The following is a 57,348-nucleotide window of genomic DNA, read 5'->3' as shown; positions in this document are numbered from 1 at the left end:
AATAAAATATAATAAAAAATATTCACATTAACATAACAAATTAAAGTTAAAATGCACACATTCCTACTTCAACAACATTACATTATGTGAACATTTCTCAATATGACCAAGTGTCTTTTATTTACATTGTATTAAGATAAGATACAATAAGATAAGATGTACTTTATTAATCCCAATTTGGGAAACATCTTTGTTACACGAGCATAAAACAAAACAAGGCATTGCACATAATAACAAATTAAAAGAGTAGAAATAAACAATTCTAAAATATAAACATCTCAAAATAGAAATAATAATAAACCAGCATTAGAGAGTAAGAAGACCATGAAGATAAAAATGTTTAATGATGTAATGGACTGTACACGAAAAAGCTAACTTCATTACACTTCATGGTCTGGTGTCCACATATGAAGGGTTTTTGGGGGGTCCTGTTGGTGAGGGTGAGAACAAATGGAGACAGGCATCGGTAGGAGGCCGTAGAGAGGGGAGGAAGTGTGGAAGGGGGAGGGAACAAGGGAACAAGGGAGACAGCCCTAGCGGCACAGTGGGAGGACTATCCCATGCCAGGACTTGTGGCGGCTGCAGCGGCCCGGACTGGAGGAAGTGTGCAGGGGGGCTGAGCAGCAGAACAGCAGCAGACCAGGAACCGAACTCAGGCTTCCATTTTATCACCGACAGCCTCTGAAAAGGAGAGGACCGGGTCCAGCTGAGCACATTCCAGCAGAGGAAAATGAGCCTTTCAGCCTGCATTAAGCCTGTATGACGGGCTGAGGGCTCTCTGATCAGGACTTTACCCACTACTTCTGCAGCCTCGACTGACAAAGGGACACAGAGGAGAAAAAAACCAGAATCAAAGTGCTCGCTTTCCGTTTGAAAAGGTAAGGGCACTGTGTTTGAACTTTTACACGGTCAATTCTTAGCAGGGATGCCTTTTAAAGCCAGGCTGGTCAGTATTTAAGGGCAGGATTAGACTTTCAGACACTGTGGATTTCGTTTTCTCTTCTCTTCAGCTCTTTGCTCAGTCACATTTCATTGAGTTTGCTCAATTATTCAAAGTGCAAAACAGGCCACTGCCCTCTTTATTTATTTTGGCTCCGACTAAAACCAGAGATGTGTGTTTGTGTTTTGCTCCAGCTCCTCCAGCAGCACAGAGAAGGGACTCATTCAAACTGACCCAGCACTGATTCCCTGTTCAATGTGAACGAGTATTATTTAAAGTCTTTGAATTGAACTTCCTGAATCTTGGATTTCAATATTTGGGTCTTTTTTATCTTTTAAATGTCTTCCTCAATGAACTGTGTTTTGCAATGGCTATAATTTGGGGTTCCTTGCTATTGTGGGCTCTGGAGACCTTTTTATAATGTGAAACACATGGGGCCATTCTTGTGGAAGACTTGTATCCAGTAGTCTGAAAAGTTCCAAAAGAAACCATGTGTGGCCTGTTTGAATTTCTCAGTCGGTAGATAAATGATGTACACAATCAGAACAAGAGTATGGCTTTTTTCTCTTTGAGCTACAGCTGCTGCGTGGTATTTGTGGCCCTAGGGCTGTGTTTTTCAGGCAGCCATTGTTGATGACATGTACAAGCGCCCTTACATCACAACAGCTTCAACCCTCTTCACCTGAATATCAGTCACTCCTTTGGAAATCAGACACACACCTGCATTAACACCCTCTTTCTGTCAGGCAACATAAACCATGCAGGTTGTTCAGAACATTTTAAAGGTTAAACTCTTTCAAGATTAGCTTTAATTACAGACCCAGTAAGACAGGAGAAACATTTTTGAACTGGCAATTATAGCTTTTGTCCGTGGTTCAATTTGAAGTCAGTCGTATGAACAATATCTTGCCCCTCAAGGCGGAAAAAAAGGTGCATCAGAAAACCCAAAGTGTTAGGTGGTAATTACAAAGGGCTGGCAGGACGACAGATGAATGGGGATCCTGATGGTGTGGTTTGGACAGGTGGGTTGGCAGAAGGTTGGGGTTGTGTACTGTAAACAGAACACTGTGATCTAACCCTGGGAGGAACAGCATGGGACAGAGCGCTGGGGCATTTCACTTTGTCACGGCTGTGCCATGGCCACTTGGCTGACATGTGTAAGTCATTAAACAGAGAGAAGGAGACCAGAAGAAGGAAGGCTGTAACAGCTATAAAGAGAGTAGAGAAAAAGAGAGATGGAGGGAATGAGAGAGCGAGAGTTGGAACGTAATCCATTTTGGAACGCATTCCACAATGACCTTGGGATAGAAAACGGTAATTAGGGAGCACTTTAGGAGCCTTAAGGGTGCACAGATTTGCTCAGGGCTGTCATTTGTATTCCCTTCAACATATCTCATGAAAATGTGGGACAAATACATGTTGGAGTTCCAGGGTTACTAAATAAACTTACTAAAAATACTCATCTCCCCCCTTCCATGCCTTTTTTTCTTCAATAGACGTACTCATGGTTTTGTTTATTTCAGTTCTTCAGCAGTAAATGGGTGTCAAAGTCATTTCGTAAACATATAAAGCCCCTGACAGGAAAAGGCCAGAACAAACTGTGGGCGGCCTTGTCCCTCTCGGGGCCCTTCAACCAGCCTGTTATGTCACTGTGGACATGTTATCCCGCAGAATTGGCTCGTGCCAAGTATGAATACAAGGCAGTTTGAAACAGTTAAGCTGAGGGTATCAAGGTGTTTTAGGTGGCTATTAGCTGTGAATGCTAAATTCCAAGTGGGGGCTACAGACAGATGACAATAGCAAGAAACAAATCTGTTCTGGTTGTAAAACTCCTGTCATCTGATTGAGTTGTAAACAGGCAGATAATGATATGTTCATGTGCTGGGAAACAAATAAAGAGTAGGAAATAAAAAGCTACATTTAGTAAAAAAGGTTAAAACATGTTACCTTCCAGCCCTGCCGGCAGCTAGAATTCCTGAAACATTTATGGCACTTAAGGTGTTACTAAGGTTTGCAGACAAGCAGTTTAGGAGATCATTAATCTGTCCAGAATCTCCCAAGAGGCAGAGGTGTGTAGCAGCTTTTTCCAGAGGTGCAAAACAGCCCGGGCCTACATGCTGGGTTGGATGAGCTTTATCACCCCTCTTTGAATTCAACCTCTCAAAAGCTGCAGCTCTGTTCCAGTGAAAGTTTGTGTTGAGTTGGGGTTTTGTGCTCCAAGGAATATCAGTGCATTCATTTTTGGTTTCAGACGCATATTTTCGGTTTAATAGACCTATAAAAATATAAGTTGTCACATAATTGAGGCCTTTACCTCAACATGTCAATCATAAACTAGAAGCCGGAGCCAACAGAAGCATTTCAATTTATTATTGAAGTGTTATGGGGAGAGGGGGTTGCCTTAATTGCTTTCATATGTTTGCAGGCATAATGTTGAGGACATTTGAGTTTTCTTTTATTTATTTAAAACACCTTTTACTAATTGGCAACCTATCTATTGAAATGTTGATTGAGTTAAGTAGATTTATATATATATTTTCAGTAAAAAATAGATTAAAGTTTCTCCGTCGCAGCTTTTTTTCAAGGAATTATTGAACACATTTTGGCTTTAAGTCATTTGGTGGGCTTTGATAGTGAATTGCAATTAGAATTCGTCATTGTTTATACATTTTACAAACTTAATACTGAACCAAAAAGGAATTGATACCTTCATTGATAACAACAATACAAGTCTCCCACTATTAATTACATCTTAACCTTTCTGTTTCACTGATCTTTTATCAGGGTTGATAACTTTATCTCAGGAAGTGCATATGTCTTTAAGAATATGCACTTCCTTTGTGTTCCTTCCCTTATTTACCCAAGACACTCTACACTGTATTTTCTCTTCCAGTGGTATGCACAAATATGTAAAAGCAATCTGCACTGTGATGGCCACACTGAGATCGCTAATGGAAAATACAGTCGATGGAGCCTAGACATGTAGCAACCGGCCTGATCACATACAAACAAACTTTTGCGTAAATGGATTCGGTTGCTGTGGCTCAACCCCAGGCTCGGGAGATTCTTTATTATTTGTGACAGACAAGCATGCAAAGTCTTTGCCAACTGTTGTTACCACAGTGTACTCACTAAGTAAAAACAGCTATGAGGTCACTGTTGGCATGATTTAACCCTTTTGGGTCTGACAAACTGATGTCTGGATTCTGAGACGGTTCTCTGCTGTTTATGTCGCATTACATGATGCCGCCTCCTTCATCTCATGGTTCACCTGCTCATACAAAATGGAAGATTCCATACAGAGGTAGGCCTACAGGCAGGTGAAGGGTGTGGCTCTTGAAATAGATTCATCCCAGCTCTTTAATGTGCCTTCCCGCTTAGCCTTCCCTGCATTTCTTCAACACATAAATGGAATGTTTGATTAACTTATTGTTAGCGTTCTTCTGGGTACTTGAAAGAAAGGCATTTGGAGCTGGTCCCAAGTGATGGTCATGCATGTGTGAACGTGGCTGACAGCACCCACGCAGCCTAGTCAAGCTCTTACCTGCAGGGTTGGAGCTGGGGGAGCCAGACACACCCTAATCCCCCAACATCCTGACCTCGGTAAACCTGTCGCAGCTTGTTCACCGAAAAACCTGGCAACCCGTTTTTTCTCCAATCTCTCTGCCTACCCCGCTACTCTACCAGCCTGACTCTCCCAGTGCCATGGGTGGGCTCAGGATTTGAGTTCCTTGGCACTGCTTATTCTGCCTTTGTGAGCTAATGCTGCGCCTCAAACCAGGAACAAAAGCAGTCAGTGCAAATTAAAGACCAATTATCTTTAGTGCGTGCTGGGGCACGTCGCTCATGTTAGCTTGAATGATGAGTGGGAGAAATGAGAGGTCTAGTAGGAAAAGGATGTTGTTCTGCAGTGTGAATGCTGCAGGAGAAATTATTAAGCCACAAATTGATATTTTAAAAGTTTTATGTGTTTTCGTTTTTAAATAATGTGATGTTAACTACTTGTGTGCATCTTCATGGGTTTTATCTGAGTTGGATGAAACCTTTATTTACCTTTTGTTTAGTTACCTTGAAAGTTCTTATGTAATTCGTTATTTAATGAGTTTTTAGAAAAGCGCTATGTAAGTGTCATTTATTATTATTATTAAGCTTATTTGCTTTTTCTGCAAGAATGCGAATATGCCTATTTTCCAGAATGTCAAACTTATTACAAAAATATTTTAAACAGATTTGTATACACCAAATGAATTAATGTTTTTTCCCACTCTTGGGTCACATTGAGGTTAAGTGTAGGTTAGATGTCTTTCCCATCTCTAGTTAGCAGAGTACTCTTACACTTCCAAAACATTACTAAGCCTCCTTCCCATGCCCCTGCCCTGGAGAGACACAAAGCCGACCTGTTCATTAATTTCCCATTAGTCAACAGTTTTTCCTTTAGAGTCTCAGGGGAAATAGACTAACCCCACCATTAATTCCAACAATCCCCGAGGACCTCTTTGCCCCGCTCCCACCACCTCCACCAACACACACACGCACTAAACACCCAGCCCTGTTTCCCCAAGTGATGACCTCTTCATACACATGGCCTCTTTCATTCCGCTCTGAGGGTTGGTTTAAGCCGTGGCCACACTGTCCCTGGTTTATGGCTCCCTCTCTGGCCCCCTTCAAAGTGTCGGGCTGTAGCCTGCAGTCGTTGCAGTCTTATTGACGGACACATTCTTGAGAGTGGATCATTTAATCACAACAAACAATTCGAGTCATTCAAGAAGGATGATGATATCTCTGGCAGTGTTAGGAATGTGTTTTGGAGAGTGTGTGTGCGTATCAAGCTCTGTTGATCAGTTTTTTTTTTTTTAAATGCTACACATGAGTATAGTTAAGTTGTTTTGGGCACACAGCTAATTCTTGCGTACTCAAAAGGTAGGTAGGTTGGGTTTGCTGTAAGACAATAATCTAATATATAGAAATAGGAACTATACAAGATACATTCAGCTAAACACTACAAGTTGAGCAGTGCCCATATGGTACTAATGTTGGAGGCGTGTGGTGCAGTGGGTTGTGTGTTGGTGTTTGGATCACAGGTTCAAACCCCACTGCAGTCAGCATGTCGTTGTGTCCCTGGGCAAGACACTTCACCCCAAATTGCTCCTGTGGGGATTGCCCACAGTATTGAGTATGTAAGTCGCTTTGGATAAAAGTGTCTAACAAGTGACATGTAATGTACATTGTTTTACTTCAACTAATACCACAATACTGTTGCAAGTGAAGTGATAAAGTTGTGTGATTATTAGCCAAAATATAGTATATGTAATATTATATAATCCACTATAACAGCATACATCAGAATAATACACCATATGATAGCAAGTGTTGGTCTGTATTTATATATAAATGTGATACAATAATGTAATAAAATTGCACAACATATAACATAATAGACAGTATAGTACTGCAATAGAACATATACAATGTGATATAATTAGAGGTTATTATAACAATTTCTAAATAATTCAAATAATAATATATAATACAATATAGTCATTTCATTGTATTTGGTGTCTCATATTTCCAAATCAGTCAAAAAATAAACAAGATTTTGTCATGGTACTTTTTGGCAGAGCATATTTTGTTATGTTATGAAATGTCAAAAAGGGTCAGTTGTCATTTCCTATATGATCAAATTAACATTATAAAGGAAATGCATGTAAAATAAATCCACATTTATTAATTTCACAATCATAATAATAAATACACAGGGAAGCAGCCAATCCTCATAATAAACTGGAAAAGCAACAAACATATTCGGCGTGTAAACTCAATATAAAAGCAGTTTGTTTGATTTATTGATGGATTGGCTAATAGCATCAGCACAAGTGATGGCCGCAGGCAACACTTTTCTATTACACGGCTGACAACCCGCACAGAGCATACAGAGATGACTAGATAAGAGAATAAGGGATGTGTTTGTGGATGTGGGGGGTGAGACAGGCTCTCTCCAGACTACCACCGCAGGAAGTGCATGGCCATGAGGTCACAGGGACACGGCATCACTCAGGGATTTACAGCAACTGGTTCTAACCGGTGTTGTTTGAAAGTTATTTTTGGTCTTTGTCACTGTTGTTCCGACTGACTTACATTGGGTGTTAGATTGCTGGTGTTCAACCTTTTGATAGCACTGCTCTGTATTTATTGTTTGCAATGGTGATAAGAGGCACTCATCTCTCACATGTTCAAAAGCCCTTGATATATATTGTTCCGTTACAAAAAGTACTGTGTGTGTGACTCACAATGTTGACCTCTGTTGTACAATCTGGAATTGAGGTCGATCTCTAAAGATTTACCGCGGCAGACTTGGACACAATGACTAAAGCTGTGGACTTTGACCACCAAATATTGACTTGAGCAAAGTCACCTGCTTTAAGCGGGAACGGTTTGAGGTTATTCATTTTTTTTCCTTTTTTTTTTCAACAGGAAGATCCAAGATTCATGATGGAGGAGGGATATGAACTCGACCTGACGTACATCACAGAGCGCATCATTGCCGTGTCCTTCCCCCGGGGCTGCACAGAGGAGATCTACTCTCACAATCTGAAGGATGTCACACGAATGCTCAAGTCCAAGCATGCCGATAATTACCTGGTCAGTGCTCCTCCATGTGCTGCTCACCTAGAAATAAGATCAAGTATCTAAGTGCAAACCGTATTGATGTCAGGGCTGATGGGCTTACATAGGATATTGACATGAGAGTATTGATCTCAAAGTGCATAGTGCATCTTCACTCGTATAAATGTAGGAACCAGTGTTAAAGCAGAATGCAATAATCTTAAAGACAACATTTCAAGTCATTGACTTTGTCATGTGTTCTCTTTAGATTATCAACCTGTCAGAGAAAAGACATGATCTCACTAAAATGAACCCAAAGGTAAGTTTACTGTGTCATCTATAAAGTAAAATAAAATAAGAAATTACATCAATACCCAAAAGAACAAATACAATTAATTTGAATGGCAAAATAGAGTTAGGTTCAAACTCTTTGTCAGCTCTGTGCAACCAGCTACAATAAACAGTCTAATCTAGATTGTTAATGCACTACTGTATGTGTTAAGAGTGTGATGTGTTTTCAGACTCTGGATACAGGCTGGCCTGACATGCACGCTCCACCCCTGGATAAGATCTGCACCATCTGTAAGGCCATGGAGAGCTGGCTCAATGCTGACCCCCTTCATGTGGTGGTGATACACTGCAGGGTGAGCATCAAGCGTTTGTTTTGTATCAGCTTTAGTTTTAGTTCTGCTTTATTAATCAAGCAATCTCTCAACATTTGATATTATTTTAAATGTTTTGTCATAACATATTTCTGAAGTCTATTTTGTTGCTCTTTTGCCCTAAAAACCTAATATTTTAAGTATTTCTCTATGACTTTCAGTATTCATGACATCATATTCTAATACAAACTGCCTGAAATTCTGAGGTCCGCCCCAACCCTGGGTTCTTATCGAGGTTAAAAATCGTTCTTTTTAACGCAGCCTAACGTGAGATCCTTTAACCGTGCCTTATCATTGCACTTTTAGCTGCAGCCAGTATTTTATCGCTTTTATGAATTGTCTTTTTTGTTTGTGTTTTTAATGATTACGTGTTAAATGCCTATGTGAAGCACTTTGAATTGCCTCTGTTGCCCCTTTCACACCAACGCGGTTCCCGTTCTAGCTTAGAGCTTTTCTGGTTCGGAACCGGTTTTCCTTTTCAGCCCCCGCTTTGTTCACACCGCCCAGAGCCCGAGTGGTGCTGCGTCATTGCGTCATCGTTTGCGTCATGACGTAACCGTTTACATGCCTGCTTCATAAAGCCAAACCGCGCGGAAACCCCTCACATCGACAACAACAACAATGGCCGATTGTATTGAAGCGCTACTCGTTTTTGTTTTGCTCTGTTTGCTTTGTGTACAAACTGGATAAAACGCGGGCTTTTTGTTGTTGTTCAGGAGGTTGATCCCACCCCTGCCCCCGCCTCCGATGTAAGCGTGACGTATGTGGTTCTTGCTTCTAGACCAACAATTCTTTGGTGCTTGAAAAGCACCGGTTTCCGGAGCTTAGAGGCGGCTCCGCTGCGGTGTGAACAGGAAAAACCAGTGCTTTTCAGGCTCTAGCTCCGAACCGGCCCTGGAACTGCGTTGGTGTGAAAGGGGCATGAGTCTTAAAATGTGCTATACAAATAAACTAACCCTGAACCTTGAACCTTAATAAAAAATGCTAAATCAAGATTGGTGGAGAGAAATATGTGACTTTTTCCCCTTAAGTGAATGTGTGTCAGTCTGAATTGACGCTGTTTGGCATCACAACGCTGTTATGAAAGTGTCTCTGATATAAAATGGGTGATGTTAGCATAGCAACCGAAGTTAAACTGACTATAACTTGACTACTTGTTGCTATCCTATTGTGGCATAAGCCGTTTTCTACAGGCACATTTTACCGGCGTATTTTTCATTATGGTTCTACTTGTGATAGTCGGACATGACAACCTGTGCAGCCCATGTATTGATTCCATCCGATAGCATGCTATAATACAAAACAAAACGTCTGCCTGCTCTCCACAATGATCAATAACAGCGAACGGATGGTCAAAGTAAGGTACAAATAAACAGAATCACAAGAAGCCTGGTTAGTGTTGCCTGACTTTATAAAGCGTGTTTTTTTTTTACAAGTGTGTGGTTGCGTTCTAGTCACTTTGCTCAGCACTACTGCTTGTTACAACTTTGATTTGCCGTACTCGCCTTAACTGTTAGCTCAGGTTAATCTCGCCCCCCTCCGACGTAAGCGTGACGTATGCGGTTCTTGCTTCTAGACGGACAACTTTTTGGTGCTCGAAACAAACCGGTTTCCGGAGCTTAGAGGCGGCTCCGCTGCGGTGTGAACAGGAAAAACCAGTGCTTTTCAAGCTCCAGCTCCGAACCGGCCCTGGAACTGCGTTGGTGTGAAAGGGGCATGAGTCTTAAAATGTGCTATACAAATAAACTAACCCTGAACCTTGAACCTTCATAAAAAATGCTAAATCAAGATTGGTGGAGAGAAATATGTGACTTTTTTTCTCTAAGCTGGCCATGTCACAGATATAGACTAACAGATTTCATGGAAAAACAACAATGATGTTCTAATTTTTGCAAAAAAAACATGTGTATGTTGTGGTGGAAATGTTCCCAGACAATGTATAATCCTATCACTCACAACAGTAAGTGATAAAGTGCTGCATGTGTAGTGAATCATCTCTCTCTTCTTTCTTCAGGGCGGCAAGGGTCGAATCGGTGTTGTCATCTCATCCTTTGTGCATTTCACCGACATATCAGCCAGGTAACCACCACAACGAGTCACAGTTTTATTGTAATGTTGCTATAAATGTTTGCTCTTAAATCAGGATCTATCATAAAAGAATGTGCTGACTCATTGTTGTCACAACAACACACAACAGTTTCTGAAGACTCATTCTGTAGACCACAAAAAATGTCATTACCCAACCACAGCTAATCTTTTAGCTACTCTGATTTAGGGTCATAGTGTGAGTCAAAGAAAAGTTTTAAAAATTCAAAAGAAAACCACACAATTTAAGCCATGATTCACCCCATATTGAATTGCATGAATCAGCATTGAAACATGTTAGTTACTGTAACAGCTCCTGGCCACAGTGTCAGTTTCATGAAGTCTATTCATCGTGAAGAAAACCGATTCAAATTTTCAAACCATTGTCATTCCCTAATCCTCAAAGTAAAGATACGCAGCAAACGTTAGGAGAGGCTGCCTGGTGTTTTACCGCTGTGTAGATCCTCTCTGCACACAGCAGTCACTGTGGCATTAGCACACATTCACCTTCGATTTAGCCTCGGCTTCCCCTTAGTGTTTGAGGAAGACCGGGAAAGTAAGGCAAATGCGAAAGACAGAGGGCAAAATAGAAAGAGGAAAAGATAGGAAAACAATGAGGCAGATTTACAATGGAATAGATTCGTGGGGGTGTGGGGAGGAAAGGGAGAGGCTCGACGAGAGAGAAACAGAGCTGTGGTGAAAAGGCTCCAGCGCCTGTTGGTTTTAGGTCTGACTGAATAGCAGGACTGTGCACACACTCTGGCCTCTCTCTGTCCTCCTCTCCCCCTCCGTGTTTACTTAAGGCTGGCATTCTCTTCCTCTCTGCTGGAATCCCCTGTCTCTCCGGTTACTTTCACTCTTGTCCATTAAGCATTTGTATATATGTGTGAGTGCGTGTTGCTGTGTGTGTCTGTTTTGTCCTAATTTAAGTTAGGGTTACTACCATTCAATTATAGAGCAGCAAAGTGTAATCTCTCTCTTGAGTCATAATTACCTAAAGTGCTTAATGTGTCTCACTGTCTCCCTCAAAGTGCTGATCAGGCGTTGGACCGCTTTGCGATGAGGAAATACTACGATGATAAGGTCTCAGCTTTGATGACACCCTCGCAGAAACGGTAAGACCCAAAACTCGAACACGCCCTTCTTCATAGCAGCATAGCGTGCGTTTACTGTATATGTGTGTTGTTTGACTCGTGCTTTGTTGACCAAACACATTCATGTCACAAACCCACCTGATTCAATAACAATATGCATGTCCCACTGCTGTTAATCTACCTTTTCACTCATTGGGGATCATTGTAATGAGAATGAGACCCCATGGTGAGGTGGTGTAATCCTAACCCTGTGTACCACTTTGAATCTCACATACCCCTTTCACACCAAGGGTTTTCCCCTTCTAGCTCCGTGCTAGAGCTTTTCTGGTTCAGAACCGGTTCTTCGGTTCAGCTCCCGCTCTGTTCACACCGCTCAGAGCCCGACTGGTGCTGCCGCTGCTGCGTCATGACGTCACAGTTTACGTCGCTGAGTTTCTCCCCAACGGAGCTCACAACAACAACGGGCCAGGGACTGCGTCGGGTCGATGATCGTGTTGCTTTTAATCATACGAAGCCAGATTAAATTAAATAACGACTTCTCCAACCTTATACTTTTCTCCAGAGTGCCGTGGTTCATTGTTTATTAATGTGTTTCAGCGGCATTTACCGACCGCTGCAGTGCTGGCTGTTCTTCCACGGGAGTTTATTCTCCCGTTAGCTCCGGGTTAGCTCACACGGCTCTAAAGTATTCACTGTCTGACTGTCACACAAGCAGCTGATACATATCCCCAGTTCCCCTTAAGTGAATGTGTGTCAGTCTGAATTGACGCTGTTTGGCATCACAACGCTGTTATGAAAGTGTCTCTGATATAAAATGGGTGATGTTAGCATAGCAACCGAAGTTAAACTGACTATAACTTGACTACTTGTTGCTATCCTATTGTGGCATAAGCCGTTTTCTACAGGCACATTTTACCGGCGTATTTTTCATTATGGTTCTACTTGTGATAGTCGGACATGACAACCTGTGCAGCCCATGTATTGATTCCATCTGATAGCTGCTATAATACAAAACAAAACGTCTGCCTGCTCTCCACAATGATCAATAACAGCGAACGGATGGTCAAAGTAAGGTACAAATAAACAGAATCACAAGAAGCCTGGTTAGTGTTGCCTGACTTTATAAAGCGTGTTTTTTTTTTTACAAGTGTGTGGTTGCGTTCTAGTCACTTTGCTCAGCACTACTGCTTGTTACAACTTTTATTTGCCGTACTCGCCTTAACTGTTAGCTCAGGTTAATCTCGCCCCCCCTCCGACGTAAGCGTGACGTATGCGGTTCTTGCTTCTAGACGGACAACTTTTTGGTGCTCGAAACGAACCGGATTCCGGAGCTTAGAGGCGGCTCCGCTGCGGTGTGAACAGGAAAAAACTGTGCTTTTCAAGCTCCAGCTCCGAACCGGCCCTGGAACCGCGTTGGTGTGAAAGGGGTAACAGTGATAACTCTTATGTAGAACTGGTTTCTCAATTATTTTTAGTTCCAGTCCTTCGAAACTGTCTCGTCCCCAAGTTTAAGTGAGGTTCAGCAATAACAACATGGACAGATGAGACCAATTAGAATGTCTGGCTAGCCTTCTAACTGTCTTACACCAGTGCTGATTTTTTTGCTTTGTTTCCTCAAATGTTAAATGGTGTTTTAAAGGAACTGTTGGGATATACTGTATCAATGATCAATTTCTTGCCGAGAGCTAGATGAGACGATCGATACCCTTCTGATGTTACATATAAAGCTACAGCCAGCAGCCGATTAGCTTAGTTTAGCATAAGGATTTTGGGGGAAATACTAACTGCTAGAATATTAAGATTCTGCCTAGCTTTGTATTCAACATGAACAGTATTGATCTTCTCATCTAATTTTAAAGCAAATAAGAGTACTTTTGAAAATGTTGAACTATTGTTAAGTCTGAGGAAAACAACCCCAATGATATGATAGTCACATTACATCACATGTCAGATATCTAACGCTTTTATCCAAAGCGTCGTACATACACTTTAATCAGTAGACATGCCATCAGAAACAACTTGGGGTTAGATATCTTCCCCAAGGCCACTGACATCAAACCACTGACACTCTGATTAGATCATTACATGTATCCCCTGAGTCATAATCTCCAGTTCATGCTTGGAGATAACCTTTTTTGATAAATTGTGACACACAAATTACAAGCTTGTCTCTGAAAATGTGGACATTTGCCAGTCAGGGATGGTCTTACGAAAATACATAATTAATTTGCATATTGGAAAATACAGTATCCAGTGTTAGTGGAGATTGACCCATACTATGGATTAAAAGCCTGTATATCTTGGCCCTGTGTTTCAGTAGTTAGGAGCATTCCTGTTGCTTTGTAGTATCATTTTAACAGGAGCAGCTGTCTAAAACATCAGCCTCAGTTAAGTCTAAATGCAGTCTAATATTTGCACTGTTTTGGTCAGCAGATGTGTTTAAAAAAAAAAAGGGGACTTCTTGACACATTTTGGACTCTTGAATGTTGACCATAGGAATACTGACAATCGTCCTGCACAATATTAACATCCACCTTTCTGCGTCCATGTCAGGTATGTTTGGATCCTCAACAGTCTTCTAAGTGGATCCATTAAGATCAATGCCTCACCCTTGTTCCTGCACTGCGTCATTCTTCACGGGATCCCAAACTTCGACGCCACTGGAGGTTAGACTCATCTTGTTTACCACTACACACAGCTGCTACTCCAAATGAAAATACAGCCGCTGCCACCATGACGGCATAAAAGAACCCAGACACAACCACATCAGAGCCGGAGCAGTAAACAAGATGGAGAATTATCTGTACTTTATAGTTTTTTCCAACACACATGCATGCTCAGACAGATAAAGGCACTTACATAAACAAGACAGGAGAGAACAACGTGTTTATGGGTTCCCAGTAAACTCATGGGAATTCACATCCATGTTTGCATGCAAATTGCTATTTTCACTATTTTCACTGAAACAACAGAGGTGTTCGTCACATCATGGACATTAAATCCCTTTCTCACAACAACAGCTTATCACATCCTGTGGGCAAAACAACATGAGAAGGCACTCTTGATTATCTTACCTATCAGAGTTCTTAAGAGTATCAGTGCACTTATCTTTTATGTTTTTATTTAATGTATATATTTTTCTCTACAGTTTGTCGTCCCTACATCAAGGTTTACCAGGGAATGCAAGCAGTGTATTCATCTGGAATCTAGTAAGTGGCTTACACAGTGGTACAGTAACTTGACAATCGGAAAACATCTAACCAATGTTCTGTTTTATTTACTTTAATGCAGATTATATTCAGAGTCACTGCTTTCTGTAAATATGAGTGATTGCTTCCACACTCTGGCTAACTTTGACTCACTTCTCTGTTGTTTTTCGTTCAGTCACATTGGTCCGGGCCACAGAGACCGTGTATGCATCACCCTGGAGCCTGCCCAGCTTCTAAAAGGAGACATTATGGTACGAATAAAAACCAAAAACAACATGCCTTCTCAGAGTTTCCAACATCAGTTTTAGATTTTTAGTAATCCCAATATTTTGTGTTTTCTTTTGCAGATTAAATGCTATCACAAGAGTGCCGTCACCTCAGAACGTGAAGTTATTTTCCGGATGCAGTTCCACACGGGAGCAGTGCAGGGCTACAACCTGATGTTTGAAAAGGAGGACATGGAGACTGCCAACAAAGGTAGACTTAAGAAAAAATACCCTGAGAGCAGGTCTCAACGTGCTGCCGCAGGTTTACGGGGACTTCTCTGCTCCACGCACCACCTGAAGGGCTCAGTCTGGGTTTCATTTAGACCTCGTGCTTTGAGACCAATAATCTTGTTTTCCAAAACATGTTACGTGTACTGAGAGCATCATACTTGCAGACAACACCATTCATCCTTCCACTTCTGAAAAGCCCCACTAATGGCATTCCTGTGTGCTTGCATTCCAGATCCCAGATTTGCAGATTATGGTAAAGTGGAGCTGGTCTTCTCCGAGGGACCAGAGAAAATCCCAGGTAGATTCCTAACCCTTCAAGTTGTTTTTATTAAAAGCGGCTACAGGGAGGAAAAGCACACACAGAACTTTCCCTATTTCTCCCTTCATGTTATCCTGTGCTCTGTACCTCCCCCTCTGCCCCCTGGTGAGAAGGGATGTGGAATGCTGCAGAGGGGAAATGTAGTGTGAAGTGTGTGCTGACAGAGAGGTAAAAAAGCACAGCATGTGCTGCCCCAGAGCCCCACTGGAGTGGAACTATGGTGTGTGGGTCTGTGTATGGGCCCCCCCAAAATATGATGTGGATACGATTTCAATCTACAACATCAGGGGTGAAAGCAAAACCTTGAATGAAACGTGTTTGGAGCTGATTTGTTGTTATTAGCCGATTAATTTCTTATTTTAAAGGTTTACTTCTGAAGTTCGCTTTCTTGTCAAGAATTTCATAACAAGTTGATATCATTCCCACTGCTTAGCATAGAGACTGGAGAACAACCACCTCTAAAGCTCACTAATTTACAAAACATAATTGTTTCTGTAATCCTTACAAAAACAGAAATGTAAAAGTTTTATCACACGATTTCTTGACATCTCAATGTTTTACCTTGTTTCAGTGCTAAAGCAGGGGTGTCAAACTCAAGGCCCGGGGGCCAAACACTTTCAACACTAATGTTATTTTTGGGTCCAGGTGCCGACAGGTGGCAGAATGGGGCGGATGTTATTGTGGACTACAACACAGCAGATCCTCTAATCCGCTGGGACTCCTACCAGAACATCTGTGATGTTGAAGGTACAGTTATTACACCACATATGTCTCTACATGACTCACAATACTTTATAACAATGCCGAGGGCTGCCTAATGAATCAGACTCTACCTGAGGGAAAATACCATTTGCGTGTTTTATGAATGGAAGAATTATGCATAGAGCGTTATTTGGATGAATGAAGTTCCTTCCCTTTCTTTTTCTCGGTTACTTTTCTAGTATTTAATGTGTTCTCTATGTTACACAAACACAACAGAGTGTGACGGGTCCTGTGCTCCATGTTATTTAGGAGCTGCAGTGTGATTGAATTTACATGCACACTGTCACCACTAACCTTGTTTATGTTGCAAGCGTTGCTAACCAAAGTTATTACTCATGAGTGAGTCCTAAAACCTAGGCAGGCACTGTGGAAACTATTATTTTATGATGGCGAGGGAAGGGACGGAAAACTAAAAGTTACCTTTGTGTTGTTTCTGTGTGAAAGATAGGGAGGAGATGTGTTGTATTCAGGGAATGTTGGGTTCAGGGGAAGAGCAATTAGTTCTCAAGAGATTTCTTTTTTGTCGTAACATCAAATGAATAGGCAAGCTTTAACCATCCCACGCAAACACACACACAAATACACACTCTCACTAGCGACACACATAGACACACACACACAGAGCCACCCTGCCGGGGCGTCCCGTCCTAGCTGCGGTTGTTGCTCTCCACTCGACCACAGAATTCACAACAACCTCCCAGAATAGAGAGACGTGGTGGTAGCATTAAAATACAGATCCACCCTTTCCCAGTTTCATTGAGTGCTTTTATAAGCTCAGTTCGGCTTGATTTTAAATGAGCTTATTTTTTCATTTTCATTAAAAATACCCCAACAAGTCCATATATAATTTTACATGCAACTATGGGAATGCAATAAAAGAACCAAACACTCAAATTTAAGAAGTCATCAAAGCAAAGCAAAGAAATGAACAAAGGATTGTTTATTTTGTTTCTTTCCTTGAATCCAAAGCATTCATGTGGGATATTTACAGCCTTTATTTTCTCATGTAAACACGACATCTGAGACGGGAGACTGGGAGCTTTGTTGGAATTCTGCATCTACTTACCATGGCTCAGATTGACTATGAGAGGCTGTCACTCAGAGGTTGGTCAGGATGGAGGAAGTCTACAAAACGGTTGCCACTGTAGTGCTAAGGTCCTGAAAAGAAAACCTAATCTGCTTTAATGGCTTTTTGTCAAACACCGGTGTGTGTGCTTTTCCCCACATGTGAATGAATAGCAAAGTAATAGTGCATTTGAAAAGATAGGTTGTTTTTCTAGGTTTGAGGTAAAAGTAGGCGGTTGTCTTTGTGTAGCTTGGATTACAGCAGCTGACTGGAGAAATTAGCATTTGATAGTGAATACTTAAATGAAAAGAGTGTGCTGAATAGTAATTGGTCATGCACATTTTTCTTTCTGCTTACATGTAGCAGTATATAGCCATGCAAATAGTTTGTGTTTGTCATAGTTTGTGACAATGGAGGCGATTTTAATTTGAAAAAACTGCATACTTCTGGCAAAATGCTCCTAATAATTTCTATAGGGACTATTTATAGTCTATATCAAAGTAAACAGGAGAGTTATTAGGGCAAGATTTGTAGAATATCATCCAATAATACATTTGGCAATAATTGATTAGAGAGATAATGAACATACTTGCAATAGAAGTTGTATCTCTTTTGTCACATTACTGTATGCCTGCATAAAGGCCTATATCTTTTAAACACTTGCAGCTGCAGGCAAACATTGTTAACAAAAACGACTGGACGTAAATTGTCAATGCAATAAACTTTACCTAGAAACTGACAGTAACCTATAATATAAACAACTTGTTACATTTTAAACCGCGAAAAGATAAACCAACAAAGTCTTTAGGGTAACTGAGACACTGTTCCTGTTAATAATTGTTCATGTTGGATATTTTGTAATGTATTGTTCATTGTTCATTCACCTTCATGGTATTGAAGTAGAGGCAGAATATTCAGCGATGGTTATCTCAGAGGTGTCTGCATGACAAGGTACCACTATTTTTACTCATAGTGGAGTTTTCCCTCCAAAAGCTTTCTGTTTGTACAGAATGTCCTGCACAAATTGTTCAAAGGATTTTGAGAAATATATTTCCCAGAGGGCTGTCCTCTACACATCGGAGGCACAGGCAGAATCTTGGGCGGAAGAAAACGGGGATGATCATGATTATGCTTTCGACTCAGGGTTTTGGCATTCAGGAGGTGCGGGATGGTAGTAACTGAGAAGGAATGGGAAGGGTTGGGTAATTGCATATCCATACACAAGCAGACCTCCTCCCGCTATACGAGGAAAGGTTCTGGTTTCGCCGCTCACTGCACTGTAATTGGTGGATTATTCAAAGACTGACCTCACCACAACAGCCAGCCTGATGAATGCTACATCTAAATGGTTTGACTGATTTCTTAAACTAAACGCATACTTGGTTAACCATGCATTGGTTTGTTAATGGCAGTGTAAGGTAGTGGTAGTGGTAGGTAAAACAGTTTTTAAAACAATTGTCCAACCCCATAATTGAGTTGAGGGAACATCTGTTTCTTGCTCTTATTGTTCACCAGGACGTCAGGCATGCAATTTCATGACACACAATAGTGAGGAAAAAACAACTTGGCTTCTGCTTTTCAGAGCTCCAAGTACAAGGCAAGGATTGCTTTAATTAAAAAGTGTCTTTTTACAGAGTGAAAAAGTCTGGAGCTGCAGGAATGTTGTTTTTTCTCTCTGATCCTTTCTGGGCCGCCTTCTCTCATTCTTTCCTTCTTTCCTTTCTTCCCTTTTTCCCCCTCTTTCCCCAGTGGGGTAGTCCCCTTATGCAGGGCAAGAGGTTGGGTTACTGCTTCCCGCGAGCCCGCCTCCACCACTAAACCCCGCCTCACTTGTTTACATTCCTCTGCCCTTATTTGGAGATCTCAAGGTCCCCCCTTGTGTGGAGTGCAAACACTCTCACCTTCTCAGCAGAGAAAGCAGGGGCCAACTTATTCGCATCTCTTCATTTGACCCTGACCATTATCTGCTGGTTAGAAGCCATGTCCGCTCTCGTGTGTCTGCGCCGCCTCTTCTCCTCTGCAAGTTGCGTTTCACCAGAGTCTGGAATAATTTTGTGTGCTTACCTGGTGGTTGTGGCAAAGGTAAGAGATTTCTCTTCTTGAGACAGATGGCTGGTCATGAGGGGGAGGGAAAAGAAGAGGGAGGCAGGACGATGACAGGGGTGACAGAGGGAGAGAGAGATGGCCAGCATTGAGGGAGAAGGAAAACATCTGTCTGTCTTGCACCTTGCCAAAAGGAATGTTACGAGAGGGATTTGTTGGAAATCTCCCGGCAGAACTGACCTGCATGGAGGCCTGAGCAGTGGTTTGCTAAAGGCCGGATGCAGGTTCAACTAGTGTGTTTGTGTGAGCAGGGGGGGGGGGCAAGCCATACATACATACATACAGGAGCTTTTGGAGAGGAGGAGGAAGGGGAGCTTTTATCATGCGTGTCTGGTATTCAGATCCTCGAGTCATGCTTTGACTGAAAGGCAAGTACTTAAGGCGGCAGATTGAGGGAGACGCATCGGAGTCATGTTCCTGCTCTCTTTTGTTGAGGAGAGAGTGACAGTGAAACACAAGGTTTTTTTCTTACTTGGCAACGCTACTCACACACAGTTCTACTCAAGCCCTCATTTTGCGTAAGTCAGGGCTTAACTTGATTTTTTGTTGTTTTCTTTTGTGATGGATTTCACTCACCCTTTGCAAAATGACTGACTTTTGTTATTTTTGTTTTCACTTCTGAGGATTAAGGAGGTTGTTTGGACATATGCTGGGGGTCAAGGGGCAGGCTAGAGGGAGTAGAGTGGCTTAATCACAGCAGGGTGAGGAATGCAGGGGTCAGACTCTGAAGATCCACCGCCGCCGGACTCTTGTAGCGGCATATAGAGGATTTAACATCCATTGTATTACCTGAACATGAGGAACACCTATGTCTACTCCGCCTGCTGCATTCACTAGCAGCTTGGCAGTTCACATTGTGGCCTGGTGGGAGGTATTATGGCATGATGGTAGGTTTATCTTTGCTTGAAATAACCACAGATTATTATTAAGGTCTGTTTAACACATGGAGTCACATATTTCACTGTCAATGTAATAATGTTCTTGGTATTTGTAGTTTGATTATTGCTCTGTTTATAATGTTGTCTTTGTCAGGTGAGGTGTGATTGTAAGTGTTGAGCTTTGTGAGTAACAGATTCTGAATGATGGAGGTTATGGGATGACATGACTGTGCATGTTAGTCTTGTTTGGTTTGTGGTTTTGTGCTGTGTGAGTTTGTCTGTGTGAGTCTGCTGTCTGTGTGTCTCTGTGTGCTGACATACCAGCTGACCGTATGAAGCGCTGCATCTCTTCTATCTTGCAGCACCACGATCTCAAGGCCTAACCCAGGACAAGGCGGCTAACAAGAGAAGCCCCATCGGAGGAGAGGCGACACTGGGCAGAGGGGCCCGTACGACCTCCGCCACCTCCAGCCCCGACCACAGCGACCACGCCCTCTCCGTCAGCAGTGACTCGGGCCTGTCTAGCACTTCCCTGTGGGCGGACAGACCCACACCTGTACCTGCCACCAACACCAACACCAACACCAACACCATCAGGCCTAACCAGGGCCCCAGCCAGCAGGAAAAGGTCCAGCTGAAGCGCCTTTTGAGCGGCTTTGGTCTTGAGGACACCTCACTGGAGGAGATGGGGGATCAAGGCCCCAGAGTGGGCGTCCAGCAGATAGTCCCGGCGCAGGTGCACATAAACGGAGTCACCAGACCCCGAGAGAGGGAAACGGACATCCTGGATGATGAGGTCATTACAGGTCACGATCTGCACAGTGTGGACAGTTTAGGGACCTTGTCGTCCTCCTGCCACAAGAGCAGCCAGAACTCCCTCCTGTCAGATGGTTTCGGGAGTCCCGGAGGAGAGGAGCAGCAAAACCAAATCCAGCATCATCTCCACCACCACCCTGCACCCCCCCACATGGAGGAGTATGAGAGAGCCTATGCTGAGACTAAACGGGGATGTTTGAACACCAGGAGCAACTCTGTGGCCTCCGCAAATCCCAGCGGGGCTCCAATGCCCAAGCAACACGTCTACAGACAGGGAAGTTATTCCACTCAGTCCTGGGTTCGCCAGCAGCAGATGGTCGCTGCACAACAGTTTATCTACATGCCCGAGGATGGAAACGAAACGGAAAGATACCAAGGGAACAAGCAAGAGAGCAGTTCACCCAAAGCAGGCCTGCCAACTGAAAAACAGGGCCCTACTAGGGACATGGCGACGGATGCTCTGAGAAACACTGAGCCACACAAGGAGCAAGCTACGATGAACAATAACAACAACAACAAACGCGATGAGGAGTTCAAATCTCTAACGATAGACATTGACAACTCCATCGACCAGCTCAACCAGCTGATCATGGACCTGGATCCCACATTTATGGCAAAATCGAACAATGCAGGCTCCATAAAGAGGAACGGTGGGACGCCAACAGACGGCTCCGTGTCCAAATGCATGAATGGCATCAATCTCAGGTTCAACGATAATACCACAGCAACCGTGAAAAACACACAGCAGACAGGTAAGACAGTCAGACAGTCTGGGTGTGGTGGTGGTGGTGATGATGATGTGGTGTAAGTGTGGTCATGAAAAGAAATGTGTGAAATCAGAGAAGTTGTTTTGCTAGAAATGTCTAATAAACATGGCGAAAGTGTACGTTATAAATCATTTAGATAACAATCTAGAAATGTTCCAAAACAGAGTAGATCCACTCCAACAGTATCAGCTTTTCTTCTCCGTTCAGTACAGAGTTAACTTAACAAAGCACTCCTCCTCTCCCTCTCCCACCTGGCGTGGTTTAGTGGCAGAAATAGCAGGGTTGTTGCCAGGCTTTCAGATGTTTTCAGTATGAATCTGAAGATGGAGCGCCCGTTCAGACTTGTCTGTTTAGCTATCTGACTGGAGGATCAGTAAGGTACACGAAAAGAAGGAGAGCAGCTGTCATCGGCACCTCTGAACACTGCCGTATCGCAATGTTTGATTATAGAGATCGCATAGGGAAGAATACACATAAATCAAATTCCTTAACATTGTGTTTCACTCAGACCTTAACACTGCTTTTTGTTGTGAGCAACATAGGTATTATGTGAAACAAACACAAATACAGACAGCATTCATTTCATTTGAAGTTGCTTGACGTCACTTCTATTATATGCTTTCTGAATTTGAGTACAATGTTCATCACACTTCCATCTAATCAGATTCTTTTTTCAATGATATGTCACTTTAAGTCCTAAATGTAGACTCTAATTGTAAGGTTTGTTGTGCAAGCAGAGGTTATGCAACGTAGTGACTTTTGTATCTACAGAAGGTATCCACAAGATAAATGAATTTCTTTTGAAGAAGCAGTGAATAAGCATTGATCTTAAAACACTACAAAATAATTCACAGCATAGGTTTCTGTACATGTTTGTCTGCTTCTACCAACAAGCAAAAACATTTCATAGAATTACCAAATGCTTCTCTCTCCAGTGATACAAAGATAAGACCATTTTTGCTATCAGATGTGGCTCCCACTTAAAGGTTATCAAGTTTGCTATTACTTTTTTGGTTTCAAAAACAGTGAGGCAGAGAAAGAGCTGTCTAGATTAGCAGAGCATGAATCACACTCCGGCATGTACATGTGGTTTGCAGGGGGGCACAAGATGGGGAGGCCTGAGGAATTTCCAAGGGTGGAACAAGTGAGGCCGGAGGCAATGTTGTTCCATTCGAATCCAAAAACATACCTGTCTGTGCATATCTACACGGTGTCATTCCAAGTAATAAATGCCAAAGGCAATAACTTTAGCTTATTTGCAAATAATCTGTAGGAAGATTGTTTTTGATGTTGGCTTCTATCTGTTGCACTGGTGCCAGGATTCATGGCAACTCATTCTTCCGAGCTTTGTTGGAGCAAATCATCGGCATTTATCATAAATTATATTGATTTAATGTTTGACTGTTGAAAGGAAATCTAGCTCTAATGTACTTTTTGGCTTAAATCAGGATCTAGTATAAATGTTACTAGACCAGTCATGCTTTTCCTGCTTTCCAAATTATTTGTATTCTTAAACCTCCAGGAACTTCATTGCTAACAGTATGGCAGTAATATTTAATTACTGTATTTTTATATAACTTGACAGTCAGTATGCATGTAATCAACATACATTTAAGAAGATATTTATCACATAATTTAAAGCAACAAAAAAAACTTTAACAGGAAGGTTTTGGGTCGACTTCAATGAATAACATTCAAACACATTGAGGAGTTATTCACATTAATGCAAAAGTCCTGTTAAGACAAAATTGCATTTCAGACTTCCTGGCTGCTTATTGCTTTGCAATCCTCAGTGGAAATAGCCACATCTCTGTTGGCAATTTATCCTCATAATGCCCAACCCAACCCAACTCTTGAGGGTGTATTAGGTTACAGAAATGATGGCAATGAAAGTGAGTCATGTGAGAGAAAGAGCGTTTTGCTCCGTCATTCAGATCCATGTTTGCCTGCCTCTTTACTTATAAATAATGTGTTGGTCCTGGATGTTTATAATTAAAGAGAGAAATATTGTTTCACTTTGATGCCTGCTTTGAGAAACACTGCCCAGCATGCACACCACTCTCTGTGACATCCATACTCCACCCAGACAAAGTGATTAATGATCCCGGCATTAACACTTCTGCATCATTAGCATTCTTCAGGGCTGAGAGGTCGGAGCTCCCTGGGAGGGCTCATTTAACACCCGGGTGCTGAGTGGCGGTACTCACAACATTGACCCCCGACACACACACACACACACACACACACACACACACACACACACACACACACACACACACACACACACACACACACACACACACACACACACACACACACACACACACACACACACACACACACACACACACACACACACACACACACACACACACACACACACACACACACACACACACACACACACACACCAGCCAGACCCTTGGCATTCCTCAGCTGTCCTCTAAAAACATGACTGAGGACAGGATGCTGGGGTTAGCAGTGTGCTGCTGTCACTTTACGTACTAAATTCAAATGTCATTAATCCCAAATGTATTTACAACACAGTTCTCACATGTCACTTTGGATACATTTCACAGTGTAACATCTCTGAACATAGCACACTGTTCTCATTGAGTAAATATTTGGGCACGCACCAATGATCAACCCTACAATATCATCTCAATCTTTTTTATTGAGGTATTTGGTCATAAATAATTGCGATATAATATGATTTCCTTCATATTGCCAAGGCCTAATTTTAAAGTAGATTTTTCTGAAGGTTACCAAATGTTAAAGTATATATTTCTTCAGTGATGACTGTAAGTCTGTTAAAATGTATTGACCTGCTTGTGGATGTCTACCTGTGTGTATCCAGCTGTCCAGTCCAGTGAGGTGCGGGGGGGGCGTCACGCGGAGTCTGAGTCGCCAAGGAAGTGATGTCACGGATCACCCAGTGTTCTGTAACTCGGGGTGGGGCGTGACAGAGGAGTACCGGGGCCAGCGGACGTACTCCCCCTGTGTGCCACAGTCCCAGGTAAATACAGCATGTGGGCACAGCGTATGATGCCTCTTTATGAATGATTTTAGTTTATATGTTTGGTTTAATGTATGTGTTTGTTATTTGTTGTTTGTTACAGCACCCACTGTTGTACAGGAATGACAGTACTGACAGGGGCCAGGGCCCAGACATGGACAGCGGGGTAGAGGCAGGAAGTGACATGACTCCACCCACTCCTGCATTCCCTATCTCTCCGCCAACACCTTATGGTAACTGCAGTATGTTTCCTTTGTCATTGTAAATATATTTATTTTATCTGAGCATCACATTTGTGCATGTACTTGTGCCTTGTGTTTGTTTCATAAGTCTAATTAAATATCTCTGTCTTTGTTTTCTTTGTGTTTTCAGTGAAAAGTATGTCGGAATTGAATCATCTCAGGCAAACACCATCTCCCATGCAGTCTTATGGAGTCTACAGAACAGAAAACGGTAGGTTAACATTCCTTTTAGATTACAAACTGAATGCATTACAGGAATCAGTTTTAAGATTTGTTCAATCTGAGGAAGAACAATTTGTCTTTCTCTGTGAAATTGAAAGCAGCAATTAAGAATGTAAAATAGCAGAGCTGGGATATAGAAAACTGTTCCCCATATAATTTGAAGGTATATATTTAAATTGCAGAAATATCATTCCATTGTGAACTAAAAATATGAATGATTGACCTTTGTCTAAGCCTATGGGTTTGAGAAACCTTTTCAAAGAGAGTTAAAAAACTGACCAAGTTGGTGTGAAAAACAGAAGAAGTATTAGCTTACTTATAATAGAATGGTGTTTTTCCGTTCAACTAATTACAGATAGTGAATGACAACAAGACACCCAGGTAGTGGAAGGTTATTGTAGTCTTTCTCATGTCTGCCCTCTGAAGTTTGGATACACTATCTCTTAAGATCAAAGCTATTACAGGTCCCTCTTGCTTTACCTAATAATGGTGACATTGTTGTACGTGGAATTTGAGCGGTTTTAAAAACAGAGGCCGAAAACAAAGACGTCTCATGAATGCGAGAGCAGGGAGATTCCTAACCACTCTCTGCCCTTCATGTTTGGTTTCTGGAGAATGTCGGCGTGGTCACGGCTCGAAGGGAACACTTTTTTTTAGACATAACGTTGTTGTTCTTTAAAATGAAAAGGACCCTTTTGTGTGGTGTTTATCTAAGATGAAACACGCCCTGGCTATAAGATTGCCCGAGATGGGAAGAGTTGTGCATTCATAGCATTTTGTAGCATCAGCATTTGTGGTCTCGGATGTACATTAAAAAAAAAAAATTCATTTGGGGAAAAAATATATATATATATTTAAAACATACACAAAATCAGATTCTTGTAAAAATTTGAGGCCAGGCGACGCCACTGGTGGAGCCTACACCGGAACTGCCCTCTCGCAGATCTGGAGGAGGGACAGGGCTTTTAAATTCAGGGCTGTCAGTGGCTCCAGGCTATGACTGATTGAAATGAAAGCTTTTAGATAATTATGTCAGAGGCCTTTTAATTTCTAGCTGCAATAGAGATTTGTTTGCTCTATGGGTTGTGGCAACCGTAGCTGGTGATTGGTTTTATGTAGATTGATGGCCATGTTCAAGGCCATGAGGAGAGTCTCATTTCATTTCAGCTCCATTATTGATTGTTGGTTACTGGAAAGAATCCAGTGCTCTTTCTAAAGGGCTTTTTTTGCTGTATCATACAGTCCTGTTTTTTTTTGTGCATATTTGAACTTTTTATGTTTGTTTCTGCTGGGTTTTCTCTGAGTTATTTTTATATAGCTGGGTTTTAGATTCTATGTATTTGTATTTACTCTCATTATATTCAAAATGTAATCAAAAGCAGTGCCTGATTTGATTTGTTTTCCTTCTCTCACACAGAACCCCGGGGATACCCAGAGAGTATCAGTCACGTTGGAGTCGACAGTTTAACAGACCCCTCCATCAACTGCCACCGGACGCTAAGTGCCACACACTCTGCCTCTATTGTTGGGACCAGCCTTCAGTGGACAGACAGGTACAGATCTGTCCTATCCCGGACCTCAAAGTTTCGTTTATAACTAGAGCGCAGGATTCCCAAAACAAGCTTCAGACTGGTGTTGACTTGCAGTCAGCTCAAGATTATATGAAACACTTTTATATGAATTACAGTATTAAATAACCCCAGTAAAACAAACAACAAGTCTGTTACATCTTCCCTTTGTATTCAACATTTTCAATTTGTGCACAAATAACACAATTGTAAATTTAAAAAGTGAGTGGCCGGTAAACATATTCAACAACCTGCCATAGGGCCAGGTGTGGAAAAACAGACCCTGGTTTTATGTGATCCTTTAAAAGTCTTCCTTTATGCTGCAGTAGACAGAAACATGCATTATCTTTGGCAAATATTCTTGAAATTTGGCTGAAAATCTACATTTGAATGGTTATTTGACTGTGAGTTTACCGTTATTTATTTCCTTTTTTTCTCTGTTAAGTTCATCCACGATCCAGTCCTGGCCAGAGCATCCCGTCCTGAGCCGCCACTCGTCTCTGAGCAGCAGCTACCCCGCCAACAGACAACCACCGCTGCACGCCATGTCGGTGGACTATGGTCACCACTCTCCCCCCCTGCACCACCCCCACATCCACCCTGCCCCCAACGCCCACAGCTCCCCCCGAAGCATCCAGCGAAGCCGCATGGCTCGCTACGCTCACGGCCGCAGTCCAGCTCAGAGCTTTGACGAGCACGATGATTTGGCTCTCGGCTATGTCGCGAACTGTCCAAACACCACCTCTAATCTGCTAGGAAACGGAGGCATGGACTTGGAACTTTTGACCTCCATGGATGGGCAAAATCAGTTACAGCTGCCCCAGATGCAGCCTCCACTTCTGCCTGAGAAGAAGAGGGCGTCAGATGGGGACCATTCACTGGGAACAGCTTCTCCAGCCCTCAGTGGGTTCTCCAGTCCCCACAGTGGGAGCTCCCTGAGTATTCCCTTCCCAAATGTTTTGCCTGACCTCTCTGCTCAGACGCTGGGCACAGCCTCACCTCTGCCAGGTAAACTACAATCCCTGTATGAAGCTAATGTCCTTATGGGTGCCACATGGCCTGCTAACACCGCATACTACTGTACTGATCACAGGCGTATAATTGTGTTTTCCAGATCTACTGGCCAGCAAGCAGGTTACTGTAAAATTTGTGCAGGACACATCCAAATTCTGGTACAAGCCAGATATCTCAAGGGATCAAGGTAGGTTTCCAGAGTCCACTTTTGTGCCATAGTAATAAAAGAAGGTCAACTTTTCCTCAGATCTAAAGGACTGCCTCTCAATTATGTTTCTTTTCTCTCAGCCATTTCAGTGTTGAAGGACAAGGAGCCTGGTTGCTTCATTGTTCGAGACAGCCATTCCTTCAGAGGGGCTTATGGACTGGCCATGAAGGTCGCTACCCCCCCCACCCTCGGTTATCCAACAGACCAAGAAAGGTATGGTAGATTTGAACATCAGACTTTTAGATTTAGATTCTTCGTTTTTACTAGATTGGGTTCAAAATAAGATAAATTATTCAAACAATATTATAGACACATTATTTTACATGTATGAATATCTTATAAAATATTTTCTAAACGCTTTAAATTTGATTGTATATGACCTTTAGTATAAGTTAAACCTTTTAGGAAATACAGTTATTTGCTTGATTACAATGTGAAGATTAACACCATTTTCATGACTGGCCAATAAATATAGAGCTTAAGTCAAGTTGGGGTTAACCTAGCTTGGCATTAAGCATGGAAGCTGCGGTGAACGTTTACATTTTGCCTCTTCAAAAGTGAAAACATATGCCCAGTAAGTCTGTAGAAAGAAAAAAACTGTTTTTCTCAAAAGAAAGATTGGCCCAGTCATACAGATTTCCTGAGAATCATCCGTAGCATAATCTGAAACAAAGCCATCTACAGTTACAGCCCACTGTACCTGCCCTCGCGCTGGAATATGAGAGTCCCTCCCTCTGTTTGTGTGTGAGAGCTCTTCACTGTGTTTCTCTCCTGGGCATCATCAGGGTGAAGCCAAACAGACCCCTTTTGCCTGATAGTCTTAGATGTTCAGCTAATGTTTCACATCCTTAACAAAGGATGAGCTGGGTCTTAAACCAGCTCTAATCCCAGGGCCATCTCAGGGGAAGCTGTCTGCCCCACATTACTCTGTCTGATATGGATGTAATATCCAGGGACAGGGGTCAAAAAAGGCTGCTTGGTTATTTACTTCCTAGTGTTTGTAAAGGATATTCAAGAAATACAGGGAGGGATGTTGGAATGAAAACAAAGTCTCAAGAGGAATCTGGCCAAATATTCTCTGGCCATGTTTCAACACGCAAAGGCTGATTGAGTGATGATAGAGATTCACATATCACTTTTTTTTATTCAGAAAAGGCCCAGAGGACATTACGTCTCACGCGGTGTGTATCATAACCATTTTGGACTATTAATCTATCATTATCCACACACATGACACAAAGGATGCCCTTATGCCCCTTCCTGCACAAGCCCACCCCAGCGTACAATCTTTTCATTTTATCTCCCATTCACACCTGTCCTTTTGTTTGCTTTACTCCTACGCAGTCCAACGACACCTGTAGGGACATCACGACACAGTCCTTATCCCAACGTTCAGCTCAGGGCATTGTGGCTCCTTATAAGTGTGAAACCCTACCCACCTTAAGGAGCTGTGCTTTCTCCAAGCCTTTGTGTCCAGACATTCCTCACATAGACTCCTCCTGCCCCCTTAGAGGCGCTTCTGTTAAATCATAATCCCATTAATCTCTGGAGAGATTGAATGTAGTGATTTAATATGTTTCAAGTAACTTTGAGGGTGGGAAAATACATGTACTAAGACAAGTGCTTGGAGCTATTATTCAGGCCTGAGTAAATAGGATGTCAGAAAGAGGAGTGTTTTGCTGAAACATAACAGACCATAGATTATTCTGAGTTATTTATCTTTCCTGTATCTGTATGTTATATCTGTTTATCTGACCTTCTATCTCACTTTTATTACAGGAGGCGATCTATCCGATGAATTAGTACGCCACTTCCTGATTGAGTGTACACAGAAAGGTGTGCGGCTGAAGGGCTGCCCCAATGAGCCTTATTTTGGTGAGTAACTATACTGTTAAATCCTCTCCTTTCACAGCTGGTAAACAGCCTCCTGACTGTTTGGCTGAACTGCACAAAGTGAAAGACTTCTCACACCATACTGCCCTCTATGGGTCATTGGTGCCTTGCACAACTGTCTGCTGATAATTAGCTTGAAGCATAAACATGAGTAATGCACCGTGAACTTCACCCACAGCCTGCTGACCAATGTTTTCATCTGTTCTCTTTAACCAGAATAATGGTACCTCCTGCTTTCCTGACTTCTAGTTCCACGTTTTTATGCTGTTATTGCATTATATTCGCATTATATGTTATGTTTTTGCTTATTTAGTAGATATACAGTTTTTATTAATGTATAGGACAGTTGCTGACTGCAATGAAGGCAATCAGAAATGTTGTGCACTTGCAGTATTCAAAACAGTATTAAAAGTAATTATTCAAGATAAGAAATACATGTGGCAATAAACTCTCAATACAACTATTTGTGTTTGACAGGAAGCTTAACAGCGCTAGTCTGCCAACATTCAATCACCCCCTTGGCCCTGCCCTGCAAACTTATCATTCCTGACAGAGGTAAACTACACACACAGTCACAGAGATGTTTGTATTGTCATAAATGAAAATAAACATTAATTTATAATTATTTGATGTTGTGAGGCATCCGGTACACTGAACAAAATGTAAAATTGACTTAAATGTATTATGTCAACAGTTCCACATAATTGTATAAGGTCAGTTGAAAGCAATAGTATTAAGTTTAACCTATTCTTTTGTATTTAAACCTAATATTATTGCTTTCAACTAACCTAATACAGTTATGTGTCATTTGTTAAAATAATACATTTATTCAAGTCTACGTTTAAAAATAATTTCAGTGTATCTGCCAATCTCTCTGTTTAGATGTCCTGCCATCTGGTCATTTTATTTATTTGTGAAGCTGTTGTCGTGTTCACCAACAAATTTCACTGACATTTTTTGCTTTTCTTCTTATCAGATCCACTTGAAGATGTTGTGGAGACTAACTCACAATCTGTCACCAACTCTGCGGCTGAGCTGCTAAAACAGGGAGCAGGTAATGATGCGTCTAAGCTCATGCTATGAATAGACATAATGACGAAGCAATGATGGCACTCTACATTCACACCACAGACACAATCCCTGTGTGCAATTCTGGGACAAACATTTTTCCTCGTCCTGTTATTACTGACTGTGGAACACTACATTAGTCCACAGGTTCTTCTTTCATTTAGCAGCTGTGATCCAAGTGTAATTTGAATCTATGTGTTCCTGCAGCCTGTAATGTGTGGTACCTCGGCTCCGTGGAGATGGAGTCACTCACAGGCGTCCAGGCGGTGCAGAAAGCCACCAGTATGTCCCTGAGCGCCAACCCTCCACCAACCTCCACCGTTGTTCACTTCAAGGTGTCTTCCCAGGGAATCACCCTCACTGACAACCAGAGGAAGTGGGTAGCACACAGGAATATTCACACATAACACACCTGCAGAGGCCGTTTCTTACAATAACAACCCCCCTGTTTTCTTTTAGGCTGTTCTTCAGGAGGCATTACAATGTGAATACGGTCATATTTTGTGCATTGGACCCTCAAGATAGAAAGTGAGTATTTAAGTGTGAACACATGTAATTTAAGGGTTTCCAGAAAACTGATAATGTCTATTGTTAGGCAAGCGTGTTATTATCTAACCTGATTTAGTATGTCAACAAACTTACATTTCTACAAGTTCTACTAAGCCAATAACAATCCTCCTTTCTCTGCTCTCAGGTGGAAAAGAGATGGCTGCACTTCAGCAAAGTAAGTTAATGATTATCATTTTCACATTGCTACAACCAGAGCAGCATTGAAAAGGATTAAAGGAACATGTTCAGCTTGAGATTGGAAGACAGTTCTGATATTTGTATCCATCTCTGCAGGGTTTTTGGCTTTGTGGCGAGGAAATCTGGCACTTCCATGGACAATGTATGTCACCTGTTTGCAGAGAATGACCCCGAGCAGCCAGCAAGCGCCATCGTCAACTTTGTTTCCAAGGTGATGATTGCCTCGCAGAAGAGTAAGTAGGACTGCTTCGGACAGAGCTGATCACCTGAACAGACTTTTACTATGGGTGGAAACAAGAAAGACTGAATGGCTGAACATAGGGACAAATGTAAAGGACCGAGGAAGTTGACGTTAACTCTGGATTTTAACTGGATATTAGGTACATATTGGTCACCTTCAAGCACCAGGACATTCAATTACATACTTCAAATATAAATCCATTCTATGGTGTTATTTTATTTTCCTGTAAAATGAACTGTATATTAGAAAACAACTAAATCATAAGACATTTCTATCCATTATAACTGTCCGTGTGATACAGTTAGATTTATTTTCTCAACATATTTTAAGGACATAACAGTCACACATTCCACAAAGGCTGCCTCTGTTTTTTGTGCATCACCCTTTTTATGGACAGATCATGAAAACCGTACCTTGTTGCATGTCTTTTTTTTCTTCTTATATTTAACCAAAACAAACTTAATTTAAGCTAATAACATTATGTAAAGTTATAGCCAGTGTAGAAGCACCTCTTTGCCGCATCTGTCCAGCATGCAGTATTGTGTTGTGTAGAGTTCAAAATGTGGAAAAGCAGTGCAGCGAAAAATAATCATTTAGATTTGGGACAGGTTATGTTTCATACAGGATAACCCTTTTTTCTCTATGCAATTTACATTTTTATTTTTTTAACCACAGCCTTCTGTACATGCACCGCATGTATGTGTCATCTCTGAATCTGTAAAATAGCTGTCTTCATAGGATGTATGTGAATATGACCACTTTTAAAGCTGTCTGCTACATTTTGTATGTTTGTGTTGAAACGAGAGAAACCATAGAAAAATATTTTTAATGAATCCCTAATATATATTGATTTGACATAAGTTGGTTGAAAACACATCAGTACTCTGCATAGAAGATAGTACAAGTGGTATTCCACACAAAGCTGCCAATTTTTTTACTTTTTTGCCCTCTTATGTGGGGCTCATGGCCAGTAACAGCACTGGTGTGTTTCAGTATCCCAATTTTTGTACATTTAATTTTAACCTAAAAAAAAAGGCATAGGCTATATACGGTGCAAGCAAATGCTGCAGTTTTGCCAGGGTTTTACAAGTTCTTGAAAGAAAGGAAAGAGCTCACGAATCAATTTAGGATTTGAACAATGTCAGTGACATTATACAATATATTTGCTCTGGGACCAACAAGATGAAGCTTGGCTAAAGATTTATATTTTACTAGTTGAGAGCTTGTTGACATTGTGTTGAGAGGTGATGATGACCATAACACTTTATTCCTTTCAACTTTTTGTGTTGGGAAGCCATTTTATCAAGAGAGGGACCAACGGCCAAAATAAAGCTCTGTTGTTATTCCTTCATTGTTTATGTACACATTTGTAATCTTGTTATCTATTATCTGTACCTCATACTTATTTCATTTAATACTGTGCCTCTGTGTATAACATGCTACTTGTGAACGGTTTATTTGTATATTGAAAATGCATTGTTTTTTGTGTCCTGTAAATAAAGAAAATGAAACATGTGTATATAGTCTTTGTGATATGTTAACCATTGAAAGAGTGGAGACTGAAAGGAGTCAACCAAAAGAGATATTTTATTAGTGGACTTTGGGGGTTATTTTAGCCTGATTTTGTTACATTTGGACAAATCCAGGCTAGCTGTGTCTCAGTGTCCAGTCTTTGTGCTAAGCTAAGTTAGCTAGTTTTTGGCCGTAGTTTCATATTTAACAAACAGACGCACAAGTAGTGTTTTACAAGTCTTATTTAGCATTAGTTAGCTTACCAATACAGTGAATAGGCACATTTTCCAAGATCTAAAACTTTTCTGTCAACATAGAAGTCAATACTTCAAAAAAAATGCTGAGTGAAATATTCAAAACCATGTCTTGTAAAGTCACGACTGCATCTTCCTGTCTAAAAGAAATGTACTAATGTATTGTGCATTGCTTTGTAACGTGGCTTACATATAACTAAAACGAAAGGTTTTATGTTAGTGTGTATGTATATCAGTCCTTCGATTTTCTATGCAGTGGTTGATCCAATCAATGATCACACTAACAAGATGTATTGCAGAGGGCCCAAGTTGTGAAGTTGTTTGGATGAATGGCTCTCCTAAAAGTCCAAGCAAAGGGCCCGTTTCAAACTGGCACATTTTATTGCAGAAGGCACTATTTTATTTAAAATTCAGGATGTGGTTATACTTTTGGATTTCCTCCTACAAATGTTAACATTTTCTGTGGTTTTGGCTGCACACCATATGGCGGTAATGCCTAAACCCGCTGTTTGTTAAAGGGCCCACTGCTGAACCAAAGACACCATGCACAGGTCTTGCCTTTTCTCAAGTCTTAGCCACATGAGATGAAGTGTAAGCCACAGGCCGTTTTATAGCTTCATTTTTGCCTCAAAACAGAATGAAGATTTGAAAAGTAAACGGATCACAACACTACTGCCCAGAGGACAGTGATGTGGAAACTTTGATCAAAACATATTTGGTGTTAAAAGATAAATAACTTTAGTTCAATTTGCAGCCAGCAGAGGACACTAGCGACACAACACTTTCCAACCTGAACATGTGGAGTGGTTTTGTGCTTATTTCTTCAGTCGACTTTCTCAAAGATGAAACTGTAATAATGGTGAACCTATGCTTTAATTAAGGGCTGACACGACCACAACAACTATCTGTGTTTTTGTCTCTCAGTACTTATGCTGACACATGTCCACAGTCTCATTTAAGAAGTGCAGTTAAAGAGGATTTTACCTCCACACAAGCCTGAACTGGTTGCTCTAATGGAGCTGAGAGGAAATAGAATTGCATAGCCTGGCCAAAGAGGGAGGAAAGGTGTAATGGGGTGGACCCTCCCCCCCACACTACTGTCCCTCTGCAGGTGGTGAAAGTGAAGAATTCCCGGGAGGGCAGGAAGGAAGCAAAGGCCTAGGTGTAGCGACTGCAGAGAGCCCAGAGCCCAGTCTTCCTCTGTTATTTATTTAGTGCGGATCGGCCTCGAAATTAAAGAACCCGGGGAAAGTCCAGGAAAACCAAGTAACATTATTAGACTGCAGAGGAACCTCATCAGGAGATGATACGGGTAATAACAGTGTGTGAGCATGAGAAATGCATGCAGGACTAACTTGATTCTGCAGTTATTCTCCATCAAACCTGATTTATCAGTCTGAATTTGTATTACCAAGCCTATAAATGCAAAAGAAAAAATGTACTCAAAGGAAATGCATCGAAGAAATTGCCCTGAGGCAGAGTTGGGTGTATTTTATGGCCTTAACCTACAGATTAATGAGCCTCTGCAACATAATCACAGCTATTGTGTTGACATTCCTGACCTGTGCGAGGACCCATGGCCGACACTGATTAAGCCTGTCACATACAGTATGCCTGTCTCTTCAATTTGCAGCTTTCTAATAAACTTCACAGATTTACAGTTTTTTTTTTGGCAGGCTAAAGCCAAACATGTTTCACTTTTTTGCAGATAATTTGGAGGTGAAAGGCCGTGTTCATCAGGCTAACAGAGCTCATTCTCATTCCCCAAGCACCCCAGCTCTTTTTACAGCCACTTAATTAGAGGGGCAGGGCTCATCTCGTTCCTCTGAGGCAGAATAAAGGTTGGGGAGCAAAAATAGAAAGTGCATTCTCACATGGCTGCACAAATTGAGGCCCCTTAATTTTGTTTTCAGCAGACTGCGAAGCCTCAAAACACATTTAGATTAATTGTGGAATTTCGTATCAGGCCACATAAGAGTTCAGGCCAGGTCAAGATGATTCACAACACTACCAGAAGCTTCAGAACTAAAAAATGTATGTAAAGGGCCACAGCTGCCCATTTCTTAGAGAAAAAACATAAAACATTTCATGTATTGCTGTCATGGCCACAATAAAAGGTGACCCATTAACTGGAAGGTTGCGAGTTTCAGAGCTCACGGTTGCGAGATGAATCCCAGTCAATAACTAGATATATGTCACTGCCTATGGCTGTGGAGGGGTCTCTATTGGTCATAGTCATGGTCACTGAGCTGGAGAGACCATGCAGTGAGGTCAAGTGCTGCCTTTGTGATGTGAATGTGTGAAAGCAGCCACCCATCATGCTCCCACTGTGATCGTTTTTTCTTCAAATGGAACGTAATAATATACATTTTAAAGGTTTTTATTTCAATAAATAAAAGCTTTGCATTTTTGGTCGACTTGGCATTTGTACCACTTGCACTTGCTGGTTAGTGAAGGTAAAACTGGTGGTGGGAAAAGTGTGTCCAACTTCTCGTTGTCAACAGCAAAACCAGCCCCTGATCAATTGCCAATTTATTTTGACTTTTGATTAGTTTCTTGTTGGGCATACATGCACATTGTACCCCTCAATTATGACACAAGTCTTATCATCATAGCATTGAATGTCATTAGGGTGTCACAAAAAGACAAAATGTTTTATGTCTTGGCATTAAAAAGTCATAGTTTGTTATGTCATCATCATCAAACCTAAATGGAAAATCCAGCATGGAAATCCTAGGGATAAGGCAATATTGAATGCCTTCTTCATAGACAGAGGACAATATTTATTATGTGAAAGGAAAATCGGACAGAGATCTACGAAAGTGTAGGCACAAAAACATTTTGTTTTAAAGAAGTAGCAGTAATAAAAACAAGAACATTCCAAGTATACCGATCTGTGTGACCATGAAATTCTGCAACTTGCTTAGTCAGTATGTACAAATCATATATGACTCAAGGTTCAGCATCTAACATCTGAGCTGCAGCTGTTACATCAAATGGCTGCTTCTCCTCTTAAACATTATTTAAGCAGTGTGATGACATTCTTGGAGCGAAGATCTGGAACACAAGGAGAACACTGGAGAGCTTTGAACTGATGTCCAACACTGAAGATGTATTGCAAGTTACGGCCAGAGAAATGACAAAGACATTTGCTGACACACACATAGTGAAGTAATTCTGCACAAACAACTCTGAAGTTTCTCCCCAATATTTAAAGGGGACCTATCATGCAAAATGCACTTTGTGATGTCTTTTATACATAAATATGTGTCCCCGGTGCGTCGGGGAACTCACGCAGCGTCAGAAAAAATACAACCCTCTCTCTTTTCCTCCGTACCCAAATCTCTAAAAACAGGGCTACAACGGAGCTGATCCAGATTTCCATCCGCTGTGACATCATGGACCCACAGAAAGTTGCTATCAGAAACAATGCCTGACGTGTTTTGGACGTAATCTCGTCTTTGTTTACATTAGCAAGCCTCGCTAACACTCAGAGCTAACCTGTACTGAAGAGCACATGTGTTTAAAAAGCAGGAAATAAAAAAAAGAACTCACCTTGTGATAAACCTGCAAGAGAAAAAGCATTTGAGCTCCATACTGTTTCAGAAATAATCCTTGACGTGGTTTAAACAGGATGGCGTTTTATCACAGCAGAATTTAACTTTATCTCCGGTAGAATTCTGATCAGGCATTAGCTCCGCCTCCTCTTCTTTTCTTTTTTTCAAGCTAAGGACCCAAAATCTGCATTTCTCTAACAGGGCTGCAAAAGAGGGGTTTGAGCAGTATGAGGGATGGCTACAATGGGTGATCTGTTTGGTATTTTGAAAAAAAAACTTCACAGACATGTTTTATATAGGTATGGCCCTACAATATATTTTTCAAATATAGCATGATAGGTCCACTTTAACTAATCCCAAGAAATGGTCCACATTCTATGGCAAAATAATACAAGTCTGTATCTAGCAGAGGGATATCCCCCCTGCTCTCTAACCCTCTACGTCAACTTTATAAAACAATATTCCTTTTATTAGAAGAAGAGATTGTTGAATGACTGTATTCGGACAAGCAGAGCCCATTATCAGGATCATATCTGGACACTGCTGTGGTTGGATTCAAAAGCACAAAGGAAAGGCTTGCTTTATCTTTCAGGGAGAAACGGCTCTCCCAAGGCTGTTTGTCTGTGCCTGGGAAAGAGGAGTGAAAGGACAGTTTACCCATAGTGCCATAGATATAGTTCCCTATCAAGTAGTTAATATCTAAATAGATACATGTAGGCACAAATGCTTGTTGACAGCCCCTGGTGCCTGAAATGACATGGGTGTAGTGAGTCATCAAGATCTTAAAGCATTAAGAGGAGGTGGAGGATGGCAGATCAATTAAAAGTCACATTTGGTCTCCTTTAGCAAAGAAAGGTAACAACTAATAGTCATGTGTATATTGCAAGGTAAAGAGTGTGACTTAAGGCCTGAGTGAGCGTGAAAAAAGGAGCAGGTGGGAAACACAGGCTCTCATACATTTTACCCAGCGATCATAAGGGTGCCAAATTTCTTCATGAGCTTTCATCAAAACAGCAGCTGTGGCTTTTGAGGAACAGACTATTGCTGTAGCATCCGCAGAGGGCATGGGGGAAAAACATAAAATCCACAATAACTAATTGGATGAGCTTAATTCAATTATGGGCAGGTTTTCCATCCAATAAATATATGAAGGCCAAACTCAAACTAAGTATATCTATGCATTATAATTTAAATAAATTAATCCAACTCAATTTCAGTCCAACTCTTGCACTTACAACATATGTAAGAGCAAGAATGTTGCATTTCACATTTAATGCAAACATCTTAATTTTGAGATGCATCATTTTTACATTTAGCTTGTGCCCATCCCCATCCATCACAATCTTCTGGAGAAACTCAAGGTTGTCAGGAAAGCTTAAATCGATGAAGAGCAGACAAACCCCACAATAGCGCTGCATGGATTGTCACTAAATGGTCTCTTTTTTGTTCACATCTCCAGGCTTAGTCAATTTCAGATTATCTAAATAATGATAAAAGATGGTGCGTCTACCTCTAGGTATCCATGTTTCTACACTTGAGTAAGTGAGACAGACACTGTGCTGACTGACAGTGAGGGAAAACATTGGCTTCAGTGGATAGTTTCCAAGACACATTCAATTAATACGATATATTGCTTAATCTGTCCTGATAGCTGATAAACTATTTAAGTATGATATCATTATTCTCTAATGGTCTCTACTTCATGGGTGTAGACCATAGACCGTATAGTAGAACCATATGTGTGGTGATGAGGGTGCAGACGCATCATTAGCATGGCTTGAGAATATCATTCATTTTATTTTGGTTAGTAAAAAACTGTTTTAGTCTGGTGGTCCACCCTATCGCGTTGGTCCACACTGAATGATACATATAGTCGTGACATGCCTTACTCCCTCATACAACCAACCAAACACATTCTCCATAATCACAAAAATATTTGTGGGGAGTGATGAGGGTGAAGACTAGATGCCAAACTCAAGCTATATATTGCTGTTAATAAACATTTTAAACGCAAGTTGTTTGACTGAACTACAGTGATGGCACAATGCTCCGGGTCATGGGGACGTAACGTTAAAAGTTCTCCTGGAGGTAAACATGGCTGGACAATATGTTACAGTCTGAGAGTAAAAGCTCTCTTGAAGGTTTGTAATAATCACGTTACTGTTAAAATAACCATATGTTTGCTAGGTTGGCAAAGTTACTTCACATTATGGTTATCTAAACCAGATACAGTTTAATTCTGTTTTATATAACAACAGTTACCAGCTTACATATGTAATGATGTGTTCATTCGTACCCCAGTTGATTTAGTTGTTTTAGAAAATATACGCCGATTTACAGCTATCTCTGTCCCAATGTAAGACAAGATTTTTGGGCCCAATAATGGTTCTGATGAACTAATTTAGTTCCTGGGGCTTTTTGGTGTGAACGCAAATATATCGTAGTTCTGATGAATTATTGTGGGAAAAGTACTCCGGTGTGAACGCGCCAAATGTCACAGACTGAGACGAAAGTTGTAGTACCAATGTTCATAGCATAATAATAAAACAGGAAAGATTTTAAAACTAACTTGACTTGCATACTGCAACTTCAAAAAGTATATCAGATTGGTGGACCTGTCAGACTGACATCTCTCTCTTTTCTTTTCATTTCAGCATTTAACCCCACATCTAAACCACAGACCACCATCCCTTATAAACTAAATGAAGCTTTGTAGAGCCTACATCTGCGAGGGATATTCCCTCCTCCACCAACTGTAATTGTGTCTTTGTTTACAAAGAGCAGTGTTGTGTTGGTGTCAGTTAGAAAATGATATGTGATTGTGTAAGAATAAATAACATGTCATTTTCAGTACCATTTTATATTAAAATCCTTTGGGGGCATTGTTGTGGATCATTCAAAATACAAAAAATAACCAAAGAAATAAATGACAAATGAATCATAAATGAAAAAGTACACACTTTTGTGATGATACATGTTTATTTAAAAAACTTTATATATAATAATTGCTTTCTATACAATTTAATAACCAGGAATAACAAGCGTCTGATGGATTGAAAGAAAGTGATAGAACAAAAAATGAGAATCAATGTTTATAACTAGAGGTAGTTTGCATACATACATGTGCGAAAACATATTAAGAAAAGGCTTTAATGTGTCTATATGAGACAGAGAAAGACACAGGAAGTGATACTGTCTGAGGGGGACTCGGAGCCCAAAGTGAGCGGCGCCACTCTTAGCCTACTTCTGAGCACTCAGCAATCTGTCAGCCTGAGTGCTGAGAGCTCCTCTCTCTCCATCCTCCGCTCCGCTCAGATTACAGCCTTGGACTGCCTCGGGGGCCAAGCCTCCAGAAATGGGGACCATGACAGCTCCATGAACAGACCGGACCACTCCAAAAAAATAATTAACCAACCCTGGACTTAGATGAAAGGTGGCCTTTGCCATTTTGGCTCTTTGTTTTGTCCATTCAAACCACATCTAATAATCTGATAGTTGTTGAAGCTCTGTATGAGGGCCAGACATAGATGAATCAAAGGGAAGAGATGATCGTATTAATCATACAAGAGAGCGTTCATCCAACTAATTGAGATGAGAGTCTGTTTAAAAAGCTCTCAGACAGGGGCAACTATAGGAGAGAAGGTCATGAGACTGTGAGGCTAAAAAAGAATAACAGTGACTGGACCAGACTTGTCATGTGATTTGTGGCAGCCTCATTCCTACACAGTCCCACCCCTTCCCTTCTTACTACAACATACCTATGGACGCACACACTCTTTCCACACGCACACACACACACACACACACACACACACACACACACACACACACACACACACACACACACACACACACACACACACACACACACACACACACACACACACACACACACACACACACACACACACACACACACACACACACACACACACACACATCCTCCTTCTGGGTTAACTCAGACATGTTCTTCAGACCTCCAGCTGTTTAAACTATGCGCTTTTCAATCTGTGAGTTTTTGCACTTGCTGCAGATTTGTATGCTGTTCCTGACCACTACAATAACACCATCATCTCCACACTAAACACAGATAACCAAACAAACTAACAGAGCCAGAAGTATGGATGCTACTTAAATGAAGCATTATTATATGACATTAATTAAAATAATTAATATTAAAGAAAGGAATACCAAAAAGACATTATTGTAGAGCCCATTTTTTCTCACTGCCCATGAGAAACCATTCATATTTAAAAGGAACCTACATTTGGGTGAGTTTATCTAACAAACACCCAAAAAACGTAATAATTTCATTTTTTATTTTAACTTTGAATTAAATTAATGTAGAGACCTCATTTACAATATAACCAATGAAAATGATACACTTTTCCTGTAAAAACCTTTTTGCGCTCCTAGGGATTGAATCACTTGTTAAAATGTTACTATTTATTGTACTACTACCAAGTTAAGGGATATAAATGTTTTTGTAAAGCAGCATTATGAAAATAACTGCTAGCAAAGAAGCATCCTTTGGCATTTATAAGATTTGAGATGAAACTTAGAATAACATCCTGAAGCATTCAGTCTATATTTAGCCAAGGAATTCAGTGCAATTCACTAGAGTAAGCTACAACACACCGACTGGGGCCAGTGCAACACCAGAGCTTCAAGCAAGTGTGCCTGATTTATCCAAATCATTTTAAAACAGTGGGAAATGGCTCCGGATTAGGATTTGACAAGCAGTTGCGGTTGGCCAGCGTAGCCTTTGACAGCAGGTTATGTTAAACACATGTACAGTAATATCCTGTGTGTGCAAAAGCAAATTCTTCACACTCCTTCTTTATTGAGTGGCTGTTCTGCGGGACGACATTCCTCTAGTACATTACTCCCTCTGCCAAACTCTCTCCTCTGCTATGCTGAATATGCACAGGTGGCTGAGAGACCCCCCTCCAAAGAGCTCTGAGTGGAGGAGAGGGAGGAAAATCAGCAGGCTTTTTTCAGCTTATGAAACAAATGTTTGGCATTCCACTGAGTGCTGCTCTGCTGTAGACCTGTCTGTTAACAGGCGGCAGAACGCCAGGGCATGTTGGCCACTGATTTGACATTGGCTTCCAAGAACATTTCAAAAGCTAAGAGGAACTGTACAACTCTCCTCTACCCCGTTATTCTTTTGAGATATTTTTTGGACATTTTGTGCTGGTGTATTCCCTCTCTCATCTGTAACCAATTAATAGTGGACCTAAAAATGCAACAGATGTAATTACTGAGGAATTTCTCACTCACATGTGTGGTATGTGTCTTTATTTTAAGATCTGCTTTGTTGCACTGACAAAGGACTAGACCAGGCCCAACTATGTCACACGTCCTAACCACAAGTTCAGAGCCCGCTGCTTTACTGTATGTGTGAGGAACAGGTACATGAGGTGCAGTTTTTTCACTAATCAAAAGCACTCAATACCATATGGGCAGTTCACCTTGAATCCTGTTTGGCTGGTGGATTTTCTCCAGGTTTGAAAAAAAACGTATTATTGAGAAAGAGTTGATCAGCAGAACTTGTGGCTAAATTATATTTTAAGTTTCATCTTTCCTACATTAAGACCTATACAACCCTGCAACAGTACATATACTAATTTGTAACCTGAAGCTACAGTCCTGCAAATGCAAATGACTGAGGAAAATGTTAAAATGTAGAATATTAATAACATTATTTTATTTTAGTATAGTATGTAAATGTATGTTTTGTTAAGTGGCGGTAAAACTAAAATGTACAAACATCTAGATTGACAGCTTTTATTGTTTTGTTGTTCAAAAATTGCGATACAAGGGCGAAATTAACGTTTAAGCAGCATTTAAACAGTCTGGATGTTCAATCTAGAGAATTTATCACACACTGTTTGGTAGTTTCAACTATTAAAATGCACAATATTTAATAAGATTTCCATTTCATGTGAAGTACTATTCTGCTATGTAACTTTAGTTATCAATTAAATGTATAAAAGGCACATTTGCCCTTGGAATGAGGTGGAGTAGAAGAATAAAGGGGAAACTAAAGTAGGCATAAGTACCACAGAAATGTACTTAGTAAAATTCCACCACAGATTTTTTGTATATGTCATAGGCTTCAGGGTAGGCTTATACTCTATTGAAGCTTGGAATAATCATCTTATGCATGGATTGGTCCCAGTTTATGTGCTTAAACCATATACAGGTCATGCAGGGTCATGGGTCGCAGCGTCTTGGCCTCAGATAAGTGGATACACTCACACAAACACACAGTGATGTGAACACATACATACACCCTCACACATTCGATGGAGAAACACACAAATAGCTGAAGCCATGTAAGCCTCTTAAATTCACTGCAAGTGTCACCGAATTATTCCGAAATTAGAGCTTCATGACACACGCACACACACACGCGCACACACAAGAAATACACACGCACACACACACACACACACACACACACACACACACACACACACACACACACACACACACACACTTTGGCGCCCCCTATGAATGCATCTGTGCATGACAGATACTTGGACTTATGTGGGCTTTTCAAACCAAGAGACACATTCAATTGTTGTGTATTCTCTTGGGTAAACATTTTAATTAATTGTGTGTCTAACAACCTGACTGCATATAAACTGCATTAGACAATTTATTAAAATGTTGAATATTCACATTTGAACTGTTAGACCTCAACTAACTGCTTCAGAAAAATCTTTATTTAGTTTTGTTCAGAAGTATTCTTATAGAGCCTTACCTTGAATGTTATTCTGCTGCTCTGCACTTGCTCTGATGGTTTTAAAGGGATAACGGAGTCGAGGCAATTCATCAGTAGACCACAAACTATTCGGGGGTGTGCCTACAGCCGCTGGGGTCTATATATTGAGATGTTTTGTCCGGTGGCTGTATGTGAATCAGATGCTGTCCAGGGAAAACTTACCGTCACATTAGGGCAGCGCACTTCCTCACTTTATGCTTTCAGACGCCACAATGGATTCCTGTTTTCGCGCACTTTGCATGACTTTTGTTCTGGCATCGTCAGGTGCGGTTGGACCGGTGATCAGATGCGAGCCCTGTGATGTTGGAGCGCGGCTTTTGTGCAAACCTTTACCCAAGGACTGCGCCGAGAATGTCCCAGAACCGGGCTGCGGCTGCTGCATGACCTGTGCGCTGAGCTCCGGCCAGCCGTGCGGCGTGTACACCGGGAGATGCGGCTCCGGACTGACATGTCAGCGGCAGCCCGGGGAGCCGAAGCCTCTGCAGGCTCTGCTGGACGGGAGGGGGACGTGTGCAAACGCTACTCATAAACGACTTACCGCCAGACCAACACCTCCCGTCAATGAACTGCCAGGTAATTCATACAACTGTTCCATGCTTCAAATGTAGACCATAGATGCTTTATAATTGTGAAATTATAACTATACATTTGTGTCACCATCTTTAAACAAAAAACGTGTAATCTTAAAAGTGAGTAGTTTAGTATTTCATGTACATTTTTGCCAGTTATCAAGTTATAATTAATTCCAATTCCATGGCATAACATGAGAGTAAATGCAACTCAAAGCTGGATTTACTTATTTATTTCACTCAGAAAATGCTCTTCATCAATGTAAAGACAAGGTGGAGAATGAGACATTTGAAGAATATGGAGTTTTTGGAGAATTTGATGGTGCATATAAAAGGTGCAACTCAATGTGAAGACCTGAATTGGAGTACCTTGACTAGGTATCTCTATTCAGCTTATACATTTAAAGGAAAGAGACTACAGGGATTCAAATTAATGGTAGAAACACTTTGGTGGTAGTTATTTGACATATTTCTGTTCATTTCCTTCCAAAATGGAAAGATGTATATATATATATCCTCATGACACTCAAGGTGACCTCCTCCAGCAAGAGTATATCTGTGTGTACTGTTGTGTAATTAAACACATGTTGTTCTCAAACTTCAGCAGATCATTTTGAAACTCTGGATGAGGAGCAAAATTGCACCAACTTAGGCCTTCAGACCTCGTCCATCACCCACAGACCCCAGAGACCTCCACTTCACAAATTTTTCCCCTCTGCCAAGTCAGAGGTCCTGCGACGGGAGCAGCAGAAGAGAACCCAGAGCTTTAAAATGGAGGAGCTCCCGGGACCACTCATCACAGACCAACAAAACTTCTCTCTGGAGACCAAACAGGAGCCCGATTATGTAAGCACCACAACCAATTTTGAATGTCTTCGTAGCATACTAGAGGAATGTTTTTCTCCTCTTCCTCTGTGTTTTGGTGTTGTTCCCCTCTTGTGGGTGATGAAATGTTTTTGGTAGCGGTGCTGGGGGTTGGCAGGCATCGTGCGCAGTAGAATGGCATGGCAGCGAGCGGGTACGATGGCCCTGCGGCTGACCTGGGTCAGGCGGTTGTTTGGCCACAAGGCGTCCGCGTGCCGGGTGTACTGGGAGCCAGCAAATGATGGATTGGCCTATGTGAGTGCCTGTTGGGAAGCCCTGCTGCTATTTTGATCTTGTCTTTGGCCAGAGAAGTGAGCACACACTAGTAATGGGCTTTGACTGGCTGCTTTGATTAGTGACTGGAGTACTTGGACTTTAGGACAAGCCTTTTGGCTCCCACTTTGAGCCCTTTGAATTCACTTTATCCACCATCCTTTGTGTAAAGTGTAAGAGTTATAAGCAGCTTTGGTAAAATGTTAAGCCGCTGCAAGTCGGTCAGATGAATTAATTTCTATTCCGGCACCCCTTTCATATTGCAGCCACTATTGTTCAGGTATTACGGCAGATCAGTGTGTGGTGCAGCTCTCTAAACGTCTTTATTTGAAGAAGAAAATTGAAGAAAACTGTTTGTCTATTCCTTCCCTCATCTGCAGGGTCCCTGTCGGAGAGAGATTGAGAGCATTCTCAGCAGCCTCAAGATCACAGACATTCTCAACCCCAGAGGTTTCCGCATACCAAACTGTGACAAGAAGGGCTTCTATAAGAAAAAGCAGGTAAAAAGCACATTCAAAACACCATCATTTGATATTCACTCTATGCTTATAAATCCCTGCATCCATTTCATGAGAGCCTACACATATACTTCATAAAACCTTTCAATTTGTTTACAACTTTTGTACAAGGCTGTAAAAAGGAAACCCACATTTCCCTTTTTACATGCTGCATTTATAAAGGTTCATGCTGAAGTCTAGTGACTCAAACTTTAGCTCTCCTGCAGCCCAATTACAGATTTGTAGCTGTCCTCCTGTATTCATTGGTAGTCATTAGAGCCTCATCATTGCACCACCACACCAGTGAGGTAGACCCCAGCCACTGGCTCTGGAGACAGGAACCACAGGGGCCAAACCCCAGTGGGGTTGACGGCTGGGACGATGGCCGTTTAACGGGAACCCTCCCAGGGAGACAGACGTCAAGGTGGCCACCGGCACACGATGCGCTCCCCCCATAATTGCTGGACTTTTGAGAAGCCTGCACAGAAATAGAGCTGCAGCCATCCCCACGCTCACATGGTTCACCCACGATCGGGTTGTAATAAATTAGTGGTTCTGACGCATTCATATGGAGGCACTTAGGGCCTCCGCGCCACTGCATCACAACGCAGCTTTTCTAACATAGCAGTCCCTTCTGCTTAATGGAAGTGTTCTCCTTTACCTGCAATCATCTCATAATCACAACGCCAAGCTCATTGTCTTTGTTTATATAGAATGAACTTACTGTACCTCTGCTCATTTGCATGTTTTGAAGCAAAAGCATCCCTTATTACAGCTCTTAAAAACAGTTAATACAGAGGACAGATGTAATGCTGGAAGCAGATTAACTTTTTTCTGTTAACTATGAAAACAACAACAGTTTTTCCTTTAATAAAATCGTAAGACTCTTGCCTTACAGCTAATATTTGATATAATAATGATTTTTTCATCCTCCATACCGCCGATAAAATATGTTATCCCCCATTGACCCCCTCCCACTTGTTATGCAACAATGATCTAAAACAAGAGAGTCCTTTTGCTAACTAAATACGGATGTCTTCCTTCCTGATCAGCTCTGCCTCCTCTGTGGAGCAGCAGCACTGTTGCTTTAGCCCCTGAAATGAATGGCTGCATGTTTTACCAGAGTGGAGGTTGACCTTTAGTTAAATTGGCAGTACAATAACAGCCCTTGGGTAGCTCCACAGACTCTGTAAGTCATTTGTAGTACCCATAATTTGGAGCTGTGGGGTATAATCAGCAACAGATGATTCGTACTGGCCACCAGCTTCTGAAAATAGATCTTGGTTCTCAGTTGTTCACAAACGGGACTAAGCAAATATTTTACCAGGTTTCTGTTTACCTTAAAGGTCTCTATATATGTGTGTGTAACAGGAGGTAGACCATAAAAGCAGCTCAAAATACCACAGCGTGTCGGATAACCAAGGCTGCGTCGACTCAGCACAATCTGACCATTAATGCCTCTTAACTATTACTGTTCTCCTTCATTGAGTAAAGTGGCTTGTTACTCATAATGCTTCATATTCAACTGTATTTACACATTTAGCTGCCCCCCCCCCCCGACTTATTTCTCTTCCCTCCCTTCACCTTGTCCCTTCCTTTACTTTCAGTGCCGTCCATCCAAAGGCAGAAAGCGAGGCTTCTGTTGGTGTGTGGACAAATACGGGCAGCCTTTGCCAGGTTTTGATGGGAAGGAGCGAGGAGACGCCCAGTACTACAACTCCGAGAGCCAATAGGAGCAAAGCAGGATGGAGGGAGGTTGGGTGGGAGTGAGAGCAAGAGGAATTGTAAACAAATGGAGACACTGAAGATATTGGGAGAGAGGTCAAGAGATGGCTCGGCCGATAAATGGATGTTTGCTATTTCTATCTGTTGCCTTTGGGACCTTTTTCTGAGGCAGAGCAAGGGGAACAGAGGAAGAGTATTAGGAGGGGGAAGAAAGCCCCTGTGTCACAGATACTGTGTTTTCTGTGATGGATGGATTCTACATAAGCTTTCTGTCTCAGACACAACCAGAATGACTTCTAATGAGAGGATGCGCCTCTCAGACGCCCTATTCTGACTATAAAGAAAGAGACATTTGTCACGAACGTGGACGAGATGGCTCTTCATTCACGCACAATTAAGTGGCATTGCACGCATGTACATGCTTGTGATTTGTTTGAAAGACATTGTGTGTATGTATGTATATGTTATTCAGAGTAAGCATGCAGTGCCTTACTATGACTTCCTTTTTTTCCAGGTTGCTTCCTGCTCCTCAGGGAGTTGGACTAGGCTGTGCAGCTCAGACATTTGATCTGATCTGCGGTTATTACTGTTATGTTGTCACTTTGCATAAGCTGATATTTTTGGGATAAAGGCCACAAATTGTTATCTCTGACCTCTGTGTAGCCAGTGATTATTTTCATCACTTGCTCATTCACTAGTAAATATGCTGTTTGCATGTACAATGCAACCCTCAGAGGTCTATTTTTACTTAATAAAGGCAGTATAAAATGATCCAGGTATTGTATTTTTTTTCTCTTCAATTTGCCTTTTCTTGCTTTAAGTGTGTATCGAACTTTTATGGCAGTTACACAGTAAAACAGTAAAACATGACTTCATCGTGATTAAATAACATTTAATTAGGTGCACATCCAAAGAATTATAATAGTATATACATTGTTTCTACAAAACCCATAATGGAATAGCAGCATTTCTGGCAAATAGCATTCACAAACAATGTGGTTCAGTGCACATGCGCTCTGAACACTGAAGTGAATCATAATAAATACTTGAATAGATGATGGAAAGAAATAAAAACCAGGTGAGGAATGTGTAGCTGAGAAAAAATCCCTCAGAAATCTTCTGCTAAACCTGTGGACCTGCAGAGACTAGTAGAGGTAGAGAAATGCAGAACAACCCATCCCAACCTCATGGTGGCTTGGATGAGCCCTGATATGTTTGTGCTTGGCCTCCATGTGCATACTTGTGGCACTTTAAGTATTTCCCCCAATACCCATTGAGGAAAAGCCAATGGAGATACATTCAGACAATGTCAACACGTTGAATGAATGAGCGGCTGTGTTGTTTCTTGCCGCGCACAGCTCCAGTTTTGAATGAATTATAAAAGAAGAAACTGATCCTGAAGACTCTGAAATGGGCTTGGCAGGGCTGTTGACCTGTGGTTTTGAGCAATGGAGTTATTTAGTTAGAAACACAAATGTATACAGTGTTGCCCTATTTACAATCGCAAAAAAAAAATGGGCAAACATATAAAAAATCTAAAAATGACAAAATGGTTAATGCTTGTAAGAATAAATAAGTCTTGATACATAGATCATTTAAATAAAATGAGAGGAAATTTCCCCCTCTGAAATAGCTTTTTCTTACATTTAGTGTGAATGAGTGTGTTTTATGAAAGGAAGTCACTTCATCAGTAAATTGACACTTTCACTTGATGAAACATGTTTCCTTATGTCTATTTGTGTTCGTAAGTGATTTTATGGATGATAACAGAGTCTATCATTTAGTGGGTGACTTCTTGGTGACACTCTGATGAGTCAGCCAGCAGGTCACTGGTTCCTGGGAGCTTCTTCCCATTCCAGGAAGAGACACACCAGCAGCGAGCGGGCGGTCCGACCAGGGATGACTCACACTGGGAGAGAAACAGAGATGGGTAACCGCATGAATAAATCGTCCAGTTGGATGAGTCTATTTTAACAGGTGGAATGATTTTTGAATCTTGTGTAATCCTTAAGTTCTCACCTGCTTGGATTTGTAGAAGCCATGCTTATCACAGTTGGGGAGGTAGAAAGTTGTGAACCTCTCTCCTAGTTTCTGCTGAGAGCTGGAAATCATGTCCAGGGCTGCATGCAGTTCAATATGACAGGGACCCTGTGCAATAACAAGAAACAAGAACAACTGTAACAACCATGTATAAACAGAAACACTATATTGACTGCAGTAGATAGTATTCATTATTACTCTCTTAAAAATCCACAGCTCTTAAAAAACCAAGTCCTCCCTCTAGTGGTAGGAAAGCAAATCACATGACATCATCTTCATCAGTCAGGTAAACATGTTTGCTCACCTGTTGATCCAGTTTGTTACGGATGGCATTGACCCTGGCCGTGATGCTCTCTTGGCTCTCAGCAGTGTCCTGGTCCAAGGGAAGGTTAAGACCCAGCAGGTAGTGCAGGGAGCCATGGTCAGGGACATCACCTTCCCCTGTAGCAGTTAAGAAAACCATATCATTTATCAGAAATGTTTTTTGTGTTTCTTGGAGGTTACATTTGGCCATTTTCAGATTTAGAAGTAGCAAATGAGCAGAAAGAGAAATTCATGAAACCATGAGTCTACCTTGATCCTCAGTGCAGACCCCCTGTCCTCTGGTCAGAGCGTGGAGCGGCATGGCCTCATCGGGCCTCGGGGAGCAGCGGAGACCCTCTCCACAGTGGGCCGTGTGGACCCCGCAGGACGCCCCCTTCTCCAGAGCGCAGGCCATGCAGCAGCCACATCCCGGCTCCCTTAGCACCTGCCTGCAGTCCACAGGGATGGCAGGACAGTCGTTGAGTCTCTCCTGTGAGCAGGGGGCACAGCGGATGGGCTCCGGTCCCACCACGGGGGACGACCTCACCACGGCCAAGACAGCCAGAGCCACCGCTGCCACCCAAATCAGCTTCTCATATAATCCAGGCATCTCCAGTCTTCAGACAAATATACTCTTCGGTTTGGTCTTACCTTTAGACCTGCTCAGTCTAACTGTACTTTTTTTTCTAAACTGATTTCCCCGAACTAGCAGTAGGTCTATTTATGTGGACCTCTGGCCTCCGGAGGCGTTAATGATTGACAGATATAAAATGTGTTTTTACAAAGCTGCTTCAAGCGGTGGATGACCCTGCCTGACGTGCGTGGCTCCAGGTTCACGAGGTCTGTAGTCAATATTGACTTTGGAACACAAAGTGATTGTACATCAAAACAACCCTGTTTTTGACAGGAAAATACTGATCTTTGTGTTATGCCTTTTAAGTAATGAAAACAGTTCAAGTAATATATGTTTTAAGTACTTATGGCTAACATCCACAACTACCCAGATAATCCAAAAGCTTAAAGTATATGATATGTCTGGTGATTATAATGGTTTGATGTTGTTGACAAACTGTTATGTTGTGAAGTAAGGCTGACGTATTGTGCTTTGACACCGTTTTCAAACTTAAACCCTATTTGTCACTTGATGTGTCTCTTATCAGGCAGACAGATAAACAAGATCATTCCCCTTAAAGCGTTGCATAACCCCAACATCATGGATTGCTCTGCTGGATGCACAACATGTTTGTCTGAAGAAAGATGGTAGTAACCGGTTGTTTCCTAGGTGTAGTATTTGTCATAGTTTATGTATGGCAAATGGATCACTCATACTGTGTACGACCCAGAGATTTTCATTTTCTAATTTGTTGTTTTTGAACAGAACTGATATACTTCCCACTTACTCAAAATGTATTGTTTGGTACTAGATTCTGCATGGACTGTAATGAGGCTTCAACCAGGAAAGACCTATATAGTAATACATATTATTTATGATTATTATTCAGTATTATTAATATTGCTCCGATAATTCAAAATATGGGAAAAACAAATTGTGAACATTTTACTTACTTAACTACATTTGATTGTCATAGAAGTGACATATTGAACCAACAGAATCAATATAAGGCTAATATTGTGCCTTTTTAGTTTGAATACAGTATACACAGGGTTTAGGATTATTTTATTTTGAACAACTAATACATTTAAGCACTGCTTACCGGATGAGTAAACATACAGTAATATTTTTAAACTGTACTCCTGGGGCATTTCTCTAATTATCTTCACTTTTGATAAAATAAAACACTAGTCCTTGCACTTGAGTACACATTTTAATGCAGGAGGTTTATTTGTCAGAGTGTTTTTACATTTTGTTTTTTAAAAACACAATTTTTTGGGTAAATTAAATTGGGTGTGCATGAGGAGTGACAGCCTTTCTCAAATGTGATGTGTGCAGATATGACTGGTATTTATTTTGTTGTTTCTACATCATGAAACATCATTTTAATAAAGTAAATATAACTAGAGACACACTTGCCAAAGAGGTCATCAAAAAAAGAGCCATAAAACTCTACAAGAACAAAATGTGATTTTGACTAAAAAATAAACACATGTTTCTCATCATCATGCAGAAACATGATGTACAACGCTTGTTAGTATGCCAAATTATTTTACCTTTAGAACACATTTTTTGATAATAACAAAAATGAAAGTGTGACGGTGAGCGTTACTCGACCACCAGCTGGTGAGTGGTTGCCTCTTCAATGTTGATCATCAGGTCTACCAGCCACTTAGGAAACCTCTGCTCCTTTGAGGATATTGGTAATGATAAAATACATTCATCAGTTTTCTTTTTAATACTTAAAAAAAAAATTGTTTCAAATGTACACGCACAGCCTTAGACACCTTCTTGACTCTCTTCCTGGTTCTCTTCTTTTGCACTGACTGTTTAGGTGGTGTGTGTTTTGGCCATTTAACCTTGGAGACCTAAAACAATAGAGCATCATCTCTTATACATTTGAGTTGTCTGATAATTCATTTGAATGTGAAATGTGCCATAATAACTCACCTCTATTCTCAACAACTTGCTAATGGACCACTTCTCATTTCCGAACCTTTTTGGCTGTGTTGTAGCTTCATCACATAAATCCAGGGCTTGTGTGCTCCGATCTGAATCAGAGGAATTCTCCATTTCCTCCTGATCCTTGTTGGTAGATTGGTTTTGGAGATAACTTGCTTGGCGGAGGGAACCAGACAGTCGCCTAGGTCTCTGAACCCTCAGTTCACCTTCATCTTCTTCGCTCTCTTCATCTACCATCACCTCTTTTGTGTCCACTTGAATTTGGAAATCCTCCTCCTCTTCTTCTCCACTTTTGCTTCCTTCGGTTTCATCTTCCTGCCATGACTCTTCCTCTATGGTCTCCAAACATGGCCTCTGTTCCTCCATTTATAGTTTTTTTTTAGAAACACAGCAGAATTACCAGAACACCTTTCGATAAATGAATATAAAAAAGTGGCTTTGAACTCACATTTTGTTCCATGTGGCTCGAGGACTGAGCTTTTCATGTGAGGATCCTGATCGTAGGTTGTAATTAGTTGATAATTCAAATCAGGTGAGAGAGCTTGATTGCAGACAGGTGACAGGTGGAAATGCTTATCCTTTGTGACAAATAAAGCAATGTAACCTGAGCCAATGATTCCATAAAAACACGGTGTTATAATAAATATATTTCTTAAAAAGAGTTTTTAAAATGGTCACACTTTTTTAAAGGGACACATGCGGCTTTCACACCAGCGCTTTTCCCTTTCTAGCTCCGAGCTAGAGCTTTTCTGGTTCAGCTCCGGTTTCCCTTTTCTGCTCCCGCTCTGTTAACACAGCCGGGATGGTGCTGCCGCTGCTGCGTCATGACGTCACCGTTTACATCGCTGATTTGCTCCCCAACGGCGCTCACAACAACGGGGGACTGCGTGGGGTCGATGATCGTGTTGCTTTTAATCATACGAAGCCAGATTAAATTAAATAACGACTTCTCCAACCTTATACTTTTCTCCAGAGTGCCGTGGTTCATTGTTTATTAATGTGTTTCAGCGGCATTTACCGACCGCTGCAGTGCTGGCTGTTCTTCCACGGGAGTTTATTCTCCCGTTAGCTCCAGGTTAGCTCACACGGCTCTAAAGTATTCACTGTCTGACTGTCACACAAGCAGCTGATACATATCCCCAGTTCCCTCGAATGTGTGTCAGTCTGAATTGACGCTGTTTGGCATCACAACGCTGTTATGAAAGTTTCTCTGGTATAACATGGGTGATGTTAGCATAGCAACCGAAGCTAAACTGACTACTTGCTAAGCCGTTTTCTACAGACACATTTTACCGGCGTATTTTTCATTATGATTCTACTTGTGATAGTCGGACATGACAACCTGCGCAGCCCATGTATTGATTCCATCCGATAGCTGCTATAATACAAAACAAAACGTCTGCCTGCTCCACAATGATCAATAACAGCGAACGGATGGTCAAAGTAAGGTACAAATAAACAGAATCACACGAAGCCTGGTTAGTGTTGCCTGACTTTATAAAGTGGTTTTTTTTTTTTATAAGTGTGTGGTTGCCTTCTAGTCACTTTGCTGAGTTTGCTCAGCGCTACTGCTTGTAGGCAGGCATGACGAGACTCTTCAGTCGACCCATGTTCAGGGGAGGTGGGTTTAGTTTCCTGCACGCCTCGACGTAAGCGACGCCGCCTCTTAGCTCCAGAGTCTTGCTTCTAGACCGACAATTTTTTGGAGCTGGAAACGAACTGGATTCCGGAGCTAAGAGGCAGCGCCGCTGCGGTGTGAACAGGAAAAACCGGTACTTTTCAGGCTCTAGCTCCGAGCAGGCGCTGAAAACGCGTTGGTGTGAAAGGGCACACATTTCAGTGTATAGGCCTACCCCATAAGGAGGTGACCAGTGGCGGCCGGTGGTCTTTTTTTTTGGTGGGGCTCTTGACGTACCGCAAGTGACCTACCCGGGGGGTTTCCCCCCGAATTTTTTTTTCGAGAAATGACCCCTTAAATGATGACTTCTGGTGATGTTAGAGGGGGGGGGAAGGAGAAATCGAGGCTTAAAAATATGAGAAGACTGATCAATACCTCCATAATCTTCAGTGTGGAAAATATTATTTATCAACCTGAACATCTACTACTTTACCAGGAATTTGTGTTCTCAGAACTGGTCTGTTTTTTTCTTTCTTAAAACTGTTCATGTTTTATGAACCAACACCTTCACCAAGTAGCTTTACAGTGAACTGCATGTGAGATATAAAATTAATAGCATCTTTTCAGTAGCATTAATTATAAATATTTAAGTGGTTCAATACAAGTCACTACAGCATTTCAAACTGAACTGTGAATAAATGCAATTTAAAAAAAAATAACCACAGCACAAAATGTCATAAATTGTGTTTTTTTCTTTGTTTCTCTGAGGATTATTTACAAACAGGCTTATTTACATATATCAATAACTCAGAAATGAAAAAGCTACATCGTCTAACACGAACAACCAGTTAGCATAATGATAATATATGTGTTATGTACAATGTATCTGGCAAGGCTAGAGCAAGAAAGAACATAAAGTTTGCAAAAGGTTTAAATAACTTCAAGTATCTGTCTTCAGATTACGTGGAGGTTTTAGTCCGATGGGAAGCAGATTTTAAGCGACACCGAAGATAAACCAAAAATGTGGTGGAGCTGCAAACCGTGTAGTGTTGCTGGGACAGAACAGGAGCTATAACCGTTGGAAAATACATCACAGACAATGCAACAAACGTGGAGACAGAACAATCACTTCTGTGATAAATGCCCACTTATTAATAAACTTCTAACAACCATGGGAAACCTCCTCTCTACATATAAAGTGATATCCAAGCATGGGAAACAAAAGACAGCATTTACCTGTTTGCATCCAGCTAGCCAAGCCTTTCTTGTGTACCAGCTACTTGTGAAGCCTCGTGTATAAATGTTGTCTTTTTCACGAGATTGCTGCGATATATTCAAATCGGGTTGGTCCGGTGCAAGGTCTTTAAGCAACAATTTATCTGCCAAACTTCTCCTTTCGAAAGGATTGGAGATTAGCTCTTGAACAGAATTAGGCGCGGACCGAGGTCCGGAGACTCCACCTGCACACGAAGCCATCCTCATCAACTACTGCGTCAACCGGATACGAGTCACTGTCCAAACTACTCACAGACTGCACTGGGCGCTGACATTGGCGCCCGGTGACCGTCATCTTTGACGACGCTAATTGGCTGAAATTATATTTTCGCGGCATAGTTTACACGTTACAGATAGCAACAGTCAGCTGCTGGTGGCTGCTGCTGCACTGGTTGAAGGCTCCTCTCTTAGCGCCCAGACGAGAGAAGGTGCATGGGCAAGGCCAGGCAGGAAACATGTGACTTATCAGTAACTTTAGACATCGTAACACAATTTTAAACGAGATTTTATTGTAGATTATACATTTTACTGATACCAATTATATAATATTTACCTTGTTCATTAAAAATAAAAATAAAAACATATATATTTTTTTAAACATATTTTTTTTTTTTTATTTTAATTTTAATTATTATTTATTTTTATCAATATGGGAAGAGGTGGGGCGGCGCCCCTAGCGCCCCTATGGACCGGCCGCCACTGGAGGTGACTATAAGGATAAGGATAAACACATGGCATTTGAGTAAAATGTAATAAAAGTTTAATATTAGCTGAATTGTTGGTTGTTTAAAAGAAAAACATAATTTAAGTTTCACCTAATGGGTGAATAGTTAATGAATATTTACTTGGGTTAAAAATTCAGTAGATCTTTTAAGAACATTTTTAAGAAGAGCTTATATACCTAACATAAGTACATTAACCTAAATCACTCTTTATATATTGTTTTCCTCCCAGAACACTTAATTGGTAATAAAACATAAATTAAATAGATGTGGAAAAAAAATACTAAAACAAAAATAATATACTGTTTTCGTGGTTATTGAAATTGTGTCATTAATGAATGCCTGCACCTGATTGACTCATCTTGACCCTTTTTTCCACTGATGACTCAAGGGGGAGTGTTATTTGTGTTATTTCATTCACCTTGAATTCCCTTCGTTGCTTCAGCTTCATGTCCACTTGAAGTCAGGGAATTTATACCATGACAAGAAAAACAACAGCTGTATTTTAAAGTATTTTTCTGGTAAAGTAAGAACTCCCTATGGATACATCAATGTCACAATTCAACGCAACTTTAAAAAAAACTGACCAGAATTTGTTCATTTAATTCCCAAGCAAAATGTATTCCAATACTGTACTGGACTGAAAATGATTGAGCAAGCCAGGCGTTTGTTGACTGAACTGTTACACTGAGTGAACCCAAGACAAATACTACATTAACGCTGGGAAAACATTTTTGGCCCCCGCTCAGTT

General features: G+C 41.3%; 3 protein-coding genes across 3 annotated transcripts; 2 read left to right on the top strand and 1 right to left on the bottom strand.

The window, feature by feature from the left end:
- Positions 1-558: 558 nt before the first annotated feature.
- On the top strand, positions 559-33,535 carry LOC117488733 (tensin-3-like). Its single transcript, XM_034137793.1, is given in 29 exon segments — positions 559-878; positions 7,412-7,579; positions 7,812-7,862; positions 8,065-8,187; positions 10,220-10,284; positions 11,322-11,405; positions 13,938-14,050; positions 14,533-14,593; positions 14,769-14,844; positions 14,941-15,070; positions 15,323-15,388; positions 16,055-16,156; positions 20,581-21,786; positions 24,659-24,681; positions 24,683-24,817; positions 24,921-25,050; positions 25,190-25,270; positions 26,699-26,834; positions 27,295-27,857; positions 27,964-28,050; positions 28,152-28,249; positions 28,251-28,284; positions 29,851-29,946; positions 30,442-30,519; positions 30,941-31,018; positions 31,240-31,408; positions 31,492-31,560; positions 31,727-31,756; positions 31,876-33,535. Coding segments are annotated over 28 exon segments (4,182 nt in total). The 5' UTR covers positions 559-878; positions 7,412-7,426; the 3' UTR covers positions 32,021-33,535.
- A 10,757-nt stretch (positions 33,536-44,292) lies between these two features.
- On the top strand, positions 44,293-48,819 carry LOC117488867 (insulin-like growth factor-binding protein 3). Its single transcript, XM_034138018.1, has 4 exons — positions 44,293-44,709; positions 45,310-45,551; positions 46,223-46,342; positions 47,947-48,819. Exons 1-4 carry the CDS (start codon positions 44,331-44,333, stop codon positions 48,070-48,072), a joined length of 867 nt encoding a protein of 288 aa, XP_033993909.1. The 5' UTR covers positions 44,293-44,330; the 3' UTR covers positions 48,073-48,819.
- Positions 48,820-48,938: 119 nt separating this feature from the next.
- Positions 48,939-51,063, bottom strand: LOC117488832 (insulin-like growth factor-binding protein 1). The gene is made up of 4 exons (XM_034137964.1): positions 50,678-51,063; positions 50,409-50,545; positions 50,084-50,212; positions 48,939-49,973 (listed from the first exon to the last, which is right to left on the bottom strand). Exons 1-4 carry the CDS (start codon positions 51,015-51,017, stop codon positions 49,845-49,847), a joined length of 735 nt encoding a protein of 244 aa, XP_033993855.1. The 5' UTR covers positions 51,018-51,063; the 3' UTR covers positions 48,939-49,844.
- Positions 51,064-57,348: the final 6,285 nt, after the last annotated feature.

Source organism: Trematomus bernacchii, unplaced genomic scaffold (genome assembly GCF_902827165.1).
Source record: "Trematomus bernacchii unplaced genomic scaffold, fTreBer1.1, whole genome shotgun sequence".
NCBI lineage: Eukaryota > Metazoa > Chordata > Actinopteri > Perciformes > Nototheniidae > Trematomus > Trematomus bernacchii.
This window is presented reverse-complemented; position numbering and strand designations above follow the sequence as displayed.

What these genes read in the sequence shown, in the direction of transcription:
- LOC117488832 (XM_034137964.1), bottom strand. Translation starts at nt 51,017, where the DNA reads ATGCCTGGATTATATGAGAAGCTGATTTGGGTGGCAGCGGTGGCTCTG. An exon ending in GGTCTGCACTGAGGATCAAG is followed by an intron (nt 50,546 to 50,677) that starts GTAGACTCATGG and finishes TAACTGCTACAG; the next exon opens with GGGAAGGTGATGTCCCTGAC. An exon ending in GCTTCTACAAATCCAAGCAG is followed by an intron (nt 49,974 to 50,083) that starts GTGAGAACTTAA and finishes TTTCTCTCCCAG; the next exon opens with TGTGAGTCATCCCTGGTCGG.
- LOC117488867 (XM_034138018.1), top strand. Translation starts at nt 44,331, where the DNA reads ATGCTTTCAGACGCCACAATGGATTCCTGTTTTCGCGCACTTTGCATG. An exon ending in TCCCGTCAATGAACTGCCAG is followed by an intron (nt 44,710 to 45,309) that starts GTAATTCATACA and finishes CTCAAACTTCAG; the next exon opens with CAGATCATTTTGAAACTCTG. An exon ending in GCTTCTATAAGAAAAAGCAG is followed by an intron (nt 46,343 to 47,946) that starts GTAAAAAGCACA and finishes CTTTACTTTCAG; the next exon opens with TGCCGTCCATCCAAAGGCAG.